This window comes from Hesperophylax consimilis, chromosome 19, assembly GCF_061612785.1.
Source record: "Hesperophylax consimilis isolate HC1 chromosome 19, BYU_Hcon_1.0, whole genome shotgun sequence".
Classification (NCBI taxonomy): Eukaryota; Metazoa; Arthropoda; class Insecta; order Trichoptera; family Limnephilidae; genus Hesperophylax; species Hesperophylax consimilis.
The window spans coordinates 21274400-21340530 of record NC_142854.1 but is presented as its reverse complement, the minus strand read 5'-3'; the positions used below and the strand labels follow the sequence as shown (position 1 = coordinate 21340530).

General features: G+C 34.0%; 1 protein-coding gene across 1 annotated transcript; it reads left to right on the top strand.

The window, feature by feature from the left end:
• Positions 1-14273: 14273 nt before the first annotated feature.
• On the top strand, positions 14274-43006 carry LOC149414976 (uncharacterized). Its single transcript, XM_089642958.1, has 6 exons — positions 14274-14391; positions 26760-26915; positions 27005-27985; positions 38266-38448; positions 39295-39438; positions 42978-43006. The coding sequence occupies exons 1-6, from the start codon at positions 14274-14276 to the stop codon at positions 43004-43006; spliced, it is 1611 nt and encodes a 536-aa protein (XP_089499084.1).
• The last annotated feature ends 23125 nt before the right edge of the window (positions 43007-66131 follow it).

The window sequence follows — 66131 nt, the reverse complement described above, 5'->3', positions numbered from 1 at the left end:
CACATGAAGCAGCTTATTAAAACTCAAAAAGCAATAATAAAAATAATCCTTAAAGTACTCATAAGAACTCCATCAAAAGACATTTAAAAAAAATTTAAAGTGTTCAGTATAATAAAACTATACTAGAAAAAATGCTCTAATCAAATTTACAGAAAAATATGAGTACCCTGCTGACCAACACAACTATATTATAAGGAAGAAATCCTCAAAACTATTGAACATCCCAAAATTAAATACGTCTTTTGGCCAGAAAAATCATCATTTCCATTTCAAAACTATATAATGCCCTCCCAATTGAACTCAAAAACACAACGGAGACACAAAAATTTAAAAACGACATCAAATTATGGCTAAGTAAACATGAAGATGAGGAAATCAATAAAATTATGAACTGAACAAATGTGAAGACAATTTTTTTTGTAGAAATTAACAAGGAAATCACGATCTACACCTATACAAAAACCTACAGTCCGCCTCGGAACAGGAATACCTAGTAAAGAGGACTGCGAATAATATACTTAACTTTGTAATTATAATTGTCGTTAATAATAAAAAAAGGTAAATCAAAGAAACATATAAAAATGACATCACAAAGTGATAAACAGTCAAGAGAACTTTTCTTCGAAACATGAATAAGGTTTTCATGCTAAATGGGTACGTATATGATGTTTTAATTATTCTTTCTGAAAACATCTATATTAAAGTCGGAACATGAATGATTTTTTTTCATGAGCGGGTCAAAATCTGACTCCTCGTGAACATGAATAACTGCAGTCAGAAAATGGATAAGATTAATTTCCAGTATGATTGTACGCTATATACGTACACACACACAATGATAAGTGGGACTTTAATGAGCAGGAGAGGTTACAGTTGGAACATGAATAAGGTTTTTATGTCAAGTATGGGTAAGAACTTGACTATATAAATTTACAATGAGAACATGGATATAGTTTTTCTCCAGTATGGTTAAAAACGTGCCTTTATAGTTTACGCCTACTTTTTAACCCTTTTGAGAACATTAATATTTGCAGTAGGATCATGAATAAGGTGTAAATCCCGTAAGTGCACTGTTAACGCTGACTTGTATGAGCAGGTTTAATTATAATGGGAACTCACGAATAAGGTTTTTTCCAAATGGAATTTACAAATTTCCCATTACAGAACCTGAATAGCTGCAGTAGGAACATTAAGGTATAAGTCCAGTATGGGTGAGTAAGTGCACTTTTAAATGTGATTTCCCTTTGCAGGAGAAGTAACAATGGGGACACTTATGTCGTTATACTACAGTATGGGTAAGAATGTGAAATTTCAAATTCCCCTGATAAAAACATGAAAAGCTGCAGTAGAAACATGAATAAGGTTTAATTTCAGAATCGGTACGTAAGTGAACTGTTGATGCTGACATGTGTTAGCGGCAGTAGTCACAATAAGAACATGAATAAGGTTTTTCTCCAGTATGGGTGCGTAAGTGCACCGTCAAATGTGACTTGCGTGAGTACGAGTAGATACAATGGGAACATGAATAAGATTTTTCTCCAGTATGGTTACGAATGGGCACTGTTTAATTTGATTTACGTGAGAATGAGTAGTTACAATGGAAACATAGATACGGTTTTTCTCCAGTATGGGTGCGTAAGTGGGCTGTTTAATGTGATTTGCGTGAGCATGAGTAGTGACAGTGTGTACATGAATAATGATTTTCTTCTAGATGCGTCTTCAGGTCCGTAATCATGTCTTAAAAAGATGGCAGATTACGCTCAATATGTACGTATCTATAATAACTAGATAATTATTTAAACGAATTCAGAAAAACGAAATTCGTTTTTACCTGCAGTCTCGAGAATACTTCCAGACTTCTCTAAGCATTCCTTTTTTATATCTGGCAGGTCTATGTTTATTTCCGCGTAAGTGATTGCTCCTCCATCTTTTTCTCGGGGTTCTGATTTTGCTTTGATGGGTATAGTCTCCAGATTAATGCTACCTGGAATAAAAAAATAATAACAAATTTATAGGCTACTTACAGTTGATAAGCGGATACAAAATTCCATTGTATGGAAATCCGTAATCCGATAGGTTTATTATATCGAAATAGATCTGAGATACAGTAGAGAAATTATTTTTTCCATAAAGAAATAGATGTCAAACATGCAGTTAGAAGATAAAAAATAACTATAATTGCCGTTGCGATTAGAGATAATAATTGTTATTTTCTAATGGCCTACAATTTTCTTGTTATCAACAGTGAGATATTTCCACTAAAATACCAAGAGCAATGTATTGTGTGCAATGAGTTTTCCAGACGTACACGCAGCTTGACGATGCCTGAAGAATCCTAGTAAGGTTATGCATGGAGATACGCGGGAATGTCCGTAAAAACAAAGTAATCTACAGAATTTCAAATATCCCTGATTTACGTCGTCAGTAAATATTACAAATATAATTGATTGTATTAAACTAGCTTAGCAAAGTAATTTTATAATGTTGACCTAGTTTGTTGCACAGAGATTAAAAATTTCGTGGTAAATATATTAACTTGTTGTGAGTGAAAATCATTATTCATGTACACACTGTCACTACTCATGCTCACGCAAATCACATTAAACAGCCCACTTACGCACCCATACTGGAGAAAAACCGTATCTATGTTTCCATTGTAACTACTCATTCTCACGTAAATCAAATTAAACAGTGCCCATTCGTAACCATACTGGAGAAAAATCTTATTCATGTTCCCATTGTATCTACTCGTACTCACGCAAGTCACATTTGACGGTGCACTTACGCACCCATACTGGAGAAAAACCTTATTCATGTTCTTATTGTGACTACTGCCGCTAACACATGTCAGCATCAACAGTTCACTTACGTACCGATTCTGAAATTAAACCTTATTCATGTTTCTACTGCAGCTTTTCATGTTTTTATCAGGGGAATTTGAAATTTCACATTCTTACCCATACTGTAGTATAACGACATAAGTGTCCCCATTGTTACTTCTCCTGCAAAGGGAAATCACATTTAAAAGTGCACTTACTCACCCATACTGGACTTATACCTTAATGTTCCTACTGCAGCTATTCAGGTTCTGTAATGGGAAATTTGTAAATTCCATTTGGAAAAAACCTTATTCGTGAGTTCCCATTATAATTAAACCTGCTCATACAAGTCAGCGTTAACAGTGCACTTATGGGATTTACACCTTATTCATGATCCTACTGCAAATATTAATGTTCTCAAAAGGGTTAAAAAGTAGGCGTAAACTATAAAGGCACGTTTTTAACCATACTGGAGAAAAACTATATCCATGTTCTCATTGTAAATTTATATAGTCAAGTTCTTACCCATACTTGACATAAAAACCTTATTCATGTTCCAACTGTAACCTCTCCTGCTCATTAAAGTCCCACTTATCATTGTGTGTGTGTACGTATATAGCGTACAATCATACTGGAAATTAATCTTATCCATTTTCTGACTGCAGTTATTCATGTTCACGAGGAGTCAGATTTTGACCCGCTCATGAAAAAAAATCATTCATGTTCCGACTTTAATATAGATGTTTTCAGAAAGAATAATTAAAACATCATATACGTACCCATTTAGCATGAAAACCTTATTCATGTTTCGAAGAAAAGTTCTCTTGACTGTTTATCACTTTGTGATGTCATTTTTATATGTTTCTTTGATTTACCTTTTTTTTATTATTAACGACAATTATAATTACAAAGTTAAGTATATTATTCGCAGTCCTCTTCACTAGGTATTCCTGTTCCGAGGCGGACTGTAGGTTTTTGTATAGGTGTAGATCGTGATTTCCTTGTTAATTTCTACAAAAAAAATTGTCTTCACATTTGTTCAGTTCATAATTTTATTGATTTCCTCATCTTCATGTTTACTTAGCCATAATTTGATGTCGTTTTTAAATTTTTGTGTCTCCGTTGTGTTTTTGAGTTCAATTGGGAGGGCATTATATAGTTTTGAAATGGAAATGATGATTTTTCTGGCCAAAAGACGTATTTAATTTTGGGATGTTCAATAGTTTTGAGGATTTCTTCCTTATAATATAGTTGTGTTGGTCAGCAGGGTACTGATATTTTTCTGTAAATTTGATTAGAGCATTTTTTCTAGTATAGTTTTATTATACTGAACACTTTAAATTTTTTTTAAATGTCTTTTGATGGAGTTCTTATGAGTACTTTAAGGATTATTTTTATTATTGCTTTTTGAGTTTTAATAAGCTGCTTCATGTGGATGTTTGAGGCAGATCCCCATCCAATAATCCCATATTCTATGCGTGATTGACAGAGAGCATAGTATACCTTATATAAATCATTTATACTTAGTATATTGCGTATATTTCTAAAGTAGTATATAAGCTTTGTGAGTTTCTTTGTAATACTATTTATGTGGGAGTCCCATCGAAGATTTTTATCAATTTCAATGCCGAGATATTTTATACTTCTAGAGTGTGTTATGGTGGGGCAGTGGCATGATTGAATTTCGTTTTTTCCTTGACAATCATGTAATTTGAGAGTATAATCCTCAGCTGGTTGTCCTCTAGCCGTTTTAGAAAACGTTAAATATTTTGTTTTGTTAACATTAAGTGTGAGTGAGTTTTGCATAAGCCATTTTTGCAGAAGGATAAGCCCGTTTTCAGCTTCTTTGTAGGTGGTTATCCAATCACTTTCATTAAATAAAATGACAGTGTCGTCGGCAAAACTAATGATTTTTCTGTTGGTGTGTAATTTGCAGATATCATTTATATATATCAGAAATAATAAAGGTCCTAGGACACTTCCTTGCGGTACACCGTAATTGATTGGGAGAGGTTTACTTTTACACTTATCAATTTTAACACACTGTGAACGTTCTGACATGTAACTTATCAGTAGATTTAGAGTTGTGTTTTACATCCCAATTGTTTTAAGTTTCTTGAAAAGGATTTTATGGTCTATCGTGTCAAAGGCCTTTTGCAGGTCTATAAAAATTGCCAAAGATTTATTTCCCTGGTCTAAGCTTTTCGTGATCGTAGTTTGTTGCACAGAGATTAAAAATTTCGTGGTAAATATATTAACTTGTTGTGAGTATTCTGAATTGTGTGACTTTACAGCGGTTGTAGATAAGAGATTTCTAACTCTTCCCGGGGCGCAAAATTTTGGGTTTTGAATTGAGAAAATGTTTATTTACTTATAACATGCATTAACTTATAATCCAAAAGAATTTAAGGAGGTAGATGATTTTGTGTTACAGCTTATAGCTTCAGGAATTAGAAACTGTTTGTTGGCATAATAAGGTAAACGTTTTCTTAGATTGCCACTTGGAAAAATGTACAAGTACCGCGCTGTATTATAAGCGATAAAAGGGAGAGTCAAACACAAGTAGGGGTTGTGACTGCGCCCATCTGAAACACAAACAGATGAATAATCTCACTTACTGGTTTGCTGAACACTTTCGCCATATGGCAAACATTCCTTTTTCACATAAGGAAGGTGGATTTCTATATCAGTAAAGGCCTGTCTTTCACCTGAGCCTTCTTCCTGCGACCATGGTTCAGTTGTGACGGAAACATTATCTGGGATGGGAAGATCCATGGCTCTACTGTGATCGGGTCCTTTTATGTGATAGTAATTAGTCTCAGCTGAAAATAAGTAACGTCTGTATCAAAACTTATGTACATCATAAAATAATTTGTTGTTGAAAAAATCAGTATGATTCTTAAGCAATTCACATTTCATTAGAGTTTACTAAAAGCTAATCGAGCCACAAAATAAGTTTGCTGTTTTTGAAAATGTATATGACGTTCACTCGGGGTAATTAGATGAACTTACTAGTCACTTGGTTTTAATGTGTGACAGCGGCCGTAAATCAACAATGAACAAACTCATTTAATCTCACCTGTCACGTGTTTACACGGTAAGTCTTGGGTAGCTAAGTATGTTATAACGCTGTCAAAACTAATCAGTCAAGTGCTTGGCGATATATTCTTACAATAAACAAGCACCAATTTACGAGTATAAGTGTTACTTTGTTAACATAAGTAGAACCTACTTACATGCACGGCAAAGCGCGGTAGTCAATTTCAAGGCGTTGAAGAAACGTCACAGGGAATTCGAACCACTTCAATTTTTAAATTATTGCTTTAAAATTGTGTTCGTGGTTGAAATAAACTCAAGTGGTATAAATTTTACATAATTGTTATTAGGGTTATATGTTATTACTTTAGAAAGACGGTGCAACTGTTACTGATGTGAGGGAAGCACATAAATAAACCATAAATCAACTATCTATAGATTGATAACTACGCCCTCTTTCCATACGTTTGGTTTGGTCAAGTTTTAACCTTAGATCTGGCAAATTTGTAGACAACACGCATCGTTGACGTCACAACACACCATCGACAAAGGATAGAGGAAATTTAAAAAAAAGGCTCAACCATAGACGGTATAATTCTGATTCGGAACCTACCGAAAACCAAATTCATTAGCCTCAAACATAAGTAAAATGTCACCCAAGACCACAAGGTCCCATCTAACAAAGCCCTGTCCTAAGAAAGAAATGAGCTTTAAAGTGTCTTTCTTTACAGCTCATTTTCTCGGGACAGCGTTTTATTAGATTGAAGCTGAAAAACAAACTCATAATTACATGTACAATAATTTTATTTTTTAACTATAAACATGAAATACCATAATATATATAGATAACAGACTTTTCTGTAGGCCTTTTTAAGGTATACAATTCCGTAGTACATTATTTTGATATTCTCATAAGGTCTCGCCAGCGTTAGCAATGTAAGCGGCCAAAAATAATCTTTATATCGACTTTTTTCTGCTTTTTATCAATATGTGTCAATGCATGTGTTATTTATCTAAACCTTCCGGAAGAAATTCTCTAAATGATGCTGAAAACCTTATCGAAATCAGTCGCATAGTTAAGAAGAACTAAGCGCACAAGCAGACAGCCGCGAAAGTCACTTTATTTTATACTATTTATAGAAAATGGATTCCACCACGAATCGTCAGTATCCAAAATAGAAATATTAATTACATGTTCATAACTTCTATTTCATTATTTCTTTAGTTGTTTTACAAGCTATATTTCTTTACAAGTTTTTATTATGTACACGATTTTTATTTCTTATATTATGGTTAATGTATTATGATTTAAATTATGCCATGTAAAAGTCAAAAGGCATTAATTACTATTGTTGTTCGTCTAGTCAGGGCCGGCCCTGAGCCAAATGGCGCATGGCACAAGTAAAATTTTAGCGCTCCTTGTCAAAACCAGTAGATACCTAGGCTCAAGTAGTAGATAGGCGATCACTGTAATGAATTATATTTTGATCATTTGTATGTATGCGTATCGTGGTTTTTATGAAAGATAATCTTACGTTAGTTGAGGTATTATCACCCTTGGAAATTCAGCACCCGAAGCGGACTGCAAATTGCGCCCGCACAGGGTCAGCCCTGCCTCTAATTCTTTTTATTTTTATTACTTGACATGAATATCTTTTAACACGTGGAATATTTATTTTGTGTATATATTCTTGTATTTTTGTACAAGGGCAAATTAAATCCTATTAAATTGTTGCAGTAAGACAGAAATCCTGGGTTTGATTCCTAGATGAGACCGTTACTTTTTATTTTTCTGTGTTTTGTTCTGTTTCATGTTTTGTTTAGATATATTAGTATAATCTTCTACTTCAATAATAAATCAATTCTCAATATATCGGTTGTACTGATCCTGTTTTGTATAACTGTCCATTGTCTTTTGAAAATAAAAAATATTTTGATGTGTGCATAGCTGTGGGTTTTTTTTTATTTTCCTTTTCCTGCATTCCAATATTTTTATTTTCAAAATATAATTTTTTTGGGCTAATGAACGATTTTAGCTGGGTTCAGTTACATTGTCTATGTTTGCACTTTTTTAAATGGCCTTGAGATTTCTCTATGGTCCACGATATATTTACCTGTCTGGACCAAACGAGCGTTTTATCTGTGGTCGACTGTGGTTAAGGGGGTGACAAAATGGGGCCATACAAAAAGCCCGAAGATATCGATCTAGAGAGTGGTTTATTTATGTGCTTCCCTCTCATCAGTAACAGTTGCACGGTCTTTCTAAAGTAATAACATATAAACTTCATAACAATTGTGTAAAATTTATACCACTTGAGTTTATTTCAACCACGAACACAATTTTAAAGCAATGATTTAAAAATTTAAGTGCTTAGAATTCCTTGTGACGTTTCTTCAACGCCTTGAAATTGACTACCGCGCTTTGCCGTGCATGTAAGTAGGTTCTAATTATGTAAACAAAGTAACACTTATACTCGTAAATTGGTGCTTGTTTATTGTAAGAATATATCGCCAAGCACTTGATTGATTAGTTTTGACAGCGTTATAACATACTAAGATACCCAATACTTACCGTGTAAACACGTGACGGATGAGATTAAATGAGTTTGTTCATTGTTGATTTACGGCCGCTGTCACACATTAAAACCAAGTGACTAGTAAGTTTATCTAATTACCCCGAGTGAACATCATATACATTTTCAAAAACAGCAATATTATTTTGTGGCACGATTAGCTTTTAGTAAACTCTAATGAAATCCGAATTGCTTAAGAATCATATTGGTTTTTTCACAACAAAAGCGATTCAAACTCTCTGATGAATATTTTATATGATGAAGATAAATTTTGATACAAACTTTACTTATTTTCAGCTGAGAATAATTACTATCACATAAAATGACTCTATCACAGTAGAGCCATGGATCTTCCCATCCCAGATAATGTTACCGTCACAACTGAACCATGGTCGCAGGAAGAAGGCTCAGGTGAAAAACAGGCGTTTACTGATATAGAAATACACCTTCCTAATGTGAAAAAGGAATGTTTACCGTATGCCGAAAGTGTTCAGCAAACCAGTAAGTGGCATTATCCATCTGTTTGTGTTTCAGATGGGCGTAGTCACAACCCCTACTTGTGTTTGACTCTCCTTTTTATTGCCTATAATACAGCGCGGTACTTGTAAATTTTTCCAATTGGCAATCTACGAAAACGTTTAACTTATTATGCCCACTAACAGTTTCTAATTCCTGAAGCTATAAGCTGTAACACAAAATCATCTCACTCCTTAAATTCTTTTGGAAGCATGTTATAAGTAAATAAACATTTTTTCAATTCAAAACCCAAAATTTTGCTCCCCGGGAAGAGATAGAAATCTCTTATCTACAACCGCTGTTAAGTCACACAATTCAGAATACTCACAACAAGTTAATATATTTACCACGAAATTTTTAATCTTTGTGCAACAAATTTCGTCAACATTATAAAATTACTTGCTAAGCTAGTTTAGTACAATCATTTATATTTGTAATATTTACTGACGACGTATATCAGGGATATTTGAAATTCTGTAGATTACTTTGTTTTTACGGACATTCCCGCGTATCTCCACGCATAACCTTACTAGGATTCTTCAGGGATCCTCAAGCTGCGTGTACGTCTGGAAAACTCATTTTATAAATACATTGCCTTTGGTATTTTAGTGGAAATATCTCACTGTTGATAACAAGACAATTGTAGGCCATTAGAAAATAACAATTATTATCTCTAATTGCAACGGAAATTATAGTTATTTTTTATCTTCTAACTGCATGTTTGACGTCTATTTCTTTATAGAAAAAATAACTTCTTTTCTGTATCTCAGATCTATTTCGATAATTTAAACCTAACGGATTACGGATTTCCATACAATGGAATTTTGCATCCGCTTATCAACTGTAAGTATCCTATAAATTTGTTATTATCTTATTATTCCAGGTAGCATTAATGTGGAGACTGTAACCATCAAAGCAAAATCAGAACTCCGAGAAAAAGATGGAGGGGCAATCACTTACGCGGAAATAAACATTGACCTGCCATATATAAAAAAGGAATGCTTAGAGAAGTCTGGAAGTATTCTCGAGACTGCAGGTAAAAACGATTTTCGTTTTTTTGAATTCCTTTTAATAATTGTCTTGTTATTATAGATACGTACATATTGAGCGTTATCTTATTCAGTTACATATTTCCATTATAACTACTACGCATATCAAATTTTACAGTGCATATTCGTAACCATAACCTTAAAAACCTTATTCATGTTCCCTTTGTGATTACTGCTGCTCACACAAGTCAACATTAATATTTGACTTACGCACCTATACTGGAATCAAACCTTTTTTATGTTCCTACTGCAGCTATTCATGTTTTTATTAGGTCAATTTGAAAATCACATTTAAAATTGCACTTACTCATCCATACTGGACTTAAACCTAAATGTTCCTACTGCAGCTATTAAGGTTCTGTAATGGGAAATTTGTAAATTCCATTTTGAAAAAACCTTATTCATGAGTTCCCATTATAATTAAACCTGCTCATACAAGTCAGCGTTAACAGTGCACTTACGGGATTTAAACCTTATTCATGATCATACTGCAACTATTAATGTTCTCAAAAGAATTTAAAAGAGGGCCTCAACTTTTAAAGGCACGTTTTTAACCATACTTGAGAAAAACTATATTCATGTTTCCATTGTAAATTTATTTAGTCAAGTTCTTACCCATACTTGACATAAAAACCTTATTCATGTTCCAACTGTAACCTCTCATGCTCACTAAAGTCACACTAATCATTGTGTGTGTGTGTACGTATAAAGCGTGAACCCATACTGGAAATTAATATTATCCATTTTCTGACTGCAGTTATTCATGTTCACGAGGAGTCAGATTTTGACCCGCTCATGAGAAAAATCATTCATTTTCCGACTTTAATATCCATGTTTTCAGAAAGAATAATTAAAGCATTATGGGGACTACTTTAACTCGTCTCACATATGATAACACTAAAATAATTACTTCGCCGCCTGAAGCCCCGGGAGAGCTAGGCGCGGACGGGAACGCAACTCTCTGCCATTCTAGTTTCAACTTTCGACCAGACCGCCACTCTGCACTACCACCGTCTCTGCGTTCACATAACTTGTAAATTCATTTCTCGCAAATAAATTCAACAAAGATCGCAGACCTTTATCTTTCAATCATCAGAATTCCTTGAACACAGATTTACGATACCGGCAGCCATCGTAAATTACATTTATCCTGCCATACTGGTGATCCCGACTTTACGCTGCCATACTGGTGATCCCGACGTTCACGCTGCCATACTGGATCACGTCGGGGTCACCAGTATGGCAGCGTGAACGTCGGGATCACCAGTATGGCAGCGTAAAGTCGGGATCACCAGTATGGCAGGATAAATGTAATTTACGATGGCTGCCGGTATCGTAAATCTGTGTTCAAGGAATTCTGATGATTGAAAGATAAAGGTCTGCGATCTTTGTTGAATTTATTTGCGAGAAATGAATTTACAAGTTATGTGAACGCAGAGACGGTGGTAGTGGAGAGTGGTGGTCTGGTCAAAAGTTGAAACTAGAATGGCAGAGAGTTGCGTTCCCGTCCGCGCCTAGCTCTCCCCGGGCTTCAGGCGGCGGAGTAATTATTTTAGTGTTATCATATGTGAGACGAGTTAAAGTAGTCCCCATAGCATCATATACGTACCCATATAGCATGAAAACATTATTCATTTTTCAAGGAAAAATTCTCCTAACTGTTTATCGCTTTGTGATGTCATTTTTATATGTTTCTTTGATAGTGTTATTATTATGGATAAAAGTGACTACATAAATAAGACTATGGGCTTTTTACAAGGGTATATTTTTGAAAATAATCAGAAACACCCTATTAATAAATTTCAAGAGCTGGTAAAAGAAGCGATGAAACATTTGTAACATAGCGGTTTATATCGTATTAAATAATAATATTAGTTAAATACGCTACTCTTCGCTCTTCGATCGCCGCAAGTAGCAGCACCTGCCGGTCACTAAATTCTCGCCGTCAGCGTTCCGCGCGGTAAAAAACGGAACTAATCGCCCACGCCGTCAGCCCTCGCTCGCCGGCCTCGTCCTCTTTCCGAATCCTGACCTCCGCATGTCAACACGCTGCTTCGGGTTGTGGTTCCGCGCCCCAGAAGCATTCCGGATTCAAGGGAATATCCAGACTTACGTCTTTAAAATAACACTAAAATCACTCAGCGAAGCTAACTCGCACGCACATGTTTCAACATTTACGTTGAACGTGGACAAAGGCCGCCTAAACTTCGCTCACCGACTTAAGAACCATGTAAGCTTGACCATCTTATCCCCTTTCCATGTGCTTTAATAAATTCAGTTCCGATTTTGTAACTTAAATTTAGATTGAGACATTGAACTTAGTTAGGATTATATTTTGTACCCGTAATATTTTCCGTGCCCCATGAGTATAAGATGTGTTCTTTATGATTATCCTTTGTACGTTGTAACGTTGCCCTTTGCTATAATATAACGCTGAAACCTGACTCCCATGTCTTTACTGAACCCCTTGTATGGTTCGGAATGATAGTATCAAAAAATAATAGCTGACTCTACCCCTCGAGAGATAATCGATATGCCTTTATAAAAGCTACCCTGAGGTAATGCTCAGGGATAGAACCCCTGATGCCATCTATGTCGATTGACTTATATTCAAAGTTGGTATTTAACTTGGTCACCGGTCTTAAATTCTTAATTTTAATTATATTACACATTGTAAAGATGATATATTAAATTTGTTAAAATAATTAAAAATTTCAAAAAACCAAAACTTTGGTCTTTTATGAATAAGTAAACCAAACCTAATATGTCAGTAGTTTCTAGTTGTAGACATATCCAACAAAGCTGTTCATACGTTGGACTTTATTTTAAGAGTATTTTAATGACTTTCATAATATCAAAACTATCAGTATAATTCCATAGTTTGCTCATAAAATTACGAAGTTCTTTCGCACGATTGAAATAATGCTAAATAAATTCTCAAGATATTTTAGAGTTGGTATTTATAGATAATGTCTAAATAACGACTTCCTACTTTATTGTTTATTGCGGTATTTTAAGTAGGTACATAGTTATCTATGTCCTAATACAATCATTATGTACATATAATCATAGTAACACATTTAAAATGAATCAATCACATATTTTCGTAGTTTAATTTTAAATGTTTTTATGTTTTCTTCTGATTTTATTTCTTCTGTTAGCTCTCCAAATATCTTCAACGCTCCGTACATCAATGATTTTTGACTCTGTGTTTTTTTCCTGAAGGGGAGTCTCAATTCATTTCTTTTCCTCCTCTCATGTGTGTGTTTGTTCTGTAGTTTATCAATTTTTCTTAGGAATTCACTAATTCACTAAATTCACTTTGCTCATTAAATTGATCAAAATTATCGAAACGACGACTTTTCCGATTTAATATATTTGTTTAAAATTATTAATTTAAATTATTATTAATAATAATTAATTAATTTTTGTATGCTACTTAGTAAGGAGTCATGTCTATAATTCCACAGTTTAAAAAGCTTAGAAAATTCTAATGATATATAAGAGTTGCTATTTCCAGAGAATATCTTTATTTCGTCTACCTACTGTGCTAATTTTATTAATCAAAAAAGATTGGATCGAATAATTATTTCCGATTTAAAATAACATATTATTTAGAAGTTGAATACGAAGATGGTTGATTTCTGAAATGAGATGTTACTGCGGCTCTGATTACCAGATACTTATGCGGAAAGTTAATTTAGTAACCGGTTCTTCTAAAAGAAATAAAAGAAACCGTTGTTAATTTTCAAGAGACTAGTGACTTTTTAATGTTCGATAAATAGTGCAAGAATGAACCAGTTCCACAAAAAATATCAACGGTTCCAGTGACATAAATGTAGCCGGGAGCTGGTACAGGAATATCGATCATCTCTACGAACGGAAACGTCAGGATTCAGACAAGTCAGACTAATGTGTCACAGAGTCTCCTTTGCTTCCTTCTCGTTTGTAATAATTGTTCCGTCTCTCTAAAGTAATATTGTACGAACTACACAATAATTGAAATTGATCTGCTTTTACTTTTTTTGATGACGTTTGTTCAACGTCTTGACCGTCTGTAAAGAGGTTCTATTTATACTAACTAAGTAACACTTAAACTCTGAAATTCGTGCTGGTTAATTGTAAGAATATATTATAATGCTTGACACCTGTTAGATCAGTTTAAACAGCGTTCTCGATATAACACGAGAGTATTTGAGAGAGGTTTTGTTACATTCCTTTCTTATTTTTTATCTGAGAATAATTATCATTACACAACAGGACGCTATCACAGCAGTGCCATGGATTCCAACCCAAAGAGTGTTTCCATCAAAACTGAACCATGGTCACAGGAAGAAGGGTCAGGTGAAATGGCCTATAAGGATGTTGAAATCCACCTCCCGGATGTGAAGAAGGAATGTTTGCAGTATGACGAGAGTGTTCAGCCAACTAGTAAGTTGCATTGCATATCACAGAAGTGTTTCCGACGCAAATAATCAGAACAGCTGCTTGTTCTTTACTTCCCCTTTTGTCGTCCATACTTTTACTAATTATAATAATAACTTATTATGCTCGCAAACAGTTCTTAATTCGTTATATGTTGCCTCGTCATATTTTATCTTTAAAGTAAATAATTGCACCTTCTGTAATCCTTAAATTCTGTCCTCACAAGAACGTAGTGGAGTCCTGTTTTAACTCGACCGTTTGACGTTTATGTATGTCTGTAAATTTTTTGTACTTTCCGTTTCCAGTTCAAGATGGTATTCAGTTTAGATTCTATCAATTGGAATAATCAAAACTATGGTACCTACCTACCTGAAAACTATATAATTCCTTATTGGATTTATAAAAATTACATTTAAAAAAATGGTTTATATTACGTACCTACTTGCTACTCATAAATATTCTATTTTTATTATGAAATTATTTTTTCGGTTTATTGAATTAGAGGTTTTATTTATTTATGAACCCATCTATCATATTTAGATATATTTGAATAAAGAAGTGTTTGTGCTTTTGATATCTATTATTCCTAGATTGATGACATTTTGCACACTTAACCTTCTAAACAAGTTGAAGGCGACTGTCTACAAGAGATTTCGAAAATCTATCCCCATCCCTTTTTCTCATCCCTTAAGGATTTTGACACTTGTTGAAGAATTTTCGCACACTTGATGTCCAATATAAGATTTTTTTGACCATAACAATTTCCTTTTCCGTTTTGTTTGATGATTGCTATTCTTACATAAATCATGTATGATTACCATAATACGGGCATGAGCCCTAGTGTGGTAGTTGCGAACGTCACCAAAATTTTATATTTTAATATTTATAATATAAATAAAAAACACATAAAAATTACCGTTCAAAATAAAACAAAAACTGGGTGAAGCCGACGCTGGGTTCTTCAGCTAGTATAATGAAAAATACCAAATTCTCTTGTGTGTCTCTGAACCTCTGCTTCAATGAACTCTAGAATTCCTGCTTTGAATTTATGTGTCGTTTTGAAAATTGTAAAAGTTTGTTTAAAAAGACAATGTTATTTAATATTTTAATTTTGTTCATAAAGTCATGAACAACCAAATGCCAAAATATTTTTAGGCTGAAATTGTTTTTAACAGAGATATTCATAATTACGAAACCAGAAATGTAAATATAATTAGATTGCCACATATGAAGAAATCAAAATCACAGAACTGCCCAATGTACAAAGGACTAAAGATGTATGATGAAATGCCTGAAAGTCTGAAGAATTAATGAATTTAAATAAAAATATTTAACGTTACAAAATAAAATATTATCTTGTTTATATTTAAATATTGTATAAACTTACTCAATAAATAATAAAAAAAAATCTTTAAACACACGGTAAAGAACCAACCTATATAAATAAAATAAATTAACGTGAATTTATTTTATTTTCCATTTTTAAGATTTGATAGATAATGTCCCTTCTTTTTCACGGTATTTCATGTTTAAGCTAGTTCAATATACCGTTGATATTAGACATAGATAAATTAAAATTTCAACAACTTTACGCCGTATCCATATTTCAGATATAAATCGACATTTTTTTATTTTTTTGATTTAGTTACTTTTTTAAATAATTAGGTACATTTTTGTATGGCACATGAAAAAAAAAATATATAAAATTAAAACAGATCATTGAAGTCCTCCTCACTAGGAGATCCTGTGCTGAGGGGGACTTTATAATGTTAGTATACGTTTTCAGCGACTAAGATGATGTTTTTAATATTTTAGGTAGTTCTTCTTCCTATATTTCCTTAAGCCAAGATTTTATGTCCTTAATGTAGTTATTTTTCGTTTTTCTTTGTTTGATGTTGAGAGGGAGTTTATTATATAATTTTATTGCTAAAAATTCAGAGTTTCTTCGTCCAAAGGAAGAATTACATTTAGGAATATTTAGTATGTCTGTTTGCTTGGCTCTGGTTTTATGATCGTGAGAGCGGTTTGCCTCTGGTTTATTTTTTAAGTGATGAACTAGAATATTTTTAACATAGATTTTTTGTAAACTTGGAGCATCAAACAGATTAAAAATATCAGTAGTTGGCGTCCTTACGGGGAGCTTTAATATGGTCTTTATGATCCAATTTTGAGTTTTCTTTAGTTTTTTTTTGTTTTTTATTAAAAATTTTCTTTTGTTACATGCATAAAAAAATAATTACAAAAATCAAGTATTACAAAAACAAGTATTACATCAAGGTACTGTAAAAAATAAAAAAGGTAGCTTTAAGATAAGAAAAATAAAAATTATACAATTAAATAAAAAATATAATAGAATAGTATGCATATATACCAAAAAAAAAAATCCCACATAGGCATCGCCAGTTCGTGGGTATACATATTTTGTTTAGTGCAGTTTATAAAAACAAATAAATAAAAAAATAAATAAATAATTCCGTTTTTACAAAATTATAATTAAGAAAGAAGGTTAAAAAATAGAAAAATTAAGGATTTGTAAATTTAAAATAAAATTTAAAAGGTAGGATTTTATAGAATGTAAGTATTTGTGTCAATGGTGGTGATCCAAGTCTTTATTACATTTTTGTATATGCTGTAGGACGATATATTTTTAGATCTAATTTCTACAGTCTGATAGAGTGCATTGTAGATTTTTGGGGCAATGAAAAAAGCATGTCTCTGCGCAAGCCTAGTTTTGCATAGAGGAACCTCATATGCATTATTTACTCTACTGCTAGAACGATTTTCGTTTTTTGTAAAATGTACATTTCGTGAAAATATATATTTCAGACATTGCATAAAGTAAATTTTTCTTATATCTAAGAGTTTAGCTTCTTGAAATAATTGCAAGGAGGGGTAGGTAACATCTTTTTGCAACATTATTTTTAGTATTAATTTTTGAGCTGTTTCTAGCGGCTTAATGTGGTTATTATAGATACCCCCCCATCCAATTATTCCATAAGATATTGATGATTGTACCAATGCATGATAAACCAGTTTCATTCTTTTGATATCAACTATATTATTTAATCGTTTAAAAATGTAAGTTAAATACCTAAGTTTATTTACAAGCTTTTCTACGTGATTTGTCCATTTTAGTTGGCTGTCTATAGTAATTCCTAGGTATTTAACTGTGTTCCCCGAATTCATTTCTACACAGTTAGAACACGAAACAGGGTGGCAAGTATTGTTATGAAACCTTATATTTAGGTGAGTTAAGGGTGCCGTCCTTTTGGTATTATAAAATGGAATATAAATAGTTTTTTCACAGTTCAGAGTTAGAAGGTTTTGGTTTAGCCATTCTTTGACAATGGATGTGCACTTATTTGCATTTTCAGAAACTTCTTTCCAAGATTTACCATCGACTGTGATTGCAGTATCATCAGCATATGAGAATAGTTTTCCCGGAATACTGATATTACACAGATCATTGATATAGATTAGGAACAATAACGGACCGATAACTGTTCCTTGTGGAACCCCATGTCTCACAGATTCTGGTTTACTAATAATATCACCAATTTTTGTACATTGTCTGCGATCAAGTAAATAATTTGTTAAAAGTGACAGACAATTATTTTTAATTCCTATATTATTGAGTTTTCTAATCAGTTTATTATGATTAACTGTATCAAACGCCTTTTTCAGGTCTAAAAAGATTGTTAAACTTTTCATATTTAAGTCAAGATTGGTGTATATATTTTTTGTTAGATTAAATAAAGCATCATCTGTACTAAGACCTGTTCTGAAACCATATTGATTTGTGGACAAAAGTGCATTTGATTCTAAAAACTCTAGTACTTGTATTTTAATATTTTTTTCTAATATCTTTGCTAGTTGGGATATTAGCGATATTGGTCTGTAATTGTCTAGTTTAGAGATTGATCCAGATTTATGTATTGGTACAATATTGGAGAGTTTAAATGCGTCTGGGAAAACGTTTTTTTCAAAGCAGGAATTAAAAATGTGTTGCAAGGGCTTCGAAATGTATTGTTTAGTAGACTTGATAGCGATGGCGCTCAATTCATCTGGACCATTGGCTGTATTTGTGTTAAGAGTGTCAATGTGTTTTATTATTTCAGATTCGGTAACACGTTTAAATTGAGATAATTTAGGACAATTTTCAGAGTGTTCGGCCATTTGAGTGGGTTGATGTATATGGTTTTGAAATGCGGGATTGTTATTTATTATATCTGAGGCAACATTTGTAAAAAAATCATTGAATTTATTTGCAATATTTCTTATATCCGTTATGACTATTTTATCATCTGTAACAATTTTTTCAGGGAATGTTTTTACTTTATGTTTTCTATTTGTTATTTCATTTATGACTTGCCAGGTTTTTTTAGAATCATTATCAGCTTTTGTAATTGTTTAATATAGTACTCATGTTTACATTTTTTTATAAGAATATTGAAAAAATATCTATAAGTGATGTATTGTTGTCTTAAATTTCCATTAGGTGGAATATTTTTTGTCATACAATAGTTCTCATGATTTTTGTAAATTTTGTACAGTTTATTCCTGTGTTGGCTTGCAATTATCAATCCACGCGTGATCCAAGGTTTTATTTTTTATGTTTCCTTCTAGGTGTTGATGTTGGTTCAAGACTATTCTTGATATTATCATTTAATATTGAATAGAAGGTGTTTAGTGATTGATTTGGGTCATCATTGGATAAAACTGTGTTCAAATTTTCTTTTTTTAGTAAACTGTTTAGGGTTTGATAGTTAATTTTATTTTTTTCCACTTGTTGTTCTTTAGTTGGATGGTGATACTTTAAGGTACTATGGCCGTAAAAAGTTGGAAAATGATCGGTTATATGAATTTTTAGGACAGCTGATCTAGGTATAAAATTTTTATTGGTTTTGAGAAATATCTGATCGAGACAAGAACCGTATCTTGTAGGGCTATTTATATAAGATAGATATCCTTCGCTATACATAACATTAAGATATTCATTTGCAATTGGGTTTAGGATAGAATGTTCTATGTTAATATTTATATCCCCTACTATAAACGAGAAATCTGATTGGTTGCAGTTATTTTCTTTTATGTAATATTTTAACTCTGTGATAAAAGATTTAGAATCTAAGGAAGGGGAGCGATAAACAGCAATTATAGAATATTTTTTATTGCTTAGCGTGAATGATAAATGTATGGCATTTGAAAACTTAAATTTGGGGATATTTACTGTTACATCAGTTATTTTATGTGCACTATAGAATATCGTTAGACCGTCATGCGTAGTATGTTTAGAGGGAAGTGAGTAAGTGATATAATCAGAGATGGAGTAAGGGATAAATTCACGCATTTGCGTTTCCGTAAGTATAATCACATTTGGTTGAAATCCTAGAGAATTGAGGAAGATACAAAATTCATCAAAATGTTTATAAATACTGCGGATATTTAAATTTATTATGTTGAAGTCAGTAATTCCTTCACTTATGTAGTTTTTTAGTTCTGTAGTATCTTCACATACCTTTGTGTCTATTAACGTATAATCGTCAGTGGGATCCATTTTCACAAGGTATAAAAACTCTTCCTTCTTGTCCAGTATATGCTTATTGCAGTGGTATGTCGTTTGCATCTTTTATACGTATGATAGGGGAGTCGTCGCTCTTTCTAAGTAAGATTTGTCCGTCCTTCGTCCATACATATTTATATCCAAATGCTTTTGTCGACTTGGCTAACCATAGGAGCTGTTTATTTGCTGGCGTTAGTTTTTCATTGATGTAGATTTTCTGTGTTGTCTCCGAGTACTTCATTTCTTGAGGGGTAAGAATTCCTTTATTTTTTTTTGTTTAATTACCTTATCCTTTGTTTCTTTTGAATTGAATTGAAATTGAAATGGTCTTCTTGGCCGGATTGTTGTAGTAGCTTACCAAGGAATTGTTTTTTAATAAGTCGCTGCAGTCTAGGGCCGACATCAGTAGTTCGATGGGTTTTCGTACATTATCATTTTTCTCCACTTCAATTCCTTGTATTTCGATAGAATTTTCAAGCGCGCTCTGTTGGATATGGTTTACCGTTAATTTTAGATTTTTAACCTCTTTTTGCAATTCCTCAATTTTCGCTTCATTTTTTTTTTGGTGATCATTTGTTTTTTTTATTTCCTTCTCAAAATCATCAATTTTGCTTGAGCAGAATTCTACGCTTTTAACTAAGTCTTGTATTTCATTTTTTATTTCCAAAAATAGTTTATTTATGTCTTTCTTTATAAAATTCTTGAGTTGAAGGTCGATTCTATCGCTCATTGTTTGTAGTAGTTGGTCTTTGAAGCTTTCAAATTTTTGGTCCATGTCACTTTTTGGGGGCATTTTTTAAAGATGGTTTGTAATTGAGTTTAGTTATTTTAAAATTTGCGATGCACTGACATCTATCGACAAAATTTCTTATTTAGACAGATATGTCTACTGGTCGATAGATGGTGTAACAATGAAAAAAATTATCAAAAAAATTACTTATTTTTACAAAATATATTACGTATATAAGTGCTATTTTTTATAATGTTATTGAATTTATCGGCAGATAATTTAATATCACTTCGATTGCCTTGATAATCACTTTTATGCATCCACAAAAAATGAATTTTAAACTACACAAATGTTATTGAACTGTCACTTCCACATTAAAAGTTGAATAAGTTCACTTGTATAATTTAGTAAGTAACTGTTTATTATGGAAAACTATCAATTTTATGTTTATAATTATATTTATACTTATAAAATAGGCGTGAGTAAACTTTTTACTGTATTAAAAATGCTTTAAAACGGAGCGAGTTTTGTACGTGCTGCAACTGACATTTGAAAATATATTAATATTTGTTTAGTTGTTTATGATGGTTTGATGATGCTGAGCCCCATCCTATTATTCCATATTCCAGTAGAGAGTGGCATAGAGCATAATATACTCCCGTTAGATCTGTAGTTGACAAGATATTTCGTATTTTTTTGAATAAATAGATGAGTTTTTGTAGCTTTTTTGAGGTTCCTTCGATGTGAGCATCCCAATGAAGTTTGTCGTCAATTACGATCCCAAGATATTTAATTGTTTTAGTTTGGACTATATGCGGGCAAGAACATTGCGGATATTTGTTTAGACATTCATGTAATTTGAGTGTATGCTCATTCGTTGGTTGACCTCTTTTGGTTTTAGAGAATGTTAGATATTTAGTTTTACTCGCATTTAGTGTAAGGGAGTTTGCTTTTAACCAGTTTTGGAGTACAGTCAGACCTTGCTCCGCTTTTTTATGTGTGCTTGTCCAATTTTGTTCATAAAATATAATGACAGTGTCATCTGCAAAGCTCATTATGTCTCCTTCAATGGGAAGACTCATAAGGTCATTAATATAAATGAGAAATAGTATTGGACCCAATACGCTTCCTTGAGGGCCACCGTACTTGATTGATAGAGTTTTGCTACTTTTTTTTACCAATTTGTACATACTGCTCTCTTCCAGGTAAGTAACTTTTAATTAGAATTAGAGTTGTTTGTGTTATTCCGTTTTTTTTTAATTTAAAAAATAGTATTTCATGGTATCAAAAGCTTTTTGAAGGTCAATAAAAACTGCCAAGCATTTTTACCCTTCATCCAGTTTTTTTAATAATTGTATTTGTTACTTTAGCTATAGCATCACCAGTACCCAGGTTTTCCCTAAAACCGTATTGCGTCGTTGATAATATTTTATTTTCATCCAAAAATTTAACCATTTGTTTTTTTATGACTTTTTCCAATATTTTCGATAGTGTAGGTAATAAACTAATTGGTCGATAGTTAGATATATCATTTATGGGTCCGCTTTTGTATATTGGAATAATCGTAGCAATTTTAAGACGTGTGGGAAAAATACCTTTACTTATTAAAAGATTTACAAGGTACGTCAGTGGGTAGATTAGCTCATTTAGTAGATATTTAATTGCTCTGTTTGATATCAGTTCATTTCCCGATGAGGTATTTGTGTTTAGGGAGGCTATGGTATTTCTTACATCTTCACTTGTTATCTTGACTATGTTAAGGGAGTTTTCTTGATTGACGTTTTCATTCCACACTGTTTTTTCGGCAGTAAATGAAGATTGTTTGATTTTATTCGCTAAGTTCGAGCCTATATTGCAAAAATAGTTGTTTGCAAAGTCGAGAATTTTTTCTGGATGTTCTGCAAAAGATGTTGGTAGCCTGTCAACGATTAATTCTTTAATTTTTTTAACATTGTGCGAGGCTTTAGCGTTTGTAATTTCGTTTATAATCTGCCAGAATTTCCGGGAATCATTATTACATTCCTCGATTTTCTTTTTATGCTTCTTTAGCATAACGGATTACATTTTTACAAATGTTACGATATCTTTTGTAGAAGCGATGTAAATGGATATCATAGGGGTAGTTGCTTACTTTTCTGTGGAGTTCGTCTCTTTTCCTGATTGAGTTGATAATGTTCTGACTAATCCAGGGTTTAATGTGAATATTTTTATGAGATATCTTTTTTTCTGTCGTTATGGTGTTTTATAGAATAATGTTCTGAGTTAAGTTAATAAAATAGTTCCAAGCAGCATCAGTATCATCATTTCCAAGAAGGTTTTACCAGTCAGCAATTTGTAGCTCGATTTTAACGTTTTCCCAATTTGTTTCAGACTTTGCTATGACAGATTTCTTTTTTTGATTTATAGATGTATTTTTATTATTAATAGATAGAAATATTGTTTAGTGATCAGTCAGTGTAGAAGGGTAAGTAATGGTTTGAGTTAATTTATCAGTTTTACTAAAAATATGATCTATGCATGATTTGCTTTCATTGCATACTCGTGTAGGTTCATTAACCAGGCTTTTAAAACCATGGTGAGCTAGTGTATGTATGTAATCATATTTTTTTGGATTTCCATTTTCCAGGATATCAATATTTATATCTCCGATAATAAAAACATTCTTAGTATTTTTGAGTAAGTTAAGCTCAAAACATAATGAGTTTAAGAATGGCTCCAGATTTTTGGTAGAAGGTGATCTATATATTGCGAGAACTGTTATATCTTTACCAATTTATATCCTTAGAAAGTTTGCGTTATTAATATTGATCTCTCTGACTTCAACTTCAGTATCTTCTTTAATGTATGCAATAACACCATCACTCTTTGTATTATTCATTAGTGTGGAGTAAGAGACATATTTATCAATTTGTAGAGGGTAGTGTTTATCAGTTAACCAACATTCAGTAAGGATAATTATGTCCCAGGTTAAATTTAAACTTTTAATTAATATTTGTAGCTCGTCAAAGTTTTTGTTTATGCTTCTAATATTTTGAAGCAGTATGTTAAAAATTTTGTTCATTGTTGATAGGTTAGGTAAGTTTGCTCTTTTTGCACTAGGTTCCGTGGTTAATGTAGTGTCAGCCATTTTTTTTTATTTTTGTAATAGTTGTTATTATGAGCCATTTTATTTATATGATGTTTTTCAAATCGTCTATATGTTTAACGCAAATTATTTTTTCGTTTGCATTTCTTCTTGCCATTATTTTTCCCTCTTTGTGCCAGACGTATGAATAGTTTTTTTTTCTTTTGAGATTTGTTTGGTTTTCCAAAGAAGTTCCTTGTGATAAGAGCTCAGTTCTTCAGCTATGTATATTGTTTCAGTTGAAATATCTTTGATCGCAGCATAATTGATGTTTTTTTTCTATTTGCGATAAGCTTGTCTCTGGTCAGTTTATCTGAAAATTGCACTAGTATTTTAGGTGGTGCATTGATTCGCCTATCAGGTATCCTTTTTACCTCTATAATTTCGCCGTATTTTTGGTCCACTCCTGCCGCCGCCGCTGCCACTTTTTTAACCACTTCAATTTGCTGTTCCCCATTTTTTTGTGGAATGCCTGCTATTTCAATATAATTAGAGCGGGTTTTGTACTCCATATCTGAAATTTTTATTTCTGATTGTTTAATTATAATATTTTTCTCCTGGTGCGCTTTTTTCAGGTTTATAAGTTCATTTTCAATTTTTTTGTTTTGTAGGATTGTTATCTCTAGTTTTTTAATCAATTCATCATATTGAGTACTCATAAATTCCATGCTTTTTTGGGTGTCCTTTTGTTGCTTCTCAAATTTTGAAATAATTTATTTTTTCATAGCATCTAATTTTTTTTCGAAAATCAGTGTAATTTTTTCTATGCTGAATTTTTCTTCATGTTCAATGTTGGCACCCTTTCCTCTAGTGTTAGCCATTTTTTACTGTTAGATGTAACAACCTGCCCCTGTTTTGAATATTGAAATAGAAGTACAGTACCGATGATGACAGTTAGAAATTTTGTTTTTATCTATGGATAACTATGGAGTGACAGTTTTATAAGTTTTATTCTTATTTTTTTTTGTGTAATCACTATAGTTATCCGGGATTACGGATATTAAATCGATTTTTTGTAATCTAACTCACGGTTTCGAACACCTTTCCACACAAATCACTCACTTTTGGTATAGATATTATAAATAATAGGATAACTTATTTGCACTTGTATACGTATTTGTAGTCCTGATAATCTGATTATTAATGTTTGTATGATGGGAATTCCAATGAGCTTACTACTGCAAACTACAATTATCTTATCAGCAGGATCTTGATTGAACTATATAAAACAATCTAACAATAATTACAAATAATCATACACATAGCGCTCATGTCTCTACATATATTGAAATCGTATTATTTGCTGATGATGCTATGCTATATAAGCCAATAAAAGTCTAAACGATTGTGTCAATTTACAACATGATTTAAACAAAGTGCGCCCTACTGTCGAATTTGGCAGCCATCTCTGGTCCGGAGCCCCAAAATACCTGAAAAAACCCTTGACTCTGTGCAGAAACGGGCGGTCCGTTTGATAGATTCCCCAATCTTAACAAACGGACTGCAATCTTTAGAGCACAGGCGTCAGGTAGGTACGCTGTCCTTGTTCTATCGGTGTTACAATGGAAGATGCTCTGAGGAACTAGCGTCATTGATCCCTTCGGCACCGGTGCGTAGTCGGGATACACGCCAAACGCGCGCCCAACATTTGTACACGGTTGACATTTGTCACATGAGAACGGGTCGCTTCTACGATTCGTTCTTAAGTTCAACAGCTCGGCTGTGGAACGAACTGCCGGCCTCTGGGTTTCCTCCCTCCTACAACATGGGACTCTTCAAGACCCATGTTCACTCTTTCCTCTCCACAAAAAGACCCTCCATACAGCATCCCCAAAGATGAAATAGGCCCTGAGGGAAATTAATTTCTTCAGGGCCTCCTGTGTGGAGTTAATATAAAAAATAAAAAATCAACTGTATCTAAATGTTTCAAAATGTCATCACATTGTCTTTTCAAGAAATAAAAATAAAATATTCTTTTAACAACAACAACATAGCAACAGTCTGAAATATTCGTGATCTCGGAATAACCCTTGATTGTAAACTACAATGTAACCTTCATAAACATCAAATCACAAATTAAGCTGCTAAAATGATAGGCTTCATCATAAGAAACACAAAACTTTTTAATAGCATCGATATTATTAATCAACTCTACTTTGCCTATGAACGAAGTCATTTGGAGTTTGCATCAGTTGATTGGTCTCCATTTTACAAAATCCACATAAATAAAATCGAAGCAATTAAAAATAAATTCATTAAATATCTTCGTTACAAGTCATTTGTAAGATTTAATAATTATGCAGAGGCAGCTTCATACTTTAAAATTGATTCACTGATTGTACGGAGGCATCATAAGGATGCACTATTCCTGTATAAAGCCCAGAGTTGCTAAACAAGATTCCATTCAATGTACCTGCGCATTCAACACGCTCTTCTGTCCTGTTCAAGGTTGATCAAAGCAAAACGAACTCTAAGCAGAATTCTCGCCTGAACAGACTATGCAATAATTACAGTAGCGTATTATCCAAGGTTGATATTTTCAGTTGCGAACTTACCAAATACAAAAGGTCCATAAAAGAATATTTCTCTGATGGTTTGTGAATAATGTTTATGTCTCTATTGTTTATATCTCTATTTTGATTTGATTTATATCTACATCCTCTCTTCATGGCTATAAATGTTTGCTTTGTAAATTTTTCGTTTTATATAATCTTTTGTTTTGTATAAATTTTTTAATTCATATTCCTTTCTCACAAACTTAATTTACTTCTTACATATGATACTGTCTCAGTAGGGGTAAAGTCACAAGGAGGAATTCCATAATTGGTTTTATTTTACAATATAATACTTATATACAAACTTGTTATACTGTCGATTTCCCGAAAATGAATAAATATTTACATTATGTTGATGTTCTGTTTCAGGTAGCATTAATGTGGAGACTGTACCCATGGAAAAACCAGGACCCCCTGAAAAAGGATGTGACGGTGGGGGAATCCCTTATACGGAAATAGACATAGACCTGCCAGATATTAAAAAGGAATGCTCAGAGCAATTTGAAAGTATTACCGAGAGTGCAGGTAAAATTTTTTCGTTTTATAAATTTTAATAATCTTATCGTTTCATAATATATACCGACTTATTGAGCTTTATCTGTCATCTTTTTCAGATGTGATAGTGGTACCGAAGACACATGCCGAAGTAAAACCTCTTTCAATTCTCCATTGTAACTACTCTAGCTCAAGCAAATCACATTTAACAGTGCACTTACGCACCCATACTGGCGAAAAACCTTATTCATGTCCCCATTGTAACCAACCCTTCGTAAGCAAATCGCATTTAACGGTTCACTTACGCACTCATACTGGCGAAAAACCTTATTTATGTTTCCATTGTGACTACTCCAGCTCAAGCAAATCAAATTTAACAGTGCACTTACGCAACCACACTGGCGAAAAACCTTATTCATGTTCCCATTGTAACTACTCCTGCTCACAAAAATCTTATTTAAAGAGGCACTCATTCACTCATACTGGCGAAAAGCCTTATTCATGTCCCCATTGTAACTACTCCTGCTCACTGAAGTCACATTTAACTGAACACATACGAACCCATACTGGGGAAAAACCTTATTCATGTTCCCATTGTAACCAACCCTTCGTAAGCAAATCGCATTTAACGGTTCACTTACGCACTCATACTGGCGAAAAACCTTATTTATGTTTCCATTGTGACTACTCCAGCTCAAGCAAATCAAATTTTACAGTGCACTTACGCAACCACACTGGCGAAAAACCTTATTCATGTTCCCATTGTAACTACTCCTGCTCACAAAAATCTTATTTAAAGAGGCACTCATTCACTCATACTGGCGAAAAGCCTTATTCATGTCCCCATTGTAACTACTCCTGCTCACTGAAGTCACATTTAACTGAACACATACGAACCCATACTGGCGAAAAACCTTATTCATGTTCCCATTGTAACCAACCCTTCGTAAGCAAATCGCATTTAACGGTTCACTTACGCACTCATACTGGCGAAAAACCTTATTTATGTTTCCATTGTGACTACTCCAGCTCAAGCAAATCAAATTTAACAGTGCACTTACGCAACCACACTGGCGAAAAACCTTATTCATGTTCCCATTGTAACTACTCCTGCTCACAAAAATCTTATTTAAAGAGGCACTCATTCACTCATTCTGGCGAAAAGCCTTATTCATGTCCCCATTGTAACTACTCCTGCTCACTGAAGTCACATTTAACTGAACACATACGAACCCATACTGGCGAAAAACCTTATTCATGTTCCCATTGTAACTACTCCTGCTCTCGAAAATCTCTTTTAAACAGGCACTTATTCACTCATACTGGGGAAAAACCTTATTCATGTCTTCATTGTAACTACTCTTGCTCACGGAAGTCAGATTTAATGGTACACTTACGAACCAAAATACTGGAGAAAAACCTTATTCATGTTCCTACTGCAGCTATTCAAGTACTCGAAGGGGACATTTAAAACATCACATTCTTTCCCATACTGGAGAAAAACCTTATTCACGTCACCATTGTAACCACTCCTATTCGCGAAATTCTCTTTTAAACAGGCACTTATTCACTCATACTGGGGAAAAACCATATTCATGCCCAATGTAACTACTCTTGCTCACAGAAGTCACATTTATTGGTACACTTACGCACACATACTGGCGAAAAACCTTATTCGTGTCTCCATTGTAACTACTCTTGCTCACGGAAGTCAGATTTAAAGGTACACTTACGCACCCATACTGGAGAAAAACCGTATTCATGTTCCTACTGCAGCTATTCATGTACTCATATGGGACATTTAAAACTTCACATTCTTACCCATACTGGAGTAAAAGCTTATTCATGTCACCATTGTAACCACTCCTGTTCACGGAAGTCAAATTTAGTGGTACACTTACGCACACATTCTAGACTAATTTAAATTTTTTATTTTTTTTTAAATAATAATTATTAAAGCTCCTACTTACTAATTTTAATTTTTTTTTGAGTAGCCAAATTAGCGAAAAAAAAAAACGTGCGTTTTTATATACTCGGCTCTATTATGGCTCGTATTAAGTCTACCGCTGAGAATATTCTTGCTTTTGTCAATTTATGCGAAAAATCTTGGAGCTGTCCAAAAGGGTATTTGTCTGGGATCGTAGTCGCGTTCCAACGCATGTAATCCCCAAAAGGGCGCCATTCCTCGTTGTGTTTCTTAACCATGTGCAATGGGCTCGCCCATTTACTCTTTGACGGCCGACACATTCCATGCTCCATAAGGTATTTAAATTATTTTTTAGCCGCTTCCAAAAGATCCGGTGCCAGCTTGCGGGCTCGATCTGTTACAGGCGGTCCCCTTGTTTCAATCACTGTGTAACTTTATGTTTACGAACATCTGGAGTCTTCATGTCGGGTCGTGTCAATGCAGGGTATTTATTTTAAAATGTCTCGGTATTTCTGATTAGCAGATAACGTCGAAATGCCGGATAAGGGTCCTTGAGAATTCATTCCTCCAATCTGTAGTGGACTGGTCCGTTAATGTTGCGTTCTTCAGGTTGACGCTTTGGTTAAAGTAATGTAGAAAGTCTGCTCCTCAGATTGGTCTTGATACGTCGGCGACGATAAATTTCCACTTCATTTCACGCTGAAGTCCAAATTGAAGTTCGATAGTTCTTGTACCGTATGTTTTTATGGTATTACAATTAACACTGTATATCGTGGTGGGGCATGTTTCCGTGGTGACTGTATTTTTCGTGATCCTGCTTGGCCTTGGGAGTAAGGATACGTCAGCACCGGTGTCGATCGAAATTTTGTGTTGCTTCATGAGTTCATGGATGAAGAGAGGACATGTATGTTGAGGTCAATCGCATGTCCCTACTGCGGTTTTCCGTTGTCTTTTCCCGACTTGTTGCTATTAAAAATACATGGTTTAATGCAATAGTACGACTTGTGACCGAATTTTACATGATATTTGCAGTAGCCGTTTGAGGTATTGTTGTTGTATATTGGCCTACCGCCTGACCTGGAACGAGGTCGTCGCGCTGAATTCCGGTACGATGTCGATGGATGACGCCATTCTCTTCGAGTCGTTTTGATTTGATTGACTTCGAGAGTGAGTGATGCAATTTGCTCTTGAAAACTCTGGAGTACAGCACATACGTTTAAATCTACGTTCGGAATGTTTTAATTACGCTGTTTCTCGTCTACTGCTCCACGTTATGTTTTTGGTATCTTTCCAAAATTGTATCTGCTGCAGACGTAAGTTGTAACAGGTTGTCATCGGGTAGTGCAGCCAATGTGGCCTGGACCTGTTGAGGTTGCCTTTGCAGCCGAAGTGTGAGCAGCGAGTTCATGCATGAGTCGGAGTAGTCCATACGGTTTCCTGTCATCGAGCTGTAGTCCGGTTAGAAGAAGAGTGAGTATGTTTTCTTCAGAATCTTGCAATCTCTCGATGAGTGCTGATTTGAGAACAGTGTACTTGTCTGCTGCAGGGGGATTTATGACGACGTCGCTTACGGTTCTGAGGGTGTCCATATCCAAAGCGGCAACAATAATGTAATATTTGCTGAGGTCATCCTTGACTCTTGATTTTGAAAACTGGCTTTCAGCTTGTGCAAACCAAAGTGCAATATTGTCGCGCCCGCAAACGGGTAGTTTAACCAAGAGTTAATAGCTGTATCCATTGTGGGCTTATTATCGCCGGTTTTGAACGATGTCTGGGTGTCCTCAAACGACACAGATGCTCGGTCTGGGGTGTTATTTTAGCTGGTCTGCAGAAATTGTCGCGTTCTGCCGTGCCTTGTCTGCAGCTGCTGGTGCGGTGGCTATCTGAAATTGAGATTTTTTCTTTTGCACCAATTTACGGCGCCTTTTAAATCCGTAAATGGTGTTCAGGAGATATGGGAGATTGAAACGAGTGACTGCACGGTTGATGTTTTGATTTATTCGTGAGGACGATTTTTACAATTACGCAGATCGCAGAAACGGTGGCAGTAAGACAGTAAGAAAGTAAGCAGTAATTGTTGAATGAAACACTAGCATATATTGAATAATTTCGCGGGTAAGAAATAAGCCCCCATAGCTCAGTGGTCAGAGCTTTCGACCGGAAATCGAATGGACACGGGTTCGAGTCCCGTTGGCGTCATGTATTTTTTATCAGGAGATTTTTTCAATATGGATGAGTGTTTCAGACGAACAATTATTGCTTATAAAAATAATTGTTATCCTTTGTGCTATGCATAAATAAAATCTTGTCTTAAAAACATTAATTTATCAAAAAAATAATAATTAATATTTGACAAGTTCAAGTATTTCACCTAAAAATGTAGACAATTTGTCTCAACGCCATCTAGTGAGAGATTTAGCACTTACAATGCCTTTCTCATATAAAATAAAGTTGGTTGTTCTCACGTGAAAAAAAAAAAATGTAACCAGCAGTAATTGTTGAATGAAACACTAGCATATATTGAATAATTTCGCGGGTAAGAAATAAGCCCCCATAGCTCAGTGGTCAGAGCTTTCGACCGGAAATCGAATGGACACGGGTTCGAGTCCCGTTGGCGTCATGTATTTTTTATCAGGAGATTTTTTCAATATGGATGAGTGTTTCAGACGAACAATTATTGCTTATAAAAATACATGTATATATATACACTTACACATTCATCCATAAACACATACAGATACTCTCATATACACCTACGCACACACATAATATATATACTCTTCAGACTTAGAAATACTTTCTCATTAAAAATATTAAAAGAAATTCACTTTGCACTTGCGCACTCTGTACTACAATATGGAATCATAGCTTGGGGTTGTGCATATCTAATATCCCTTCTCCCACTCGAATTTTTTTTTAAAATCATATAAAAATTATCCTAAATTATTATATATTATATAACCATATTATTACCCAACAGAAAATGTATTCCAAGAATTCGCTGTTCCACTTTCAAAAAATTACGACAAAATTGCACTAATTCAGCTACACAAAGATATTTTCATCAATGACATAACCAATTGCTTCAACGATGTCGAGGTATTGCTTTTTGCAGATGACGTCAAACTATACAAGAAAATAACTGATATAAATCATTGCCATATACTACAGTCAAATATTAGTAAGTTTAGAGAATGGTGCGTTCAAAATAATTTATTTTTAAATATAGTAAAGTGCAAAACCTTGACTTTCTTCAGAAACAAAAATCCTGTTTTATTCGAATATTCCATCAATAACATAGCTTTAGAAAGAGTAACGGAAATGAGAGATCTTGGAATTATTTTGGACGAAAAACTAAGTTTCACCAATCATATCCATCAAATTGTGAACAAAGGTATGAAAACACTAGGCTTCGTATTAAGAACAACTAAAAACTTTAATTCTTTACAAGCCATTAAACTATTATACGTATCTCTAGTAAGAAGTCTAATTGAATATAACTCAGTAGTTTGGTCTCCATCTTACAAAATTCACATAAACAACATTGAGCAAATACAAAAAAAAATTCTACGTTTTATAAATTTTAAATTAAATATCCCTGTCGAAGACTTAAAATACAATTTCTTATTAAATACTCTAAAAATACATACATTAGAAGATGGCGTAAAATAAACGATTTAACGTTCTTATTCAAAATACTTAACTTTAAATTCGACTGTTGTGTACTCCTGCAACTTATAAACATACATACACCCACAGTAACAACACGACAAAATACAATATTCTACAGCAGCACACATAAGCGTAACTACATTGCCCACTCTCCGATACAACGACTTCACACCATGGGAAATCATTACTTGGGTGATGTTGACATATTCAATACCAACTTGGCAAGTTTTGTGGATCATTTAAAACATTTATTTCAACAATACTCCTAAACACATCATGTAAACCTACAAATAGCTGTAATTTTCTGTTTTTTTTTCTTGTGTTTGTACGACTTGTTGCATAGCTTTTATCAAACGTAATTTTATTTTTTATGTTTCAAAGTATCTGTCAAATTGAAATTATACTACCAACCATGTAAAAGCCCTCTGGGCGTTAAATAAATAAATAATAAATATCTTTAATGAAAATAATACCCCACTGAATACTTCTGTTGGTGGACTAACTGTAACACCCGTAGGAACCATAACAGCACAGAATCACTATGTATATAAAGGAATAAAATTATTTAACCAATTACCCGAAAAAAAAAAATGACAAATATAAAAAAAAAAAATTAAATCATATTTTTGTCGTACCACCATACAATTTTAACTTTCTCTTAGATATATATTCTTGACTGTTTTGTTATCTCTAAGGTTTTATGTTCCTTCACCCTATATACATTTCTTGTTTTAATTACCTTTATAATCTTAAAAAATATTATTTATTTATTTTATTTTAACTGCACATTTACAGTTATACAAAACCAATAATAAATATACATTTTATTTTATTTTATTAAGAAATAATCGCGTTTTCGAACGTTTTATTAAATTGGAAAATATCCATATCAGGGGACAGGTAAGTAACAACCATTTTTCCGAGCGGCATTACTAATAATAATAATAATAATAACGTAGATGAACAGGGGATCATTGTCATCTGTACAGATGAACATGGATAGTCACCAAAAAACAAAAACATGTATTCCTAGACAGCGTATGAAATGGACGAACGATGTCAATATGTTCATTGTTCGTTCATATTTTTATGTAACCAAACTAGAAACAGATATGTCGTTATATAGGAAAAAATTACATTCACTTTTCTCACAAAATTATCCGATTGCCAAACTAAACGAACAAAGATTATATAAAGATACTTATAGAGCTTTTAAGGTTTGTTCCTATGTTATTTTTGGTTTTTAAAGCTATATTTAGACCGCATTTTTATTTCTTTTGCTATTTAAAGTAATAAAAATAAAATATGAAATCTATTGTCACAAATATTTTATCAGTAAATTGATTTAACCGGTAATAAATCATTTTTAATTGGGAGGGGGTAAAATAGAATCATATTAATAAGTCCTCAAAACGTGGCTTAACCACAGTTTGAAAATGGCCTTGAAAGCCGAAACAGCTGCAACAATAACAAAAACCAAAAAATACTTGCAGAAGGGCACCAGATAGTTAGAATATTTTTTAACATATATCAATGATATAAAATTTTAAAATAGGAAAGTGAAAACTTGGAAATAATTTAAACATATAATAAAGTAAATACTTAGGAATAGACTCGATGAAAAATAAATACCCATTTACATACAAACTGTTCTAGTATTCTCTATCTTAGTAATGCAAGTAGCTTAAACAAACTCGAAATAATCCAGAATAGAGCAATGAGACTAATATTGAAGTGTTATGTATGTATTATAAATACGTTTGTAATAAGTATAAGAAAAATATAAATTAAAATCTTAATGTATGTTTATATTTGGAGTGAAGCTAAGTAAATAAATTATTAATTGGAGTTATAAGAAAACATAACTGAAAAAAATTAACTGTTGATAAAAAAAAAAGTATTTACAATAGTAAAAGTAAATATTTTTTGTCCCAAACGATGCATTGTTTTTTTCGCAGTTATAGCATTTTACGATATCTTTGGTTTTTTCGCATTCGCTAAAATAATGATCTTTTGCACAGTGTATGCATCTGGGCTTGTTCATTTTGTTCAGACATTTTAGGGAAGTATGTCCGAAACCAAGGCAGTGGTAACATTGCATTAAGGGATTGCAATCTTCTATGTGCGCTCGGACGAAGCCAATATTGACCCTTTGTTTATCAAGTAATATCTTTCGGATTGGGCCTGTTGTTTCTATTATTACATTGCGCAGTTGGTCACTTTTCTTGTTTTTTAATATTTTAGTTACTTTAATTGAATCATTTGGGGCATCACTTAGTTCATTGTTTTGCAACAAAAGGTCGTTAAGAAAATTATCTTCACTATACTCCCCTCCCACACCTTTAATGATCATGCACGGTCTCTTCTTTTTTAATTCTGTAGCAGATATTCCGTTTTTATTTTTATTTATTTCCGTTTTTAGTTTGTCTGCGTCTTCTTTTTTCGAGCAAGTCATAATTATTTTATTGTTTGATGCTTTTTTTATCCCATTTATACCAATTCCTAGGTTAGGTGCTTTGATTGTTTTAGTAATAATTTTCTTTATGTCCTCAGATGTTTCTTTGCCTTCTGCAGCAATCATAACGGCATATTTGGGTTCTTCGATTTGTACCGTTCGTTCTTTTAGTACCATTGCGTACGATTTTGGTTCATTATTTTTTTCGAGTTTGGTGATAACTTTTTTTTGAAGATCTATTATTTGTTCCTGGAAATTGTTCTTCTCTTGTTTCCAGGTTTCTTCTAATAGGTTTATGGTTAATTCGAGGTTATTTCGCACTTTCGAATCTTTTACGGTAGTTATATTTTTTAGGTCACTTTTTATGTTTTCGATTAATTTTAGCACGTCCATAATGTGTTAAAACTTGAGCAGCCGTGCACAAAATGCACGTCACTCCGGGTCAAACTATGTGACAATACTGATACTCGAATACCTAATCCTATTATACATTGTCATGACGAGTTTTCGAGATACCACTAAAGTTAACGGTATATATATATTTTTTTTACATTGAAGTACAGAGGACCAGCTGCGTTATTGGCAAGAAATCACTCGCGTCAAAATATTTGTACCCCAAATTGAACCAGGTTTTGTTCTTGCAATGTACCTCTAAATTTAGTTTGATTAACTGTTGTGTTTATTTTGTAGGTTTATATTTTCAATATTACATAAAGTTCACATGTATTTAAAAAATATATATTTACTGTACTTAATTGTAAAGCTGCACATCTTGACACAAAAATTCCCTAGTGAGAAGAGAGCTTAGATCTCATTGTAATAAAATTACTATTTTTTAAATAAATAAATAAATATAAGGTGATGAATTGACTGCCCAGATTGGCATTTTATAGACACCATGGATATTGAAAATCTATCTACCATAATGTTCTTAAAATTGTCTGCGGTTATTTAAAAAGTCATACAATATTTTGTTACTGAACTCTGTATTTATCTTGTCTCTTTGTAATTAGGTAAGTGTAAAAGCCCAAATAGGGCGTGAATAAATAAATTGCAATGTTTTTTTTCTTGAGTCTTGAGTTATTTATGTAAGACGGGTATTTTATGCCTCTATGTGTATGCACTAATTTGTTAACAAAATTGTTTGGAAAATTTGGCACCTGCGATATCCATTAATTTATTTTCCTCACCACCATAATATAATATAACAAATTGATTGATGTGCCACCTGATAAGAAAATTCTATCAGATTTACTCAATTATTTTAAGGTGATTTAATAACCAAGTATTATTGTTTGAGATCAAGTGAGTATTTTTAAAAAAATTATTATTTTGACACCTAACCTGTTATTATGTGTTGCATTTGATACCCAACGTGACATTTGTCACATTTATTTTACAACAATTTATGTTACAACAACTTATGTTCCAATTTATGTTACTACAATTTGTTACAACCTGTTATTTTTTCCATTTCTCCCGAAACGGAGTGTTTGAATTTCACACATCGGCCAAGACATGGTTTGGATGTTGGATAAATTAATATGAAATGTAACTTAACGGCCGGTAAAAGAGTGGTGTTTTTGGCCAACGTGTGGATGTTGGATAAGCACGCTTGGAATCTTGTTTAATTTTTGAGGACTTAAGATAATCTGTGTTTTGAAACGTCTCAAATATCTTTTTCACATATTTCGTATAAATAATGGCCTTCTGAGAACAACAGAACTGCATACTTATCTCAATTTCATTAAAATTGGTCTGTTGGTTCAAAGCAAATGGCCGTTTAACACCACCCCAGTATTAAGTTCAATTGTTAGTACCAAGTAACATTGGACTATATCTAGAGAATTCTGTAAAAAAGAAACAGTTTCCTCAAAAATTCAAACATTTAGTGCGTTTTTAACAATTTTGCTAATATTTTTTCATTTTTAATAAAATACATATTCCAGAAGTAACCAGTTCCTAAACAAACCGTTACAAGAGAAAGTAGTGCCCGCAACGAAACCGGCTCCTTGTAACTGCGATATGAATATCGACCATCTCTAGTGCAAATGTCAGTCAATATTTGGCGTCTCCGTCTTCCGTGGTGTTTCTCGCCAGTAATTATTATTGCCCGTCTTTTTAAAGAACTTTCGTATGAACCAGACAATATAGTGTTAAATTTATGTCACTTGAGATTATTTCAATTACAAACACATTTAAAGCAAAGTTTTTATAATTGAGAAACTTCTACTTTTCTAGTGACGTTTCTTCAACTCTTTATAAGTGACCGCCGCACTTCGCCTTTACGTTAGTAGGTTCTAGTTATATTTACTGTTATAACATACTGAGCTACCCAACACCAGCTGGTAAACTCGTGTCGTGACGAGAGTACACGAGTTTGTTCTTTGTTTACTTACGGCCTCTGTCACACTATAAAACTAGCGAAAGACTTTACCGGATTCCATTTAGTAAAAATATTTATTACAATTCCTCACAAATGTGTAACATTTACACTAAATGTCGATAATAGGCGTAAGATTAACAAGATATTCTTTTTCTTTAGGGATAGATTTGCAACGTAAGTACATGCAATGCAACTAGTCTTAGTAAACGGGTTTTGTCTTTTAGCTGAAATACACGGTTGGTATTTCAAATAAAAGAAAACGAATAGGAAATATCAAGAATTTGTGTCATTATCACAGGGAATATAAGGAGAGGAAGTAAAAGAAACCTTTACCTGTTAATGATGTTTGTTTATTTTGAAATCATGCTGGTTTCTTGAACATTCCGTGGATCACTTATAGTTTAGGTGGACAACTTTATACAGTCACCATTAATCACGAAACGAACTCTGTTTTTATTCACCACACGACAATAATGAACGTGGGGAATATTTGCAGTATTTGGTAGATTTTTCATGAGATTATTGTTACGAGAAGCGAATAAATTTTTTCGTAGATTGTGATAATTGGAATATTAAACTAATTTCACTATTCTTATTTTTTCTTGTATAAAAAAATTATAATTTTGATTAGGAACTTGGATTTAGAATAATCATAAACTGTTTCAATACTAAACACCGGGGCTGTATATAATATTATCAACAATTTACTGTTTATAATATGAAAGTCAAGTCGGAAATAAGTCTTCCATCTGTTAATTAATTCATTAATCTCGTAATGTATCGTTTGAATAGATCTAGTTTGTAGTAGATATATTTTTATATCACATTATATTAAAAAAGGTTTTATAAAAAAAAGGTTGTACAAAATCCTTACTCTATTTAAAAATTATACATAATGTTTGTGTTTTGAGGTTTTGTTAAAGGTCTTGTTTATTTTCAGCTGATAACAATTACTGTCACTGCAGTGCCATGGCTCTTCCCAACTCTGAGAGTGTTTACATCGAGACTAAATCAGTATTCAAGGAAGAAAGCGCAGATGAAATGGCCTACAAGGATGTTGAAATCCACCTCCCGGATGTGAAGAAGGAATGTTTGCAGTATACCGAGAGTGTTCAGCCAACCGGTAAGTTGCATTGCGAATCTCATAAAGGTGTCGTATATAGCGAAGTTAAAACAAGGAGAAATATTACAATACTGGATAAAAAAAATTAAACCTATGACAAAAATAGAGCACAAAAAAATAAAGATAATGTCAAGTAGGAACTCGGTTTTAATTGAGTTCACCACTTCTGCCAGATCAATACAATATATTACTTGCGTAAAATTTTGGATAAAGATATTAAAAGGGATGAGTTGCAACAACGTATGTGAGTCAATCATACTGTTAATATATTTTTAAAAGGAGATAATATCATATTCCCACATAAGTTTTTTTCTAAAGAAGAAATATTTTATTCATCGTTTGAATAATTGCCTCTTTCTAGCCCTTACCTCCAAGCGATTCTCCTTAAGAAGCGATGCTGTACGGATTTGATATGATTAATGTGAACATCATAGAATAGAGACCAATAACGCAGGCAAATATTCTAGATTAGGGCGAACCGGAGAACAGTTAAGAGTTTTTAGGATAATTTTATTATTAAAGTCAGAGGTAATTTTACTGACGAAGCGAAGCAGCTTTAGAGATTAATTACCGACGTTGCTTATGTGTTGGCCAAAATATTGCTTATAATCTAAAGTAATACCATGATCAATAATTGGTTTCTTCGCTCGATAAAATGGCTTAATTTTGGATTGGTAAAAATGACATTCCAAGCAGTTGATTTTACACCAATCGTTACGAAAGTTAATATCTAATTGAAAAAGAAAACAATCTTGTTAGGATTTAATTAATTTGAGGATCTTAAGATAACGTCTGCAAAAATCCAAAAACAAAAAATATTAATGTGATGTTGGTTTATTATTCTAGGTAATATTAATGTGGAGACTGTATCAATCAAGGCTGAACCAAGACCCCAAGAAGAAGATGGAGGGGGAATCCCTTATACAGAAATAGATATAGACCTGTCAGATGTTAAAAAGGAATGCTTAGAGTACTCTGAAAGAGCTGCAGGTAAAATCGATTTTTGATTGTCTGAATATGTTGTCATAATCGTCTCGCTTTATTATAGATACCTACTTTTAGCAATCTTTTTTTCAGACCTGATGATGGAACTGAAGACGCATTCTGGAGAAAAACCTTATTCATGTTCACATTGTAACTTCTCCTGTTCTCTTAAATCAAGTTTTACAAGGCACTTAGGCACCCATGCTGAAGAAAAAACTTATACATGTTCCAACTGCAGCTATTCATGTTCTCAAAAGGAACATTTAAAAAGACACATTCTTAACCATACTCGAGAAAAACCTTTTTCATGTTCCCATTGTAACTTCTCCTGTTCATTTAAATCAAATTTAACAAGGCACTTACTCACCCATACTGTAGAAAAACCTTATTCATGTTCTCATTGTAACTTCTCCTGTTCAGACAAATCAAGTTTAAGAAGGCACTTACGCACCCATACTGGAGAAAAACCTCACTCATGTTCGCATTGTAACTTCTCCTGTTCAGATAAATCAAGTTTAACGAGGCACTTACGCACCCATACTGAAGAAAAACCTTATTCATGTTCTCATTGTAACTACTCCTGCTCAGACAATCCAAGTTTAACAAGGCACTTACGCACACACACTGGTCTTAAACCTTTTTCATGTTTCCATTGTAACTTCTCCTGTGCATATAAATCAAGTTTAACAAGGCACTTACGAACCCATACTGAAGAAAAACCTTATTCGTGTTCTCATTGTAACTACTCCTGCTCAGACAATCCAAGTTTAACAAGGCACTTACGCACACACACTGGTCTTAAACCTTTTTCATGTTTCCATTGTAACTTCTCCTTTGCATATAAATCAAGTTTAACAAGGCTCTTACGCACCCATAGTGAAGAAAAACCTTATTCATGTTCTCATTGTAACTACTCCTGCTCAGACAATCCAAGATTAACAAGGCACTTACGCACACACCCTGGTCTTAAATTTTATACATGTTTCTACTGCAGCTATTCATGTTCTCAAAAGGAACATTTAAAAATACACATTCTTTACCATACTCGAGAAAAATCTTTTTCATGTTTCCATTGTGACTTCTCCTGTTCGTTTAAATCACGTTTAACAAGTCACTTACGCACCCATACGAAAGAAAAACCTTATTCATGTTCCTATTGTAACTTCTCCTGTTCATTTAAATCAAGTTTAAGGAGGCACTTACGCACCCATACGAAAGAAAAACCTTATTCATGTTCCTATTGTAACTTCTCCTGTTCATTTTAATCAAGTTTAAGGAGGTACTTACGCACCCATACTAAAGAAAAACCTTATTCATGTTTTCATTGTAACTTCTCCTGTTCAGACAAATCAAGTTTGACGAGGCACTTACGCACCCATACTGGAGAAAAACCTCACTCATGTTCGCATTGTAACTTCTCCTGTTCAGACAAATCAAGTTTAACAAGGCACTTACTCACCCATACTGAAGATTAATATCATTAATGTTCCTATTTGAACTGCACTTGCTCACGATTGTCAAATTTAATACCGTAGTTAGGCACCCATACTGGCTGAAAAGCTTATTCATGTTCCTTCCTCAGCTATTCATATTCCCAGAGTGGAAATTAAAAAGTCACTTACCTGAGATAATCTCTTTTATGTTCCCATTGTAGTTTCTCCAGATAAATCATGTTTAGTAAGACACATAATGGAGAAAAACTTCATTCATGTTTCGAGGGTCACAACTCATGCAAAGTTAACGTTAAAGTTCATTTACGCCCCTATACTGTCAATAAAACATTTACAGCCTTTCTTATGAAAAAATTAGATGTCAATCATTTTTTTTTGTTGCACGTGGTATAAAAAATGAGAAAATTGTTCCCAAACGTTGATTAAAGAAAGGGGAAGTGCAACACTGCGTAATACCCCAAAAGAAATCACTGTAGTAAGTAATTATTATTAATTGTAATTATATAATTAAATACTTTTGGCCGTGAAAATCTCAAATCATATCGTCGTAAATCGTGTTTTGTTAATACAACTGCCAATTTACTATTATATTGGTGTAATTACTTGTAACTTATTTTATTTTTATTTATCGTCAGTTTTAGACAAGTTATATAAGAATAGCATTTGTAAAATCGACTTTCATGTTATATCATAAAGCACGGTTGATTGGTTATGCAAGTATTTAAATTAACTATTATGGTCTATATTTTACAAGAACTTCATTAAAGTGGTGTTTTTTTATAACATAAATGCCTAATGCATATGATGGTAATCATGTATCGAAGAAATAAACGTTTTAAAACGAAGACCGTAAGTAATTTAAAAACCCATTCGTTCTATGTGATTGAAACCCAACCTTTTAGAGTTTCAACTTATTGCAACTGTCCCCTTCTGCCACTCGTTTGTCCAAACGCCGGTCCCTCGCGTCACAATTCCCTTCCCGCCTTCCAGCTAAGATCGTGCAAGGATAGGCAGCTAGCTCACACAAGTGCACATTTGTTTTATGAGAACGTATATATGTCCTTTAACGTCACATTTATTTATTGTGTTTTCTTCAGTCTTTTAATGACATTTCCAGTCATATAAGACACATAGGATAGTATATTGGGCAACTAAAAGACACCCGAATAAGCCAGAAGTCATTCAAACAGATTTCAAGACAGAGTTATTTGATGCTTCTCCAAGAAGGCAATATGAAAAGAATTTTAGCTTTATACACGTAACTGTAGTTGTTATCATTATGTGCGTCACGGTGAATTTTATTTAAATTCTCCAGTCTTTATTCCATAATCTTATGTATACTCGAATACCTAATTCTATTGCCCAATGTCATCACAACTTAAGTAATCATGATAAATATTTTGTTATTACCTATATTGAATGGTATCCAGTATGAATATTTGATACAAACTGGAAAGAATTATTATTTATTTACCTAACGATAAAATAATTACGTATTTCCGCATGATAGAAAAAGAGATAATACTATTGTAAAATATGGACGCACGGTTTTTGTTATTACATTGAAGCACAGTGGACCCGCTGCGTTATTCACGGGAAATCACTAGCGTCAGAATATTTGTGCCGTTAATTGAACCGGGTTTTACTCTTACAATATTATTTTAATTTTTGTTTCAATAACTGTAGTTATGTGTGTAAGTTTTATATTTTAAATAAATCATTGTGTTCACATGTATTAAAAAAAAATAATATACTTAATTGTGTTGCCCTATATCTTGACACAGGAAATCTCTAGTGATATGATCGATTTATAATATTATTGTAATATCATTAATTTAATAAATAAAACAATTTGAAGGTGATGAATTGACTGCATAATTTCAGAAAACGGCACTTTATAGACTCCATGGATGTCGAAGATCAAAATAATGTTTTTCAAATTGTATGCCGTTCCTGGCAGTCGTACAATATTTTGTTACTGTGCTCTGTGTTTATCTTGTCTCTTAGTGTGAAAGCCCAAATAGGGCGTGCATCAGTATCTCAATTCAGTATCTCAATCTTCAGTTAATCTCAATTGTTGTTGTTGTTTTTAAGACACTGACTTCATTGAGATGTCAAATTAATTTGTATAAGACAGGTATTTGTTGTAGGTCACTCTCACATTTAGACACAGGAATTTCATACGACGGTTTTTCAGCTCTGGTCTGGGCTTAGTCATTTGGCTTCATTTGCTGATAAGCCTTAACATTTGGTACATATAAATGTACCTCAATTACAACCATCACATCGTCACTCTAGTTCGTTTTTATCCAACAGACCAAAACGTAAATCGGGAGAAACTTTTTAAAACAAAGTTTTTTTTTACGAAAAACGCAAATAAAATGAAATTAGCCCGCTTGTAAACTTACTAAAATGATTTAAAGTGATAGAAATTATTATTTTTGACTTAAATTCGTTCCAAATGTTTAAAATTACGCAGAAAACAAGTTTTTAATTTGGATGTAGGGCGAAATGACGAAATTTTGTGTGTAAACGTTGGATATTGGATAAAGAGATGTTGGACAAAAGCGCGTACTCTTGCGTGACTTCTTCTTCGGAAAGCATTTCAAAATAATATTATTATTAAATACACTCAATACAGGTCGGTCATTGAAGGATGATACTTACAAGATTGGCGTTCAATAATATTAACTTATTAGTTATATTTTGGAGGTGAGACCGAAAAAATTCAGATGTGATTCTTAAATAATTTTTTGTGACATTTTTTTAAATGATTAATTTATTGATTGGGAATCAAATGTCAAGAGCGAGCTTTATCCAATAATAACGTCGTAAAATCATAAAAGAAAACTTACCTTTTCAGACAATTTCGTCCAAAAAATAATATATCAGGCGGCATTGCATTTATCGTGCGATTCATTGTAGTTGTTATTGTTGATTGACGAGCAGCAGCCAGTGAATGCAATAAGTGTATCAAGTATCCCATTTAGGACTTCTACTCTTTATTATATTCATAAATGATTAAACGGCAAAACTTTTTTGTAAATTTATATTATATGCTGATGACTTCTGTTGAGAATTGATGGGGCTTGATGAAGTCTTCACAATAGATAACAGACGCATAGTTTTTGTTTGCACAAAACTGCATTTGTACTTTATTTAATGTTACGAGTTAAAAATATTCCCGACCCGGGTAAAACATTTTTAATAACGGTCAGTTGACCATAATGACTGACTGTTACTATTTTTTAAGAGAGAAGAAGTGAGAAATCCACTCGGCGAGGCTTTTTATAACCTAATCAAATAACACACACTGACAAGCTAATTATCAAAACAAAACACTGTCAAAGAAAGCCAAACAGATAAACAAAACATCTGTTTTATCTATAGGCCCTAGTTTTACTTCTGATCGCTAGGTGCTAGGCAGGAGCCTGTAAAATAACTGGTTAGCTAATAGCTCGTTAATTTTTATTCACTAGAAGACTGCGAAACTTTGCAAAAAGACCTATACACATTGTCTCAATGGTGTATAGATAATGCAATGGAATTAAATATTAGCAAATGTAATATCTCGTTCACGAGAAATGTACGTAAAATTGATTTCCCTTACACGATCTGTGATGAAATCCTAAAACGAGTAGATTCAATTAGAGATCTGGGAATCTTACTTGACTCGAAGCTAAACATCAGAAACCATTACTAAAACATTGTCAATCAGGCTAATAGAATGCTCGGTTTCATCACTAGAGTTATATAGCATTAACTAAATCATTTAACCTTTCCTTATATGTGGTGTGTATTTACTACACATTGCTTCTAATAACTTTAATAACTCTATAAATATTATAAATTCTGGGTTCAGATTTTAGTTATTCCTCCGCTATACATTTATGAACTGAATCAAAAAATAATGTATTAAATGAGTATTTCTCAAAAAAAGTGTACATTTTGGAAAAATAAAGTGTGCCTACAAACAGTTCAAAAATTTCACATGTTTTTAATTAATCATACAAAAAAAATATGCACCATTTTGTAGAATAAATATTAGGCTTTAAAATATCGAAAAATAAACATTACAATCGTATCAATTCGCAAACATTTTAATTTTTTTTTAAATATCGATTTTTACCTTCCATACAAAATAAAATTGCCACCCTACCCACTTCATTTGTTTATACTTCATAAAATGCGATAATAACGTTATAATATGTGATTTTTTGTAAGTTTTAGGTTCTTAATTAAATGTAGTTTCTGTAAAAAGGTAATTTTCTATGGGGTTTCATAATAAATTAATAATTTATGCACAAAAAACAAAATGAGACATCACTATTTACTTTTTAGTAACTACTCTTTAGTTACGTTTTATTAGTACTTCCACCGTAATTTTTTAACCCATTTGTAAAATTTAACATGGGCAACACTAGCCTCTTTCTGATTAATTGTTGGTCTGACTTCTCCGCCATAACATTAATTGTTAAAATCAGTAATAACGTGTTTCTTTAGTGGGACCACTATTTCGTAACAGAAAATATTTTAGCCTTTTTTCACAAAACGGTAAGTCTTTTTCTACTCATCTTTTTGTAACATGTGCGGTACGAACATTGCTAAGCTTACATATTAACACTTTTAAATTTTATCAAACCATTGACTTTTTATAACATAAATTCTTATTACAATTTCGTAACGTTTGTTATGAATTTCGTAACGTAACGAAAAAGTTCAATGTAAAGCTGAGTGTACACAGTTACAACGTGATTAAGAAAAGTAAGTATATTGTAAGTGTGTCTAGCATTTTTATGAAAGTCTTATGTAAGTTTAGTAATAATGTAATATATTATGCACAATGCACAAATATACATATGTATTTAGATATAATAGGAAAAAAATAAATATTATTATACCATAGAGCAGATCTGTTGATGGCGCTGGAAAGTAGGTAGGTTGTAATACATAGGATGCGCTGGAAATTCCTGATGGTCAATGGCAGAGCAGGTGTCGTCGGACTTGTATGTTTTATCATCGCGATTATATGGCATTATACATAATGACAAGTACTTGAAGATCAAGCTGAGCCGTCCAATACTGGTTTTATTTTAAATAAGCGTGAGGCACTCATACACACTATCCGTTCTACAGGCGCTCTATACAATATTTATAAGTGCCTTAAGTTTTTTATAAAAGCTTATTTAAATATAAATTTATTTTTATTTACTCTGATAAAACCATAAGTACAGCATAATTTTTTTAAAGGAATGCCCCCAAAAACCAATGCCAAAAAGCAAAACGCTTACAGAGAAAGACTGAAAAAGGAAAATACAAATAAATATGAGGAAATCCGAATTAAGCATTTAACAAAAGTTATAGAAAATATCAAAAATAAAAAAATAAATTCTTACAGAAGAAGAAAAAGAAGAGCTACGGGCAAAGTGGAGACAAGCCAATGATAAAAGAGCTGAAAGAAAGAAAAAGGCTAATCCTACGACACAAGACAATAATACATTTGAACGTAGAAAAAATAATTAAAAAATCCTAAAGGAAAGACTACAAAAGCTGACTGAAGAAAATACTCGATTAAAAAGTCGAAATAAGAATTTAAGACAGTGCTGTAATCGGATGAAAAGGCAAGTGAATATTCTGAAAATATTATTGCATAAACAAACTAAGACTAATAATGATGCTATTCCCATCGAAACTGGATTATATAATAAATCGGAGATGTTATAATAGGAAATAATAATGCCATAGAAAATAACACTGATATTGAAAATATGTGAAAATATAGTGAAAATGAAGATTCTAACAAAATCAAAGATAAACCATGTGGAGTGACTATCTTAAAAACGAAAAACTGGAAAATATCCATACAAAAAAGAAAGTGGTTTGTAAGGGCCTTATCTCTAAATCTCTATCACTAAATGACTATATTCATGCGCCAAAGCGGAGTGATAAACCAAAGACTGAAAAACTGACCAAATGTGTCTCGGAAAGATTTCAATTATTATAAAGATGAGGAAGAAATTTATAAAACGCTAATGGATAGTGATTCAAACTAAATAATTGTATGTTATTAATTTTTTAATAGTTTAAACAGTGCCTGTTCTTTAATTTCTTAAGATTTGTTGAATATTGTGTTAGGTACTTCAATTTGGGAGCTGATAATTTGATTAAAAAACATTTATTTATACTCCCTTGTTTTTTTTTAAACCCCTTTGGTATAACAAAATACAAATATTTGGGTCGTGAGTTTATGTATGTTTGTAGTATGTACAATAAATAAAAAAAAGTAAAGGATAATTACTTACATTTAAAAAAGACGACAACTAATTAAATTGAATAAATAATAAAAAAAGTAAAATAAAATTTGCCATTGTGTAAACAAGCCTTATGTTTACTATTTAGTTACGTCTTATGACTATTTCGTAACACTATTTCGTAACTACATTTTCGTTACGTACATTTATTTTGAGAAATACTCAAATAGTTTCCAAATTCAATTTAAAAAAAAGGTTTTGCTAAAAAACGGGAACAAATACACCAATACAATCAACCGTGTGACACTGCTACGCAAAGAGTGTGCGAGGAAATGACACGTTATTGATGTTTAGTTGGCTATGCGAAATGAGAAATCCACACGTCCGCAGTTGTATTTAGACCATCGATACCTACGACCGCATAGCTGTGTGTGTGCGTCCAGCGTCCATCCAGCGTCGCGGTCCGTCGTTAGATAAGGACTCCTCGCACGTTTGTTTTGCATCTTATATATATATATATTTATATCGCCACTGGTTGGGCAGGGTTGCGGGGCGGATTAAGGAAGAGGTTGAACGAAGTGTTTTATTAATGCGGGTCTTGAAGAGATAAATGTACTTAAAATTTGTAGAGTTTGTGTAATTAAATTATGCAACAATAATTAAAAAAAAAATTATTAAGTAAATATTTAGCTTGGTCCTAATATATAAGGTAGGTTATCTATACATACCAACATAGTAGGAATAACATTCCAATAACATCGCAGTAATGTTTTACAATACAGAATTAGAATCATTCGCTTTGGGTGTAGGAGAATGCAAAAAATTTGTTAACAGTTAAATAATGGACGGAATGTAGCGAAGCCGTGTTTAAACTAAATAAACTAAAAAACCTCAACTCTTGGAAATTTGTTGGATGAAATACTTACTCAAATTTAATTTAAAATTAACCAAATGCTACGCAAAGAAAAATTATAAACATAAAAATGAAATCAAAGCCGAGGTGAAGTAAATCGCAATAATAAAATTTTATTTGGAAAGGAATCAACTATGGTATCAATGTATCGATCAAAAGTTTGTCTTATTGGAGATTTACATAATTATTCTGGATAATTGTGATCCCTAAAAAAATATCTAAGGACTCTCATGGTCTTTTTTTAAGCCTTATAAATGAACTAACTCGAAAAATGAACAATTCCAAAACCTGCATTGATCATTTGGAATAAAACACAAGCAATCTGTAATGCGTGAACTAACAATAACTGACCAGTTTATAACAATCCTAGTAAAAAACTTTACCCTTGGAACCTTTTTAGAACAAATACGTCCCAAATTTCGTTAACTTTTACCACTGTGCGTCGCTTCGGTACGCAAAAGCGCGCGAAATTTGAAATTGGTTTAACACTCTACACTCTTTACTCGTTGTTTTGTTCAGCTGCGTTATTTACATATTTTTGTCAAAGAAATTATTGCATGGTTGTTTTTCAAATAGTATTAATCGACTAAATTAAATAAATGACAATACCTAATTATAGTGAGGAATTATTGAAACAGCAGTATTTTTATTGTTTTTGACGGAAAGATTTCGTAGAGGCCTGTAAAAAACATTTAGATAAATTAAATTACAAAAGACATTGCATGCATTGAAAAAATAAAAATTAATTCGTACTCCATGAGTATTTTTTACCTAATAGTCTAATCGTGTTCGATAATCGATGATGACCGATTAAACATATTTTTTTTGTACATTTAAATAATGATTGTAACTTATTTTATCGTGCGTGTATCTGTTTGATTTCCAAACATAATAACATAAAATAAACAAATATTTATTGCGTTATTGTTATTTTGGTACCTAATTATGAAAAAAAATTATTTGAACTGACCCAAATATTCCAGCATGTTTTTTTTAATTTTTTTCAGGCCACTGAGCGTACCCAGTTTTTTTTATTATCTTTCCTCCCCATTGTATAAAACTAGGAATTTAAAAAAAAAAAACGATTACACGTAAACTGATTTTAGTTGAAAAAATTTAACAGAACAGAGCGGCACTAAAATAAAGAACGTATTATACCACCAGCGCTGGGCGGTAAATAAATACAAAAGCTTGAAACCCTTACGTAGACGGCATAGAGGTTATTTCACAATGGCAAATTCAATGTTTACCTCCCCGAAAATCGATCAATATTCGTGTAAAAATAATCAACGCAAAAAGGAATATTTTATTTTATTTTTTGAAGTTCTGGTACATATATGAAAATTTCTACAGATAATCTAATAAAAAAATGAATTTCCCACATTACACAATAAAAGAATATCTGAAAATGGGCTTGTAAATGGGATATTTTGCACTAGACAGTATTGTTTAGGCCTGATACTTGATTTTTTTCTAGGCTTATAAAAGGTTTTATCAAAAAAATGATCGTTTGCTGACAAGGCCAAGATGTTTTCTACTTGCAGTATTTAATTAGATTATCTGTAGTATTACTAAGCAATCAAATTTTCAAACAATAAACATCTGATTTTGCATTACTTGGTATTGGATCGCCTTAAACCTACATACACTGATTTTACAGTTAAATTCTAATACGAACATTCAAATATAAATATTGCAAGCGCATAAAATTGTCACATGTTTATTAAATTAGTTGACCAAACAGTTTGAACTCGTCACAATACATTTATGTTTGTTTACTTTTTATGCACTCCAGATTAAGGATTAAGGGATATTTGAAAAGTTTTGGATACCATCAATCTAACTTTTCTGAATTTTCATAATTTCATTTTCAAAATCTAAACTTATTGTTGTCACTGCTTTTTTTTCCTCAGTATTTTGATATTTTTTTCCACTGCCTATTGCTTGCCTTATTACCAGAACAATGTATCGTTTAAGGACACCCAGACATCGTACAAAACCGGCGATAATAATCCCACAATGGATACAGCCATTGACTCTTGGTTAAACTACCCGTTTGCTGGCGCGACAATATTGCATTTTGGTTCGCACAAGCTGAAAGCCAGTTTTCAAAATCAAGAGTCAAGGATGACCTCAGCAAATATAACATTATTGTTGCCGCTTTGGATATGGACACCCTCAGAACCGTGAGCGACGTCGTCATAAATCCATCTGCAGCAGACAAGTACACTGTTCTCAAATCAGCACTCATCGAGAGATTACAAGATTCTGAAGAAAACCTATTCACTCATCTTCTAACCGGATTACAGCTCGATGACAGGAAACCGTCTGGACTAATCCGACTCATGCATGAACTCGCTGCTCACACTTCGGCTGCAAAGGCAACCTCAACAGGTCCAGGCCACATTGGCCGCACTACCCGATGACAACCTGTTACAACTTGCGTCTGCAGCAGATAAAATTTTGGAAGGATACAAAAACACAATGTGGATCAGTAGACGAGAAACAGCGTAGTGAAAACATTCCGAACGTAGATTTAAACGTATGTGCTGGGACTTAAGAGTTTGCAAGAGCAAATTGCATCACTCACTCTCGAAGTCAAACAACTCAAAACGACTCGAAGAGAATGGCGTCATCCATCGACATCGTACCGGAATTCCACGCGACGACCTCGTTCCAGGTCAGGCGGTAGGCCAATATACAACAACAATACCTCAAACGGCTACTGCAAATATCATGTAAAATTCGGTGACAAATCGTACTATTGCATTAAACCATGTATTTTTAATAGCAACAAGTCGGGAAAAGATAACGGAAAACCGCAGTAGGGACATGCGACTGACCTCAACATACATGTCCTCTCTTCATCCATGAACTCATGAAGCAACAAATTTTTGATCGACACCGGTGCTGACGTATCCGTACTCCCAAGGCCAAGCAGGATCACGAAAAATACAGTCACCACGGAAACATGCCCCACCACGCTATACAGTGTTAATGGTAATACCATAAAAACATACGATACAAGAACTATCGAACTTCAATTTGGACTTCGGTGTGAAATGAAGTGGAAATTTATCGTCGCCGAAGTATCAAGACCAATCATAGGAGCAGACTTTCGACATCACTTTAACCTAAGCGTCAACCTAAAGAACGCAACATTAACGGACCATTCCACTACAGATTGGAGGAATGAATTCTCAAGGACCCCCATCCGGCATCTCGACGTTATCTGCTAATCAGAAATACCGAGACATTTTAAAATAAATACCCTGCATTGACACGACCCGACATGAAGACTCCAGGTGTTCGTAAACATAATGTTACACATGTGATTGAAACAAGGGGACCGCCTGTAACAGATCCGCAAGCTGGCACCGGATCTTTTGGAAGCGGCTAAAAAATAATTTAAATACCTTATGGAGCATGGAATGTGTCGGCCGTCAAAGAGTAGTTGGGCCAGCCCATTTCACATGGTTAAGAAATACAACGAAGAATGACGCCCTTTTGGGTATTACAGGCGTTAGAACGCGACTACGATCCCAGACAAATACCTTTTACACATATCCACGATTTTTCGCATAAATTGACAAAAGCAAGAATATTCTCAACGGTAGACTTAATACGAGCCATAATAGAGCCGAGTATATAAAAAAGCACGTTTTTAATTTTCGCTAATTTGATTAATCAAAACAAAATAAGGATTTGTAAGAAGGAACTTTATTAAGGCGAACTGAGTTCTGCATGTTTCTGTAGAAGAATGTGTGGATGCACGATTAGGTAGAAACTGTGCGGGTGTGTGGGTCGAGTGCGATCGGTAATTCTCGGCAATGCTCGTGCATTGATGTGAGTCATTCTAGATCGAATCGCGCGTTCGCGAACAGCATTAAATTAAGCATTTAATTAAATTAAAAGACTAAATAAAGTAACATTTTTCATTAAAAATAGATATTATTATTAAATCCATTCTCTTAATCCTGCTCAAACAGGTTATGGGCCCAGTTAACGTATAACTAAAAATTAAGAGAACGCGAGTGAAATTATTCGGCAAGTCTCACGTGGTGCGGAACGGAAGTCGGCCATTGTTTTAGTGTCAGAGCTAACTGTTTGAAAACGAGCAAAGTGTGAATAAAATTCACGATGTCGGTCGGCATCTCGGTGAAGGGTGTGAAGCCTTTCGATGGAACAAACTTCCAGGGCTGGAAAGCTCAAGTGAGTGCACTATTTGTGATGAACGATGTTCTCGATGTCGTCGATGGCACGAGAGAGAAGCCTGCTGCCGGCGATGGACATGCGGCTGCGCTGAAGAAAAACGTGAAAGATGACGCAACGGCAAAATTCATAATTCTGTCAAATCTTGACGAGGCTCAACAAGTGTGTGTGTTGTCGTGCATCTCTGCGAAAGAGATGTGGGACAAATTGTGTCTAATTCACGAGCAGAAAACCGCGTCAAACAAGCTGGGTCTGCTACAAAGATTTCACGCTTGTCGGATGAGCGAAGCAGACACTGCGGTTCAGCATGTGGCCAGGGTGATGAATATGGCGAGTCAAATGAAGGACGTCGGTGAGAATGTATCAGACGCTACGATAATGGCAAAAATACTCGCGAGTCTCACCACAAAGTTCAGCACGCTGCAGGTGGCGTGGGACAGCGTAGACCCTGCGCGACAAACTCTCGATAATCTCCAGGAACGGCTAATAAGAGAGGACACGAGGCTCAGCGGCGAAGAAGAAGCGTCGGAAGCGCTGGCTGCAATAGCCAAAAATCGTCGTGGGCGAGGAACAAAAAGTGCTGAAAAGGACATGAAGAAAGTGCAGTGTTATAAATGCCAAAGCATGGGACATATTGCAAGTCAGTGTCGGAATAAGCGGAAGCCACGTGACGACGGCGAAACATCAAGTGATTGCGCCTTTGTAGGAGAGACAGGCAGCTCGATCGCGTCGGGCTTGAAAAATAGCGCGCTTATACCGTGGACGGAGAGTGGCGTAATGGCGATCGATCAAAGTGAGGTGTGGTTGATCGACAGTGGCGCATCAAAACATCTAACCTACCGACGTGACTGGCTGACTGACTACAAGCCGGATAACACGGGCGCTACAGTATCGCTTGGTGACAATCAGATATGCGACGTTGCTGGTGAAGGCACGGTGCGAATTAAAAAAATGATCGATGGAGTGTGGCAAGATGCGAGAATTGAAAAAGTGCTGCACGTTCCGAAATTGAGAAAAAACTTATTCTCCGTCAGAGTATGTACAAAGAAGGGACTCGGAGTGCGTTTCGAAAATAATCGGGTTATTGTGGATCGCGACGGTGAAGTGCTCGGGACGGGAATGAAATAAAACAATGACGTGTATCGCATGTTCTTCAAGGTCACGAAACAAGGAAGCACAGAAGAAGCTAACGTAGCTACGACAAATTTAACTGTGTGGCACGAGCGATTGGGACACGTCGGGAAACGAGCGATTCGTGAATTGGCAGAAAAGGGGCTCGTGAGTGGAGTAACATTTTCAGACAAAAGTGACGTCTTCTGTGAACCATGCCAATTTGGGAAATCGCACAGGCTGCCCTTCAACAAGAAACTGGAGCGAAATAAGAAAATAAAGCCAGGCGAGAAAATGCATTCAGATGTCTGTGGGCCGATGTCAACCAATTAACCGTCGAATTAACTCTGTAACCGCGAACTGATGGTAAAATTAAATAATAAAGTCTCATATAAATTAAAAGTAACATCGGGAGTTCCTCAAGGCTCTCATCTGGGCCCACTTCTCTTCGTATTGTTTATAAATGATTTATCTTTATGTTTTGAAAATGTCAAATTCACTCTATTTGCAGATGACCTAAAGCTTTTTAAGATTATAAAATGTTTAAATGATGCACTTATCCTTCAGCATAATATAGATAGACTTGCTAGCTGGTGTGAAATAAACAAAGTATTCCTAAACGTGAAAAAGTGTTTCCACATGTGTTTTTACCGTTCACGGACTCCAATAACCATATCGTATTCAATTAACAATAATGAAATTGCATTAGTACCATTTATCAAAGACCTTGGTGTTATTTTTGACAATAAACTTACCTTTGATCGTCACTGTGAAACAATTTCCAATAAGGCCATGCAAATTCTAGGTTTTGTATTGCGTAACACAAGGACTTTTCAAAACATTGAGTCAATTAAATTACTCCACTGCTCTCTTGTGAGATCACACCTAGAATATGCATCTCCTGTATGGTCTCCGATTTATACCTGTAACTTACACCGCTTGGAGAAAGTACAAAGAAAATTTCTTCGATACGTTCAATTCAAATTGAGACAACCTGTAATTGATATCTGCTACAAAACATTAATGTCTGGTCTAAATCTACCACTTCTTTCTACCCGGCGAACTATTAATGACATTCTTATACTTTTTAAATTACTGAACAATCTCATAGACTGCCCTCAAATGTTAAGTCTGATAAATTTTCGTGTCCCTGTTAAATCAACTCGACTCCACCATCTTCTCCACAGTGACAATCATAGCACTAACAATTAATATTAATAGCACTAATATTTGTATCATTCACCGTTGGCGCGTTTTCACCGCACTGCCAACACGTATACAGACCTTTTTGATATTTTCAAAACCTCACCGTCTTGCATCAAGGCAAAAATACTCGGTTGTGAATGTAACTGATATGTTTGTGAAATTTTAAATGTCTGTTTGTACTGCATCATACTGACATGTTCTTCTTTATGTGTAACATATGTATGGTGTTCTTATACATATACATTCCACATATATACATATATGTGAAATGTATATGTATAGCATCAATATAAACTGCTTGCTTCAGATGTTGGCTAACGGATGTATTATTTTAATGAAAATTTTTATTTTTAATTGTCCAGTCTCTGACAGCCCTGAATTGTTGAAGCTACTTTGCCATACACTCCGGCCATGGTGACCAAGTTGAGATATAAATTTAATTGTAACAATAAACTCACTACTATTTGCGCTACTATAATACTTTGCTAGATTATATCTGTTGGCAAGTCACCTTTTCTGTATATTTTATCCTGTTTAAATGAAGTGTTTTCTATTATTGTAGCATTCTATGCCTTAAGAAAATTTCAGCTGAATCACATTCAATGTCGTTTTATATACATTTTGTTGTGTTCTTCAATTTAATACTAATATTCGCCTATGTATCACTGTGAACTTATAATATAATGTATCACATTACTGTAAAAGCCTTTTATGGCGTTTAATAAATAAATTTTGTCGGAGGATCGAGGTATTTTTTGACATTTAAAGATGAAGCTACCGGCTACAGACACGTGTACTTCATGAAAACGAAATCCGAGGTGTACGAAAAATTCAAGATCTTCGAAAAGATGATCGAGAATAAGTTCGGAAGAAAAATGAAAACTCTTCGCTCCGATAATGGCCGAGAATTTTGCAATGACCAGATGGATAAATACCTCGAAGAATGCGGAATAAAGCGAGAGACAACAGCGCCATACAATCCGGAGCAAAATGGCAAAGCTGAACGCGACAATCGGACGGTTGTTGAAAGTGCTCGTACAATGATAATCGCGAAGAATCTTCCATTAACCCTTTGGGCGGAAGCAGTGAATTGTGCCGTATACGTTCTCAACCGAACAGTGTGGACAAGTGGTGCAGTAACGCCGTACGAAGCGTGGATTGGAAAAGCTCCAAATCTGAAACATCTTCGAATCTTTGGATCAGACGCGTATGTGCACACTCCCAAACAATTCACACGAAAATTCGATGCACGAGCGAGCAAAAAGATATTCGTCGGATATACGGAAGAATCGACGAATTACCGGGTGTATGATCCTGTAAAGAAAAAGGTCAGTGTGGTTCGAAATGTCGTGTTCAACGAAAAAATCGGGGCGCCAGCGGCGAAAGAAAATGAGAAGGAGGAGGAATACGAAACAACTCTTTCGAAACCCGAAGAACAAGAGAACGAGGCACGAGAGAACGAGAACGTGAGCGACAATGTGATCGACAACGAAGAAAACGACAACAACGAACAAGAGGACGATCAAGACTGTGAAAATCGAAGAATCCTTCGAGATCGAGCACTGATTAAAACTCCTAGATGGTATCAACACAATGCAAATGTGGCGGAGTACATAGTCCCATTAACGTACGAAGAAGCGATGAATAGCACTGAAGCTGCGCAGTGGGCGGGTGCTATTAAAAACGAATTTAAAGCTCATGAAGAAAATCGTACGTGGGAACTCGTAAAGAAAACGCCGGAGATGAGACTTATTGACTCGAAATGGGTGTTTCGGGTAAAGACGGATGTCGACGGGAAGTCACATCGTTTCAAGGCTCGATTGTGTGCAAGGGGCTTCCTGCAAAGAGAGGGGATTGACTTCAAGGAAACGTTTTCCCCCGTGGTGAGATATGACTCGCTGAGAATTTTGCTGGCAACGATAGCCGCGGAAAATCTTGAAGTAATGCAATTTGACGTTCAAACTGCATTCCTATATGGCAAACTAGAAGAAACAATTTTCATGAAAGTTCCGGAAGGACTGAAGCTGAAAGAAGACAAAAGGAACGTCGCATGCAAGCTCGAGAGGGCTCTCTACGGGCTCAAACAAGCTCCAAGATGTTGGAATCAACGATTCAACAAGTTTTTGAATGAATTCAACTTCGTAGAATGCGAAGCAAACAAATGTGTATTTACTGGAAGGATTAAAAACAACAAAGTATATCTGGCGCTATTCGTCGATGATGGGCTAGTAGCCTCGAACAATATAGAGACCCTTAAGGAAATTATTCAACGACTAAGCGAAACATTTAAAATAACAGTTGAGGACTCGAATATTTTTGTCGGCTTACAAATAAAAAGGGATAGAGAGAGAGGTAAACTGATGATTCATCAGAGCGCATACACGCAGAAAATAATTGAAAAATTCGGAATTGTGGATGCAAAAACAGTGTGCGTGCCAGCCAGAGGCGGATTAACTGTTGAGAGCGCCCTAGGCAAGCATTAGCGCCTCTAGCGACCACATATTATAAATTTTAACAAGTGTTTTACGTGAAAATAAAAATTTCGTGGGAGGGGGGGGGGGGGGGGGGGCTAGAGAATTTCAAGAAAATAAAATTTGTCCCGAAAAAAAATTTATGGGGGGGGGGTGGCTAGAGAATTGTCAATTGCCCGACCAGTCGCCTTTTAGTTTTTTTCAGCGCCGATTCTCGTTCTGAGTAGCCTAAATGGCGATATATCGCCCTCGTTGGCAACACTGCCAGCTATCTTTTTTTTACATACCAGTTTCATCACAATCGGTTCAGTAGTTTTTTTGCATGAAGAAGTAACATATACCTATACAAACACACACATATACACTTTCGCAGTTATAATATTAATAGGGATAATTAATAAAACATAAAAAATTTAAATGATCAATTATTTATGTAAAGGAATAAGTACTCACTAATAAGTACCTACCTAGAAATGCCTAGGATCCCTTTGTGTTTAAATTACGAATTTTATTTTATGCACTTTTCAAATGTCACTTATGTGTTGTCTTGGTTACACTTAAACAGCATTTATTTATGAACAGCATTGTGTACTCGCTATGTGGCTGACTGAGTGACTAATAAAAATAATATAATTTTTTAATATAAAAAAGGACGACAAATAAACTTTAAATGTCGTTTCTTTGTACTTCAGAGCAATATTAAAATTAAATTTCAAGCAGGTTAATTACGGGAATTAAATTTAAAAATTGGTATATACTAATCACAAAAAAAATTAAACATCTCTGCGTGTACATTTTTGTTTTGCGAAGTTGTCAATAACATCGTCATAGTTTAAATAGAGCAGTAATTTGGATTCAATGTTAAGTATGGCTAACGAATTTAATCTCCTGTCTGTCATGGTTGAGCGAAGATAATTTTTCACTCTCTTTAGACAGGAAAAACTCCGCTCGCCACTGCAATTGCTGACTGCCGTCGATACGCACATTCTTAAGGCTATGTCAATGTTTGGATAAATTGTTTCAAGTTCTTTTTTTCTTAGAACCTGTAAAATAGCTTTGGTTGTTCGGGGCAGATCTCCATCTCGAGCTATCGTTCTTAAATAAGAACGTAGATGGATACATTCATCAACAAAGCACTTTTCTAAATCACTAGAATATATTGTTACTAACATACTAGCACTATTTTGAACTTCTTCGGTGTTCAAATTGACCAAATTGCTTAAAAACGAAAATTTGGTATAAAAATTGCTGTACGCTTCTCGTCTCTTTTGAAGTTCAACGACAAGTCTGTCTATAATTACTAAATATACTGTCACTCTAAATGTTTCCCGACCAGATAATGAAAAAGTAATATCTTCGGCAGATTCATCTGCTGTGAGTTTTCTCTTCCGTATCCTCTTGATGTCCTTTTCATATTCTCTGACTAATGCGAATTCTAAGGCTTGCTCTTCATATTTATTAAAATTTTCCCTTTCTGAAGAAATTATTAGAATCAGACTGTCATACATTTGAATAACTGTACAAATATCAATATCAACGGACTGTAATTTTTTATTGGTTTTATTCATGTGAACTATAAAACCCCAAAACACGATCATGAAAGCAGTTTCTAGTCGTTCTAATTTCAATCTTATGCCTTTAGCTTCACATACAACAGAACGTTTTTGCTCTGTATTGCTCTCGATAGCAATTAAAGCATTGAAAATTTCTGGAAATGACTCTTTCAAACTTTTGCAAGCATCTGCTCGAGCTGACCAGCGTGTGTCAGATGGATTTTTGACAGTAGTTTTATTTTTTTTATCATTACCTAGGATTATTTGTGCTTGTAGAGTTTGCCATCTTTGAGTTGAAGCTGTAAAAAATGTGTAGATTTCTTGAAGGAGACCAAAGAACCAACAAGCTTCTTGAGCGCATTCAGCGGCACATTCACCCACTAGGTTAAGCGAATGTGCAGAGCAGGGTATATATTCTGCTAGGGGACATAGTTCTTTTATTTTGGCCTGTAATCCATTGTAAATGCCTGACATATTTGCGGCATTATCATACGACTGGCCTCTACAGTCTAATATATTAATTTCAATCATGTCCAATGTTTTAATAATAGCATTTGCTATGTCTTGTGATTTGTGACCGACATTTGCGATAAATTTAAGAAAACGTTCAACGGGCGTACCGTCGGTTTGAATGTATCGGATCACGAAAGTTAATTGGTCAATGTGGGAAATATCTGGTGTTAAATCCACTATTATTGAATAATATTTTGATATCTTGATTTCATGTTTTATTTGTGTTAATATTTTGTTTGCCATCAATTCAATAAATTCGTCACACGTTGTAGAACTTAAGTAATTGGTATATCCCTTTCCCTTGCCGCCATATTGAGCAATATGTTTACTTAAAAACGGATCAAACTCCGCTATGAGTTCCAGCGTCATTAAGTAATTTCCGTTATGAAGAGAGCCAAGTTTTTCGTCATGTCCTCTAAAAGGTAAACCACGCGATGCTAAAGATTTTACAGTGGCAACCACTCGTTTTAAAACTTCACGCCAATAAGTCATCTCTTCTAGAAATTGAGCGGCGAGCTCATGATCGACACGACCGTCAATGTTAGATCTACGTTGCAAGCTCAAAATACATGTTCTATGTTCACATGAGTTTTCGTGGCTTTCTAATCTATTCGATGCGTTCTTCCAATCATTAAAACCAACATCTTGTTTTCCAAAACTAGTTCCACCACCGAATAATAAACAAGGTCCACAATAAACTTTACCTGTGCTTGGAGAGTAAATAAGCCATTTCCTTGGAAGTTTTTCTCTATTTAACAACTTTCTTTCAAACATTGTTTTTGTTAAAAAACGTGAGATTTTATCTTCATATATTCTCTTACTCAATGAAAAATCTGCATTTTGATTTTGATTAAATCCATTAATTGCAATGTATTCTTGTGTTTCGTTATTGATATCCCACTTGACTGGGTCACATCCCACGATAAACAGTCTATTTTGCGACTGCCTCACAACTTCTACGGCTGACGGAGTAGGCAGCATGGACAAATCGTGTTGTTTAGAACTAGTAGGAATTTCACATTGAATAGACTCGGTAGAAGACGCACTGTGAATTGCGTTAGAAAATTCCGAATCATCACTTTTTAATTTAGAAAAAAATGTCTCAATATGTTTCGTATGCTTTATAATATTTTGATTTTTTCTTCCTTTTCCTTAGCCTTCCTTTTATAAGCTGCACCACTAGGTTTCTTCTTCAATTCACTCATTATTTGGGTAATGAACTAAAACGCAATGTACTAATTAATTCACACAAATACCGCTGCGAGTACGTAATCAATAGAAGCGCGCGTAACCGGCGACATCCAAGCTGAAAGTGATGAGTGTGACTGTCACCCCGTCATCCGTTCGGAAGTCCGGTGCCGGCCGCTTAGCCCCTGCCCCCGCTGCGCCCTTTGCCCTGCAATCTAGCAACGTCCGCGAACGAATCCACGAGCGAGCGGTCTTCTATTAAAAAATCATGCGATGGAGGCATGGAGGAATAATCAAGAAGGCGAGTATGCTTTGGAAGCTCTGCATCTCTACAGAAGTAAATAATCTTTTATATTGTGTAAGCAGGTGCATACTTACTTACAAAATTAAGTTTATATATATATTTTTTTTTAATTCTAGGGGCGCCCGCCGGCGCCCCTTTGTAACTGGCGCCCCTAGGCACGTGCCTACTTTGCCTTAGGGTTAATCCGCCACTGGTGCCAGCGGATCCGCACGCAGCACTGACTCCAGTCGTGGAAAACGATAAAACTAAAAATTTACCGTATCGCGAAGCAGTAGGGTCTCTAGTTTTCCTAGCGGCTGTATCGAGGCCAGACATCGCGTTCGCAGTAAATGCAGTGAGCAAGTATTTGAACGAGCACAATTCATCGCATTGGCAAGCGGTAAAGAGAATATTCGCATATCTAAAAGGCACAACTGATTACGGTATTGAATATCAAAGCGGCGGTAGCGAACCAAAATTGATAGGTTTCTCGGATGCTGACCACGCCGGGGATGTAGAAACGCGAAGGTCGACAACAGGATAAGTTTTCTGTCTCGCGAACGGGGCCGTAACGTGGTCGTCACAGCGTCAAAGACTGGTCACGCTAAGTACAACGGAAGCCGAGTACGTGGCTGCATCGGCAGCAGCTCGGGAAGTAGTCTGGATCAGAAAGCTGTTATCGGACATCGGATGTCCATGTAATGAAGAAACAACGCTTTACGTTGACAACCAAAGCGCAATTCAATTAGTCAGAAATCCAGTATTTCACAAAACAACGAAGCATATAGACATACACTTCCATTTTATCCGCGAGAAAGTGAATGATAAAGAAATTGTAGTTAAATATGTTCCATCTGCAAATCAGAGAGCAGATATATTTATGAAGGCGCTGCCGCGAGACCGTTTCCAGGATCTATGCTATAAGCTTAATATGGTAACGAGAAATGAGAAACACTCGAACGGCGGTAGTATTAAGGCGAACTGAGTTCTGCATGTTTCTGTAGAAGAATGTGTGGATGCACGATTAGGTAGAAACTGTGCGGGTGTGTGGGTCGAGTGCGATCGCTAATTCTCGGTAATGCTCGTGCATTGATGTGAGTCATTCTAGATCGAATCACGCGTTCGTTGAACAGCATTAAATTAAGCTCAAGTAAAGACTAAATAAAGTAACATTTTTCATTAAAAACAGATATTATTATTTAATCCATTCTATTTATATATATTATTATTTCCATTCTCTTCTAATGTTTTTATTTTGGTGTGAGAATTGGATTATGATTTCTAATCTTTATTTTTGGTGTAAATTTATCTTTATTTTAATGTTTTTTGTTTAAATGTATAAATTCGTATATTTTAAAATGGGGGCCTCAGCACGGGCCAGTGAGGCCAACGTTGCTGAATTGAAATGTGAAGTACTGTACAGTAATGTATCAATAAATCAATAAATAAATCTTGCTCAAAAAAACTTTAATACTAACGGAGGTGCTTAATTATAAAACATACATTACTTCTTATGAAATTTAAAAAAAATAAAAAATTTAAATTGGTCTAGTATGTGTGCGTAAGTGTTTCGTTAAATTTGACTTCCGTGAACAGAAGTGGTTACCATGGTGACATGAATAAGCTTTTTCTCCAGTATGGGTAAGAATGTGACGTTTTAACTGTCCATTATGACTACATGAATAGCTGCAATAGGAACATGAATACGGTTTTTCTCCAGTATGGGTGCGTAAGTGTACCGTTAAATCTGACTTCCGTGAGCAGGAGTAGTTACAATGGGCACATGAATATGGTTTTTCTCCAGTATGAGTGAAAAAGTGCATCTTTAAACGATATTTTTGTGAGCAGGAGTAGTTACAATGGGAACATGAATAAGGTTTTTCGCCAGTATGGGTGCGTAAGTGCACCGTTAAATCTGACTTCCGTGAGCAGGAGTAGTTACAATGGGAACATGAATAAGGTTTTTCGCCAGTATGGGTGCGTAAGTGCAACGTTAAATCTGACTTCCGTGAGCAGGAGTGGTTACAATGGGGACATGAATATGGTTTTTCTCCAGTATGAGTGAATGAGTGCCTGTTTAAAAGAGATTTTCGTGAGCAGTAGTAGTTACAATAGGAACATGAATAAGGTTTTTCACCAGTATGGGTGCGTAAATGTACCGTTAAATGTGATTTGCTTGAGAAAGAAAAGTTACAATGGGAACATGAAAAAGGTTTTTCACTAGTATGGGTGCGTAAGTGAACTGTCAAATTTGATTTGCTTACGGAGGAGTAGTTACAATGGGGACAAGAAAAAGGTATTTCACCAGTATGGGTGCGTAAGTGAACTGTTAACGCTGACTTGTGTGAGAAGGAGTAGTTACAATGGTGACATGAATAAGCTTTTTCTCCAGTATGGGTAAAAATGTGACGTTTTAAATTTCCCATTTGAGTACATGAATAGCTGCAGTAGGAACATGAATACGGTTTTTCTCCAGTATGTGTGCGTAAGTGCAACGTTAAATCTGACTTTTGTGAGCACGAGTGGTTACAATGGGGACATGAATAAGGTTTTTCGCCAGTGTGGGAGCGTAAGTGCACTGTTAAATCTGACTTGCGTGAGCTGGAGTAGTTACAATGGAGACATGAAAGAGGTTTTACTTCGGCATGTGTCTTCGGGACCACTATCACATCTGGAAAAGATAACAGATAAAGCTTAATAAGTAGGTATCTATAATGAAACGATAAGATTATTAAAACTGATTCAGACGAAAAAAAATCCATTTTACCTGCACTCTCGGTAATACTTTCAAATTGCTCTGAGCATTCCTTTTTAATATCTGGCAGGTCTATGTCTATTTCCGTATAAGGAATTCCCCCACCGTCTTCTTCACGGGGTCCTGGTTTTTCCATGGGTACAGTCTCCACATTAATGCTACCTGAAACAGAACATCAACAAAATGATAATATTTATTCATTTTCGGGAAATCGACAGTTTACATTTAATCAGTTTGTACATAAGTATTATATAGTAAAATAAAACCAATTATGGATTTCCTACTTGTGACTTTACCTCTACTGAGACAGCACAATATGGAATAAATAAATTAAATTTGTGAGAAAGGAATATGAATTAAAAAATTTATACAAAACAAAAGATTATATAAAACGAAAAATTTACAAAACAATACATTTATAGCCATGGAGAGAGGATGTAGATATAAATCAAATCATAATACAGATATAAACAATAGAGACATAAACATTATTCACAAACCATCAGAGAAATATTCTTGTATGGACCTCTTGTATTTGGTTCGCAACTGAAAATATCATATCATATGTCTAATATCAACGGTACATTTTTTTTTAATTTTTTTTATTAAGTACAATATTTTTTACAATTTAAGTTTTCCAGTAATGTAGGCCTCACTGGGTGGCTTGCCCGTGCTGAGGCCTTCATTTTATAATATGAAATATAAACTACATAATACATTTTATGAAAAAATTATACATTTAAAATTAAAAATACATAATAATATATTTAAAATTTAAGAAAGAAAAAAATAGTACATTGAAAATAATCTTGTGTGTTTGTGAGTGATGTGTGTTTATATTGGTTTTGTGTGTTACGTGTAGGTTTAATATTTATTTTATGCTATGAAATTTAGGTAATATTGTCTTTTTTGTTCTTTAATCCATTTTGTAATTTTGTGTGTGAATTTATTTTTATTTTCCTCAATTTTAATTTCAAGTTTTAAACTGTTGAAGGCTTTTATTGCATGGTATTGGTAGTGTTGAATTGAATTAGAATCAACAACAATCAACATTGAATTAGCTTAAACATGAAATACCGTGAAAAAGAAGGGACATTATAATTCAAATATTAAAAATGGAAAATAAAATAAATTCACGTTAATTTATTTTATTTATATAGGTTGGTTCTTTACCGTTTGTTTAAAGATTTTTTAAAATTATTTATTGAGTAAGTTTATACAATATTTGAATATAAACAAGATAATATTTTATTTTGTAACTTTAAATATTTTTACAATAAACATAACATTTCTATTTAAATTCATTCATTCTTCAGACTTTCAGGCATTTCATCATACATCTTTAGTCCTTTGTACATTGGGCAGTTCTGTGATTTTGATTTCTTCATATGTGGCAATCTAATTCTTTTTACATTTCTGGTTTCGTAATTATGAACATCTCTGTTAAAAACAATTTCATCCTAAAAATATTTTGGCATTTGGTTGTTCATGACTTTATGCTCAAAATTAATATATTATATAACAGTGTCTTTTTAAACAAACTTTTACAATTTTGAAAACGACACATAAATTCAAAGCAGGAATTCTAGAGTTCATTGAAGCAGAGGTTCAGAGACACACAAGAGAATTTCGTATTTTTCATTATACTAGCTGAAGAACCCAGCGTCGGCTTCACCCAGTTTTTGTTTTAATTTGAAAAGTAATTTTTATGTGTTAAAATAAAATTTTGGTGACGTTTGCAACTACCATACTAGGGCTCATGCCCGTATTATGGTAATCGTACATGATTGATGTAAGAATAGCAATCAAAACAAAACGGAAAAGGAATTTTTTATGGTCAAAAAAATCTTATATTGGACATCAAGTGTCAAAATCCTTAAGGGGTGAGAAAAGGGGATGGGGATAGATTATCGAAATCTCTTGTAGACAGTCGCCTTCAACTTGTTTAGAAGGTTAAGTGTGCAAAATGTCATCAATCTAGGAATAATAGATATCAAAAGCACAAACACTTCTTTATTCAAATATATCTTAATATGATAGATAGGTTCATAAATAAAAAAAACCTCTAATTCAATAAACCGAAACAATTATTTCAAAATAAAAATAGAAGATTTATGAGTAGCAAGTAGGTACGTAGTATAAACCATTATTTTAAATTTCATTTTCATGTATCCAATAAGGAATTATACAGTTTTCTTCAGGTAGGTAGGTACCATAGTTCTGATTATTCCAATTGATAGAATCTAACCTGAATACTATCTTGAACTGGAAACGGCAAGTACAAAAAATTTACAGACATAAATAAACGTCAAACGGTCGAGATAAAACAGGACTCCGCTACGTTCTTGTGAGGACAGAATTTTAGGAGTACAGAAGTTGCAATTATTTAATTTAAAGATAAACTATGACGAGGCAACATATGACGAATTAAGAACTGTTTGCGATCATAATAAGTTATTATTATAATTAGTAAAAGTATGGACGACAAAAGGGGAAGTAAAGAACAAGCAGCTGTTCTGATTATTTGCATCGGAAACACTTCTGTGATATGCAATGCAACTTACTAGTTGGCTGAACACTCTCGGCATACTGCAAACATTCCTTCTTCACATCCGGGAGGTGGATTTCAATATCCTTATAGGCCAATTGACCTGAGCCTTCTTCCCGTGACCATGGTTCAGTTTTGATGGAAACACTCTTTGGGTTGGAATCCATGGCACTGCCGTGATAGCGTCCTGTTGTGTAATGATAATTATTCTCAGCTAAAAAATAAGAAAGGGCTGTAACAAAAAC

Bases quoted from the DNA above. Each gene is read 5' to 3' on its own strand.
- LOC149414976 (XM_089642958.1), top strand. From the start codon at position 14,274: ATGGATTCCAACCCAAAGAGTGTTTCCATCAAAACTGAACCATGGTCA. The intron at 38,449-39,294 runs GTAAGTTGCATT...TTATTATTCTAG, and splicing joins CGAGAGTGTTCAGCCAACCG to GTAATATTAATGTGGAGACT. The intron at 39,439-42,977 runs GTAAAATCGATT...GTTGTTTTTAAG, and splicing joins GTACTCTGAAAGAGCTGCAG to ACACTGACTTCATTGAGATG.